This window comes from Epargyreus clarus, unplaced genomic scaffold (assembly GCF_041222505.1).
Source record: "Epargyreus clarus isolate Ecla_fem2 unplaced genomic scaffold, WU_Ecla_fem_2.2 ptg000035l, whole genome shotgun sequence".
In the NCBI taxonomy this organism is placed as follows: Eukaryota; Metazoa; Arthropoda; class Insecta; order Lepidoptera; family Hesperiidae; genus Epargyreus; species Epargyreus clarus.
The window spans coordinates 4,432,154-4,504,242 of NW_027332240.1; the positions used below are offsets into that span (position 1 = coordinate 4,432,154).

Genomic DNA, 72,089 nt, shown 5'->3' on the forward strand with positions numbered 1-72,089 from the left:
TAGCTGTTAGTTGATGTTATAAGCAATGACTTGGTCAATTTTTTGGAAAAAGAATTAGCGTTCCGCGCAAACTCAGGAAATCTCCAGATTCTTAACACTTTTACACCACAAATTTTGCTTATCAAAGATTAAAAGTTAACAGTTTCTAGTATGAAGATCTTTGATAAGCCAAACATTTGACAGATTGAATATTAGTAACCGCGGGGCACAGCTTGTAAATAATAAACGAGGTCGCTCAAACCACCCATCGTAACTTTGGCCCACTCAAACAATTACTTAAGGTGGGTTACACCACGTAACTTTGACGTTAACGAAAGCCTTTATTATATAACCTAACGATTAAGCAGACGTGCTACCTGATGGAAAGTAGTAACCGCTTATGGACATTTGCAACACCAGAGGAGTCGCCAATGCATCGCCAGCTTTAAAAGGGTCAAAAACCAGCCGTCAAATTTACGGTTAAGCAATTCATGGGTTGCGCCATTTTAGTTATGGTTAATATCTCATAACTAATACTTAACGTTAACCGGTCGATTTCAGTGGGTTAAAGTTATTGTTTTTGTTATACCGTATATATAAACCTCGACTATAATAGTTGTAACATAGACACAAATGTTGTTATTGACAAATAACAGTAGTGTTAAGCGCTGCTGTGTTTTGGTTTGAAGGGTGTGATTACGGAGATATACTTTTCCGAGGCTTCCAGCTTAGTTGTGGCTTAGTTCTCAGCGGTAGCGGCGCATCTATGGGCGACCTCAGGTAGAAATCTAATCTTATCTATCTTATCTTCATTACAGATGTCCATGGGAGGCAGTAGACACCATCAAGTAGACTGTATGTTCGTCTGCTACTCGTATATTTAACAATAAGTTTAACAAAATCTTTAAACAAGCCGCGGTGCAACCCACCCTTAACAAAACAGCAAAACAGAGATAAAATGTAGGGATGTAATAAAACTTCGTATTGGTCGTTACACCACCTTTTTGTTGCTATATTTACACTCTCCTGACCTGTGGTTCTTATTTTATCCCTTATTCATTTTCCCTTTATTACACTTTAGATTTTCTTCTTAATTTGTTAGGGTTTAGGTCCAAAGTTTTATAAGGCTTTTATTACGACACACCGGTAACATCGTCACACCTTTTACACCTTTTCTGTCTAGTAACAGCAAAGTTAAGCGTTCCTGTGTTCTGGTTTGAAGGGTGTGGTAAGGGTGACATAATTTTCCGAGGCGTTCCAGCTTAGACCCCATGACCCAACGTGTCCGTGGACGCTCTCAAGTAGGAGTCTTATCTTATCTGAGGTTGATTACAGATGTTCATGGTCGGCCGTAGTCAGTTACTACTAAAGCCAATATTAATTCTGATTAGCAATAGAGAAGTGCCGAGTCAGGTCGACTCGAGTTAGTACTAGAGTACTTACATAAACTCGTATACTCGATAACTAATAATTACTCACTCGAGTACCAGGGATACTCGAGTAATGCCGGTACTCACTCGTACATTGACTTGAGTCTTAGGTACCTTATTTAGGCAACCGATACAAAAAGAATTGTCCAAATTAAATCTTGTTTTTTTTTTCGTGAATGAGATTGCTTGGTGACTGAGATTGATTATTTTGGACTTTGTTCTAGTTTGCACTGTGTTTTAGGAATTTGTGTCAGAAAAAGTCGCCACACCATTAATTAGCAAAAGCAGTATTAATAAACATAGTTCAAAAAACTAAAAAACACGCTTTTATGATAAAATCAAAGAAGAAAAGAAAGAAGTAGAAAATAGTTTTCAATCTAGGAATCAATTAAGGAACAGTAAATAGTTTAAATGTGAAAAAAACGTGGGGTGCTCCATTTATCATTTTTCGAAAAGCGCAAACGCAAATCAAAGTGGATAGAAATCGGGTTCAAAGATTCCGTTACTCAGTTACATACATAACTACATACATACATACATACAATCCAAGCTAATAAAAGCGTGTTAAAAATCAAAGTACTTGAATGTTTACTTAGGATAGACTTTATACAAAATTAATTGTGTACATATTTATATTTCTCTTTACTTATCCAACATCAATAACGCCATTTAACATTAAAATAATCGATTTTTATACGAGAATATTATTTCTACATAATGAAACGGAGTTATTACAAGTAGACTTAATAAATACTAGTTTTTGCCCGCGGCTTCGCCCGCGTTTATAAGAAAATAATATAACATACTAACATACATAAAACTTGAAATTCGTAGCTTCATTGTAACGACAGTGGCGCCAACTGGCGAAAATTGGTCGTACCAGCTCTGGAACCTTCGTGGGCTCATGGACAACAACTTTGCTAAAGATCATCACTTGATCAAATGCATAGTTTACGATTCAATCCTTACTAATATCGATTTTTTTAGTCCAAAAGATCGATTCTCCGATTAATCGATTTAAGATCGCTATCCCTAGTTCCCGTGAGATTTCCGGGATAAAAACTATCCTATGTCCTTTCTCAGGTCTCAAACTATCTTTGTACAAAATTTCATTAATTTCGGTTTAGTGGTTAGGCGTGAAGAAGAGACAACCAGATAGACAGACAGACAGAGTTCCTTTCGGATTTATAATATTAGTAAGGATTGTTCGTTAATATAAGCCAATTAAAATACTCTCATAAATTATTAAAATGATTTTCTTTGCCTTTTGTGTATAGGTTATTAGTCTAAGAGCCAAATTAGAGACGATCTTCTCCCATCCGAAAAATGTTTGATATGATATTTTGTAGGTTAATAAATATATCGAGGGTAGTTTGACTAACTTGCTTGACAAACTTTGACAAAGTGCTTTAGTATCAATTTTTCTAAGTAGCATAACGTCTAACTATTAGAAGGTCCATATAGAACGTCTGAGGAGCCAAACGTCCTTTTCTCAATACGCCTGTACCGTTAGTATGAGATATTACGTTTTTACAAAAATGTTTTTGTATTTGTTTACGTATTTGCCCATACATTTCTAATCGGCGCGCCTAGCGGACTGTATCAGAACTGATTGGAAATTAAGGGTATTAGATTAAGGGCACAGGATTTAGTCAACTTCTCGCGATAATGTTTTTAACATACTAAATTTGATACAATATGATAATAGTTTTCTTCCATTAAACTGAAGGTCATCCCTAATTCCAATCTTTTATATGGAGATCAGTTGAACTCAGTGAACTCGTTTATTGCTACAATTTCGTTTAAAATACAAATTTTAAACGAATATTTTATTTCTTTTTACAGTTGCGTCTACATGCAATTAATTAAGATGCTTCTAGTTTTCTTAACTTGGCAAATATTTTTCTGAATATATAGACATATCTTTTAAGGTCATCGACACACGAGATCAATAAGATTTATTTTGTAAGGTACATGTCACACGAGAAACTAGATTCGAATAAAGGTTTTTTTATTAGATTATTTCTTTAAAAATTATAATGACGTTAATGGACATATATTATATGAACCTAAATCACTTTCTTTAAATTTTAAATCGGATTATATCGTTACCAATTTATCGCTTACCATGGGATTTTAAAAAATATAATAATATGTGTTTTTGTTATACCGTATCGCAAAATGTGAAAATATTATTTATTATATATTAAAAAAAACACTTATAAAATAAAGTGTTTTTTTTATATTTTTAAAATCAAATTCGTGAAAAAGAAGAAAATAGTTCGCCAAGTACGAGTCGAACTCGCACATGGACGTTGCCGTACCACCAAATGTTCATTATTTTTTACTTATATACGAATAAAATGAGTAAATGAGTAAAAACTCATTTTATTTTTTCAATAATACTTAGTTATATGACACAACAAAAGATGGCGTTGGGGTGATGAAGAATGATACGTAAAAGACATGTAATAAAATTAAAATAACTATATTAAAATATGCTTTGTGGTTCTTTTTTTGTATTTATTATAATACCAGTTATAGTAGTAAACGGATTGTAAAAATTTGAACCGTCTTTCTAGTACGGCTTAACAGTTAGGTCGAAAAATGCCGAAAATATCCTGTTTGTTGTATGCAGACCCCCTTTAATATTCAACTTTATTTTATTTTTAGTATTTGTTGTTATAGCGGCCAACTTTATGCATTCTCTGTAAAAATGTCATGTGTCTATCTATTACGGTTCAGGAGATATAGCCCTGTGACAGACGGACAGACGGACAGACAGCGAAGTCTTAGTAATACGGTTCCGTTTTTACCCTTTGGGTATGGAACCCTAAAAATGTAAGTAGTATTTGTATACACTGTAGATTACATTTTACTTACTTTACAGTCTGATTGCGATTGCGCAGAACAAGAAAAATAAGCTACATACATTGTAAGTGAGCAAATTCCCAAACGGACAATATTTTAGGAAAAAAATATCCTAAATTGTATCAGTTTGCACCTTAATTGCGCTGAAGAAAAAAATAATTCACGTACATTGAGAGTGAGCAAATTCCCAGACAGAAAATATTTTAGGACAAAACATCCTTTGACACTATTTTAAATTAAAACTGTAAGTTTAAGGTAATAGCAATGAAACTAAGATTTAACACCTCTGAAGTCCCCGTAACGAGAATCTCGTTCAAGTTGATCGCTTTGACGGCGTAAAAAAAGTTAATTAAAAACTGCAAAATTAATTGCGCCAGCGCCGTAAGGTACATTTTACTCTATTTTTGTTAGGCGCAAGAATTAGTGTTAAAATTTGTTCAGACAAAGTATATCCTTTTTAGAAGTACGTGGTTTGTCTTTGAAGGCACCTCTGTCACATTTATATCGGTCTTATTTGAGCAGTTAAATATTATTGTGAATAACCATAGATTAGTAAAGATTACTCACTCCTAACAAGATATGTTACCAGTTTTGACAATTGAAATTGACACTGTCATCTATTATCGTGCTTGAAAAATATTTAAAAAATGTTTTTTTTACATCATTTACGAATGAAACGATATTTCTCCGCACTTATTGGATTTCGTGTTTTTGCACTACTTAACTGTGCATATCGGCATTGTTCCGCGTAAATTACACCATGACAGCTATTAAATGGCCGGCAGAACTGCCAACCGTTTAAGCCATTTAATGACTTCCTTCAATTACAAGGCGGTGAGATATCTATACTTATCTATGTGAATAACATAATCCTCAGACAAAGTAACGATTGATTATTGGCTGATTTCCATCTGTGATGGCTTACAGATACGACTCAGTGGTTTAAAACGTTTAAAGAGAACTCTCCTTCAAAGCTGGCGATACTGGCGACTTTCTGAGTTGTAAAACTTGATGTTACGTACTTTTACTTCAAAACAATATAAGCTAAATATAAACGCAAAAAGGGTAACTTGACTTGTCTCACTTTCTGATTTTTAATTAAATTTCCATTGACTTACTACAACTTGATCGGCTGTACCGAAGTTGGTAATTTAATTATAAGAAAGATGCAATTTACAATCTTCAAAGGCTTTAAACTAAGAGTTAATTTGTAGCAAAATTTGAGACATTTTTGTATAAATGAGGTCGGAAAATTTGTAAGAAGCCTATTATCTATATCGGCAACCAACTTGAAATCTAAATATATATAACTCAAAGGCGACTGACTGACATAGTGATCTATCAACGCACAGCCCAAACCACTGGACGGATCCGGCTGAAATTTGGCATGCAGGTAGATGTTATGACGTAGGCATCCGCTAAGAAAGGATTTTGATCAATTCTACCCCCAAGGGGATAAAATAGGGGATGAAAGTTTGTATAAAACTTCATAGTCAATAATATTACTTCGTAACGCGAGCGAAGCCGCGGGCAAAGGCTCGTATAACATGAACCTTTAAACTGATAACAAATGCCTAGGTTTCTCTCACCAGTCCCTGTAGTTCCGAGGCTAGAATAGAGCTACAGTATTCCCTGCCTGTCGTAAGAGGCGAATAAAAGGGCACTTTCGGGCTTGCGGGTGGCAAGAGTGGGAACTTGAACCGCCAGGCCAGCGAATCCGGGAAGGACGGCCGTATGTGTGATCGCATACTGTTGTGAACACCAGGTGCGCGGAAGGAGCGTAAACTGCTCCCCTAAGATCTCGGCATCTCGCTTGGAGGACTCCGGTTGTGTTCCGTCGAAGATCCCGGAGTTCTCCAACAAGCGTTGAGGACGGCCAACTGGGGTTGTCAGGTTTGATGGTTTCCCCCTCGAAAGAAAAAAAGGTTTCTCTCACCAATACCGACTTAAATGTGGGTAGATTTGTCACGTGTGCATACGTCAATACAGACATAACGTAAGTTAGTCTGCGTACGACCGTCGGTCGTCGGTATTGCTTTCATTATTAATATACGTAGTAAATTAAACATTACACTGACAAAAATTACACACAGAAATCTACAACATATATATCTGTAAGTATTTTCAAAAAGCCATTTTGTTGTACATTTGTGCAAAAGGTTCTTTGCCGTAAATATTAGAATACTTTTTTATATTACAGGGTGTCCCGTGAGTCCCACGACAAACTTAGGGAAAAGATAGGTTAGGGTCTGTCCATTCTGAGAAAAAAAATACATTAGTAAATGTGTCACCGTTTTTGCACTATCGATTGTTTTATTTGTTTTTTTTAAATTCAGCCCTTTTCATCTTCTTTCGTTACTGCGTGTACAAATTTGGTGATGCCGTATTTATTTTTTCTGTTAAATACTCCGACGGTACTCATGACAGTAATTTTAAACGCTACTGTATTCTGGTTTGAAGCATATGGTAAGGGAGACATACGATGCAACTTAGTCCTCAGAGGTAACGGCGCATCTGTGGCCGACCTCAGGTAGATGATCTTATCCTGTATGGGGTTGTTAATAGATGCCCATGGGCGGCAGTAGCCCCTTACCATCAGGTGGACTGCATGCTCGTCTGCTACTCCTATATTATAAAAAAAGGTCTACATTTCCCAATCTCATACACAAAGATAAAAAACAAATCCCACATCATATTTCGACAACATTAGCCATTAAGACAGTCTGTTGCCAAAAATAAGGTTCTTCTGTATCGCCATATTGTATCTGCGCTAGATTTATGGTCATCCTACTCCACGTTATTGCCTATAACCAGTGTCCCGCCGCTAGCTGACACTTTGTCACCCTATTACAGAGCTTTATTATATCACTTTGCTATAAAACTGTAAGTGGACATCTTAAACTGTTATTGTTTGTACATTAAAAATGTGTTTGAAAACTGTAAATAAAATATGTTGGTAATAATAGTGTGTTGTTATAACATTCGAAAACTTTTTGGTATTCTGCTTATACGAATGTTTATATGTTAATAATTGTTTGTTTTACTTGGCGGAGTGTAATGTTGATATATGATTTTAATAAACAATTGGACGTAGTTATGCAAATTAGATCCAACTACAACAACTAGCTTTAGAGGAAATAGGTCGTTTAGTAAAAGTTAAATTGCTTAATTTATGGTTGGTTTCTGATATCTGTTTATTTCAAAAGAAAAAATGTACCCTGCTTGAATATTTTTTGCATATACGATAGTTGATGTGGAGATGTCATTTGTGATAGTAACTAAAAAACGGTTTTTATGGGTTGGATCCATTTTACATAACTACGTCCAATTGTACCACAATTTTATCTCAATTGTGGGAGTAACGTTGGCTTCAATAGTTCGATTATATTTTTTCAATAGGTTGATTTTTTATTTTTTATTAATTACTTGTTAAAAATATTTCCCTACAAATTTTAAATTATTAACATTTACATTTTAATATTTACCGATATCTTTTTTGTTCACAGGTACATCGAACCACCAGAACGTTTAGTGCGCGAAAAGTAATTTTGTAAAAGAAACCTCATTACAAAGATATTTTTACACTTTTAATAAAAGATAACAGTTTATTACTAAGGTTTCTAGTGTCTCGTGTTCATTTTGTAAAGATAAACTACTTAAATTTACCAAACTAAAGTGTACAGTGTGTACTTAAATTTCAAAGTGAAATAAAGATACAAAAGGACAATTTATAAAAACAAGGTCAAAGTGAAAGTGAAAAGTGACTTAAGTAAAAGATAAGTGTAAAACTAGAAGTCAACTAGTAAAAGATAGTATAGTGATGTCAAGTGTTTGACAGAGTGCAGTGGTGGGGGTATAAAAGTGAGATGTGGTAGTGGTATTGATGCTGTGGTCACCATTACGGATGAGGGCGGGCGGCTCCGGCCGGCAGGTCAATGACATCGCCGGCACTGCTAGTGCTGTGTGTAGCACTTGGTAAGCTATCTTTTATCTTTATCTTTTACTTTAGTGTTGTACGGGTATATGCTCCATAAAAGGTTGAAGTTTGTTTTAATTATATGTAAAAAATGTATGGAAGTAAAAATGAGCTTGCAGTCCAACTGAGAGTTAATAGCTACTGCCGCCCACGGACTTCTGTAATCGATCCAGATAAGATTAAAGTACTCACTGAGGCTTATTGGAAGATATGTTGCTATCCCTAAGAACATGTTGGAATGCGTCCTGGAACGAAGCCCTTAAAAGGCCTGAAGGCCTGAAGTTGATGACAGATGCGCTGCCATTCTTGACAACTAATTATTATCCTATGAATATATTATTAAAATTATTATACACTAAAATGTAAATACTTATGTAACGTTGGCATAAGGCTGACATAATATGAATTATAAAATTTTAACAAAATAATTGTCTCATTAAAATAATGAATTCACCTGTGTTCAAATTTCATTTGACACATGACAAAATATATTGTAAAACGAGTATACAAATTAATTCTATGTTTCGCATTACACGGATTATATGAAATAAGGCCTTTGAATAAAAACGTAATGACGACATATTTTAAACATCATCATCAACCCATTCCCATTCCCTGTTCAACTGCTGGGCAGGGGTTTCCTCTCAGAATGAGAAGGATTAGGCCATAGTCCACCGCGCTGGCCAAGTGCCGTATTGGTAAACTTCACATATCTTTAAAAACTTTTTCTAAGATTTCCCAGGTATGCACATTTCCTCACAATGTTTTCCCTCACCGTTTGTGATAATTAATTTCTAATACTTACATAACTTTGAAAAATTAGTGATGCGTGCCTGGGATTCAAACCTCGGACTCCTCGGTCAAGAGGCCAAGTTTCTTAACCACTAGGCTATCTTCTTTTTATACTTAAACGTAAGAGTAGAAATATAAAATACACAATAGCCAGATATTTCGTTACATAAACGTAATTATATGGGAAAGCTTTTAAGCTTGAATCTGAAGCTTTTGGCGAAGCGAGAACATTGTAAATTAAATTTACCTTTCGCGAAAAATGGAAGGATTTTTCAACATACGGCAAAAATCGTAAATCAGCCTTAAGGTGTCTTAGGTAAAAGATAGACAGAAAGCCAGGCTGAAAGTTTTTATGACTACTAGACACTTTATTACGTAAAGTAATGTGTTTTCTTCTTCTTTTTATGGTTTAATTAGTTACAGAAATTACGAACCTTCCTCCCTCCCTAGATTCCTTGCCTTATTTTTTCGAAAATTACCTTACCATTAAAGAACCTTTTCCTTTTTTTTTCTCGAGGGGGAAGCCTTCAAAAGGTACCCGACGACGTTGGAGCGACGCCGGGTTATATGGGATTTTTACCGCACTAAAACCCCCCCGGTGGCCGTCCTCAACGCTTGTTGGAGAACTCCGGGATCTCCGACGGAACACAACCGGAGCCCTCCAAGCGCGATGCCCCGATCGGGCTCTACCCTGAGGGAGCAGTTTTCGATCCTCCCACACCATGTAGTGTTTACGACGGTATGCGACCACACATACCGCCGTCCTTCCTGGGGTCGCTTGCTGGACGGTTCGAGCTCCCACTCTTGCCGCCCGCAACACCAGAATTCCCCTTTTAGTCGCCTCCTACGACAGGCAGGGGATACCGTAGCCTTATTCTAATCCCGGAACTACAGGGACAGTCACCATTAAAGAACCTATGATATGCTTTAAATAATTGCAGACACAACCTGCGGGTATGAACCCTAACCTCTGCAATATAGCCTAGGTCCCTCCTATAATTTAGACAAATCTAATGACCACCACCAGCATCACCGCTACACTTGCTTACCTACTGTTAAGCCCTGCTGTGTTCCGATTTATGAGTAAGGGAACCATTATCTGAAGCTTTCCAATTTCAGACCCTACCCTCAGAGGTAGCAACGCAAAAATATTGTAAATGAAACATACCAATCTAAATAAATATACGCCTGTTTAAAAAATATAACATACGTAATATCCATACGTTAGAGAACATTCCCATCTGCATTCTAATAAAAATAAGTGATTAGACTGACCTCAATCCTTTGACGTTCCGTACATATCACATAACGTTCCGAGCTCTTAGATCGCAAATCTTCTGTAACCGAAGCCGCAGCTTTAAGGATTGTAAATTCCAAAATACGATACATTTAATGCGAAATAAATGGATTGTGAATCCAATCCAGTTTACGGTTCTTGCCTTGTTCGTTTACAGTGCGAATGATTGATTGCGATCGCTCACTCTACACAAATGTGATAGGCTAATAAAAGGCGGCCTTTCAGCCGAAGGGCTCGAGGTTCGTTCCCAAACCTCTGATTTGTCGAAGTTATGTACGTATTAATTATTACTTGCTTTAATTGTGAAGGAAAACATAATGTAAAGATAAACACGCCTGAGAATTTATTAAAAAAAGTTTTTAAAAGCATAATCTTATAGATCTCTACCAATTAACACGTGGCGGTGGTGCCTTATACATTCGGTACCCTTACCAGGACTTTTCCGTTTTGACAAATATGACTGCTTTGGTATTTGTTTACGTATTTTCCCATATAATTTCCAATCAGCGCCCCTAGCGGATTGTGTCAGAACTTGGAAATAGTATGGGCCAATACGTAAATACCAAAACAGTCATATTTGTCAAAACGTTAAAACTCCTGGTAAGGGTACTGGTTTACTACTTTTATATTACAAAAATGAAAATAGCAGAATATAAGGTGGCTTAAGCGTTCAAAGTAAAAGTAAAAGTATTAACCAGACGGATTTATTTCGGTCATATTTAGGATTATCTAAAAACTAGCTTGTGTTACAAAAAATATGTTTTCTGCTTTGAAAGCTTTGAGTATTAATTTTATTTTAGTGCTTTAGATCTCAGACCAAAAAACGGAATACATAAAAACCAACCATTAAAATACACGTTACAGCTGTGATTTTAGTTGTTTTTTTAAGTAATATAGGACATATCAACGCTTAGTTGTGTTTTTTTTTTAAATAATGTAGGAGTAGCAGACGAGCATGCAGTCCACCTCATGGTAAATGGCTACTGCCGCCCATGGACATCTGTAATCAATCCCAGATAGAATTAGATATTTCTACCTGAGTTGGCCACAGATGCGCCGCTACCCCTGAGGACTAAGCTGGTAAGCCTCGGAAAAGTTTGTCTCCCTTACCGTACCCATCAAACCGGAACACAGCAGCGCCTAACACTGCTGTTATGAGGTAGAAATAGGTGTGGCGGTGGTGCCGCCGGAGTCGAATCAGAAAGGGTTCTACCACCATCAAAATGGTTCGTAAAAATCTATATTTCCAGTGTAGAAATCATTGTGAAAATGTACTTTTACTTAATTTCAAATTATGCATTAATTACTTATAAAGTTTTATTTTGGACACATTTTATTTTACAATTGAAGTAGCACACAAACATGCAGTCCATCTGATGTTAAATTATCATGGTAGTATAATGGTGGAATCATCATCATCAACACATTACTGTCCCAATGCTGGGCACGGGTAGTGCCATAATGAGAAGGATTAGGCCACAGTCCACCGCGCTGGCCAAGTGCGTATTGATAGACTTCACATACATTTGAGATTTTTTTTTATAAATCTCTCAGGTATGCAGGTTTCCTCACGATGTTTTCCTTCACCGTTCAGCAAGTGATAGTTAATTTCTAATACGCACATAACTTTGAAAACAGAGGTACGTGCCTGGGATTTGAACCTCGGACCCCTCGATCGAGAGGCCGAGTTTCTTAACGACTAGGCTATCACTGCTCACCTGAGATGTTGATAATGGTGGAAATCTGTAAACAAATCCTTAAAAACACGGATTAAAACCGATCATAGATGCGTTACCATGGTTGCGGTGGTCGCCACATAAATCAGCCTTAAGAAGACAATTATGTATTAATTAAAATTTTGCATACCTCTAAGAGGTGTAATATAGAGGACAATTTTGAGGATATATCAACTGTATACCTATATTAAGCAAAATAAATGATTTGATTTGCATCCACAAGCCCACACACTTCCACCGAAATGCGGAACTCAAAATACTACTACTACTATTCTCTCACAAACTTCTGAGATAAGGCCCGTGCTCAAAAATGGTCAAATAACGAAACATTACCCATTTTATTAAAAAGAAAGAAGAAAGAAACAAAGAAAGAAAGAAAGAAAAATAATTTATTCGGTAAAAAATATACAAATAAACACAAATAGAAAATTGCATACAAAAAAATATATTATACATTTTTTCTGACCGCAAAGGTCTCAGCTTTAATGTTTCAGGTAAGCTTAATTTATTCGGAAAAAAATATACAATAAACACAAATAGAAAATTGCATACAAAAAAAATATAATCTTTTTCTAACCGCAAAGGTCTCAGCTTTAACGTTTCAGGTAAGCTTAGTTTCCTAAAAAGCTGATAATCTGTGGAGCCTGTATTATTAGAAAACTTTATTGTGCGCTCCATCGGCTTATATTACGTATAATATAATATCATAAGCTGATTTCAATAAAGTAGCCACATTGGCCGTGAGCCAAACAGCTGGAGTATTCATAAAATACTAACCCTGTTATAGATTTCAATAGAAATTCATTGACCGGAACAGAAATAAGGTATAAGGAAAATCATTAATCATCTAGAGTTCTAGACTGTAGAGAAGTGTAATAATCTTATATATAAAATTCTCATGTCACAATGTTAGTTACCGTACTCCTCCGAAACGGCTTTACCGATTTTCACCAAATTTTATATGCATATTCAGTAGGTCTGAAAATCGGCTATTATCTATTTTTCAGACCCCTAAATGATAAGGGTTGTTCACCCTTAATATTTTTTTATTTATATGGCAACACAACGTTTGCTGGTCAGCTAGTAATAAATAATAAACACTTTCTACACTCACGGCCTGACAATACGATTTCCTGTTACGTGGGTGCCATGGACACACACAAAGATTAGACAAACACCCAGACCCATAACAGACATCTAAATTATCCATTATTATTATTAATTCAGATGTCTGGCTGGGGATCGTACCCGAAACCCATTGCGCGTCAGACCGGTATGGTGACCGCTCCGCCACGCGGGTCGTCAGTGTGAAGGAGAATTGGCTGACATTGTAAAAAGAAGATGTATTTGCTCTAAATCATTAATAATTGAGGCTAAGCGCAAGTCGAACTCTCACATGATGGGTTCCGTACCACCAAATTTTCATTTATTTTTTATTTTTAGTATTGTTTGTCATAGCAGCCATTAAGTGCATTGTGATTTGTATGGTTCAATAGATTCGAAAACCGGCCAAAAATAGCGGTTTCTTGTAGAACGAACACCATTTATTTTCAAGCTTTTTTAGTATTTATTTTTATAGCAACACCGTTATACATACCCTGTAATCATTTTAAGTGTCTATCTTTTATGGTTGCAGAGATAGAAAGAAGTCTTTGACAGACCAACATACAGATAGCTTAGTAATAGGTGTCGGTTTTTACCCTTTGGGTACGGATCCCTAAAAATACTAACCCTGTTGTAGATTTCAGTAGAAATTCATTGACCGGAACAGGAATAAGGGAATAAGATATAAGCAAAATCATTAATCATCTAGAGTTCTAGACTAGTCATCTTGAGTTCTAGATTATAAAAGAGAATCGTCTGTCATTGCAAAAAGATATATTTTCTATTTGCCCTAAATCAAACAAATATTGCTGAGATTAATATTTTTAACAATATTTTTTATAACAATTCACTAGCCCATAAATTTAATGTCTTTCGTTTTCAACCCATTTCTGTCCCACTGCTGGGCACTAGTCACTCAGAGTGAAAAGGGTTTAGTCTATCCACCGCGCTGGTCAAGTGTAAATTGGTAGTCGTCACACCCTTGAGGACTTGTTTTTAAGGACCTTCAGACGTATAAGTATTCTCATTTCCTTCGAAATTTTAAATATTAAAATGAAATGTTTATCTATTAAAGTTGAACAGATAACTGGTAGTGGAAGCTTACTAGAAGGCCGTTTTAACCCTTGGAGTATGGAACCTTATTTTTTTAATAACATAGGAGTAGCAGACGAGCATGCAGTCCACCTGATAGAAGTGAGTACTGCCGTTTATGGACATCTCGGGACGGTCATAGGTCAGTCATAGATGCGCCGCTAACCCTGAGGACTAAGCTGAAATGCCTCGTAAAATGTCCCTCACCACACCCTTCAAACCAGAACACAGCAGCGCTTAACACTACTATTTTACGTCGAAATAGGTGTGGCAATGGTGCCGGAGAGTCGAGCCACAAAGGATTCTACTACCAATATAATAAGCTTCATTTACTGAAAATATACTAAAAATGTCGCTACTACCCTTAAGCAACTTATTTCAACTCGTCCGTCCGTCACCAGGGGACAACTTCTGCTAACAATTTTTGCATTTATTAAAAGTTGTTCAACTACACTACAAATTTAACGAAACCACGGGAAATCATTTACATGTTACGTACAGTTTTAATTTGTAATCATTAACGTGTTTACATTACGGCAAATACACAAGTTATATAATGCGTCGGGATGCAGCAGCCAGGATACAGAAAGGCCGAATTACTTATATATACGTATTTAATCAAAACAGAATATTACATGTTTTGGATTAAATCTAACCTAAATTAAAACTAACTATCCTAAGTGGTGACTTGCTGGGGCAATGTTAGCACCCAGAGTAAATTCCCACGTTCGGGACTATACAGTGGAAACGGAGCGGTGGTGCGGAGTCAGCGTTCCCACGGCACGGCGGCGGTGCAGGATCAGATGTCTTCTTGATAATTTTGTTTAAGGCGAATTTCTAACTATGGTGATTAAGGCCAATATATAACACACATGTACATACGAGTAACATAATGTAAATATGGCTCAAATACATATTTTGGTAGTCATATTTAAAAAGTTTTGAATGCGAAATCTACCAACTGTACTTATGTCCTAAGCCTCTTTCACTCTAAGACGAGAAGTGCCCAGCAGTGGGACAGTAATAGATTGATAACGCAGACTTCCACGTAACTTCCACAGCGCTTTTGATAATTCAGGAGTAGCAGATGAGCATGCAGTCCACCTAATGGTAAGTGGCTACTGCTACCCATGGATATCTGCCATCAATCCCAGATAGGATAATATTCCTACCTGAGGTCGGCCACAGACGAACCGTTGTCCTTGGGGACTAAGCCAGAACGCCTTGGAAAAGTATGTTTCCCTTACCACACTCTCCAAACTAGAACACAGCAACGCTTAACACTGCTATTATTGCAAATAGGTGTGGTGATTGTGCCTGAGTCAAACTACAGATTTCTTTACCACCATCAAAAATAGAGCCAATATATAAACTTAGAGATATCACCACCCATTTCTAGCATGAAGCAGTTCTGCTTTTTGGTAGAAGGGTGTAGATGTCATGGGCGGCAGTAGCCACTTACCATCAGGTGGACTACATGCTCGTCTGCTACTCGTATATTATAAAAAAGGTGCCGGCTGACTTACATATGATCTGAGCATCTTAGTCCTCTTAGTTGGCAACTAATCTGTGATCGGCTTCAAGTACAACTCATTCTATATTAAATTTATCACAGACATCTATAGACCACAAGAACTTATAATAAGTTGAAAGCAAGCTCTCTACTACTTCACTTAAAAAACACCGTCAAAGCAAACAAAATTACTTTTTCAGTTACAAAGCATAATAAGTCCAAAATCAGTCTTGTTGACAAAACTACTCTTTGCATTATGTTAGGCTGTTTTTTTATTAATATACCCAACCGAGCAAGGTTGGCATCCGGCCAAGTCACAGCTGTTTTATTAAAATCTGCTTAGGATCTCAATTTTGTGAGCTTTAGTCGAACTCACTTAGATTGTAAATTGAATATGTAAAATCCGTTTTATTATTTTGTGCTGTAAAGTCAATGTAAAATTTTAAAATCTTAAAAAAAAATGTAAAAAGTGACTTGAACTCTTTCTTTTTGATAATCTCAGGTATGCAGATTTCATTATTGTTTTGCTTCATCGTTACAGCAAGTAATTATTAATACGCACATTACTTTGAAAAATCATTGGTGAGTGCCTGGGATTCGAACATCGGACCCTTCGATAGGGAGGCCGCGTTTTAACCACAAGACCATCACTACATTCAATACTACTAAGTGGAATGACTTGTGTTATTTCTCCCTTAACACACCCTTATAAATAAGTTTTTTTATAATATTAGCCACAGATACGTTGCTACCCTTGAGGACAGAGTTTTAACGCCTCGAATAATTGTCTCCCTTCCACCACTGCAGTTATTAGACGGAAAACGATACGATGGTGCCTCCGGAGTAAACCCACAAAAGGGTTTACCACCTATAAACCCCGAACCACGTCTACTTAGCGGATACCAAACCAAATTTAAAGCATTTTTTCAAAATATTTGTCCAGAAGAAGGAAAACGAGATTCTGTAGCTATATTATAGAATAATTCAGAAAATTAATACAAAAGAGAGGATTTTTCAAATTTTGGCAATAATTTTACCACGAAAATAGGGTAAGAGCTTAAAATGAAATACCACGGGAGCATACTCGAACGTAGATGCGAATGTAAAATCAATGATAGTAAAACATACGGTGCTAGACTCGCACTGTCCCGTGTACCTTTACACCGTGAAATGTTACGTATGTGATTACCAACGAGTGTAGAAAAGAATAGAGCCTCCAAATAAACCGAAAAGGGTCCCGGGTTCAATCCCCGGCCAGACAGATATCTAAATGATGAATTTAGATTTCTGTTTCTGGGTCTGGGTGTTTGTCTATTTATCTATGTGTGTGTCCATGGCACCCACGACACAGGGAATCCTAGTGTGGAGCTGTGAGTGTAGAAAGCGTTTATTATTATTATTAAATATATGACATATGGAGTGTAAGCTATTTCATAAGTATTATAATTTTCAGATACCGTTACATAATACTGGGACACTCATGAAGTCATTACTGTGATTCCATATTTAAGACCAAAGTACTCATATTGATATGTGTTATATTATACTTATCATTTGTTTCCTGTTCGATACGAAAAATGACTCTATATTTTCGGACTCTACAATCTACACTGTATTCACACACGTGCATTCATTAATACTTGCATAAATAATTAATTTCCTGTCTCATATGACATGTGACTCTACCTACATCTTCATACTCTACATCTCGCGCTGTATTTACATCGGATTATAAATTGCTACATTTAAACATTCAATGTCGCTTATGCTTACGCAATAAGGAAGGACTTTGTTATTAGTTACTCTACTTTTTCATACTCTATTCATATCTACTCTACATTCACTCATACTCTACATACCGCATTATATTCATTCTTACACATTTAGACAACCGTATAATTAATAATTACTTTTCTACTCCATAATAGAAAGTGACTCTAGTTACGCACTGTATATAAACGACTGTATTCATTGATTGCACTGTATTCTTTGTATATCTTATATATAAAATTCTCGTGTCACAATGTTACTCGTGTCACAATGTTACTCCTCCGTACTTTACCGATTTTCACCAAATTTTATATGCATATTCAGTAGGTCTGAGAATCGGCTACAATCTATTTTTCATACTCCTAAGTGATAAGGGTTGTCCACCCTTAACATTTTTTTTATTTATATGGCAACACAACACATGGCGCTCTTAAAAAAATGTCCAAACCGAGCTCTCATACAAAGCCGGCGATGCATTGGCTACTCCTCTGGTGTTGCAAATGTCCATAGGCGGCGTTGACTACTACAGGTAGCTCGTCTGCCTAATCGTTAGGTTAAACCATATAAAAAAACACAGCCTTTGCCGGGTCAGCTAGTATTTTTATATATTATTTATGTATTTTTATAAAAAGAGGCATTAAAAAAAGAGAATAATTATTAATAAAAAAAATAAAGACAAACCCACTGAGTTTCTTACCGGATCTTCTCAGTAGAGGTCGCGTTCCGATCCGGTAGTAGTTTAAGAAATATATTGTACCTGACAATTTGTAAGTGCGGTCGTTGGCCTATACAAAATAAATATATTTCATTTCATTTCATTTCATGTCTGATTGTATATACGATTATTTGTCGACTCTACATTTTCATGCTCTACGTCCACTGTATTCGTATTCGTCCGTTTGATTGAGCGAAAAGGTTCGTTAGCGCCGCAACGGTTGGAGAGTTTTGTTTTCATTCACATTCGATTTTTTCTAACAGCAATTCATTTTGAATTCAATATAAAACTCTAACATACAGTAATTTTATATGTATTTATGGTACCTTCAACGAAAATTTTGTAAGCAAACATTTGTTAAGGATTTTATTTTTAATTGAAACAATAACATCGCTTCAATTCTGAATATCGTGTATATTTATTTTTTCTTTATTTTAATAATGAACAACCGAATATAAAGCGTTCCCTGCCGTCCATGGACATCTGTAATTGACCATTTAAAAAATGGGCATCCTATTTTGAAAGATGATAAACCATTGTGTTTCGACTTCGGACGCCCCACCGCCGCTTTTTATTAGGCTAACACAGCCTTTTACTAAGCTGTCACTGCTTTTTACTAGGCTATCACATCTTTATTGTACCACATGTATTTCTACATGATACCAGCAGTATTAGAAGCTACTGTGTTTTGGTTTTAAAGATGTAAAAAGGGCGACATACTAATAAAATGCGTTCTAACTTAGTCCTTAGGGTAAGCCTCTGTGGCTAACCTCAGTTAGGATTATAATCTCATTTGGGGTTATTTAAAGAGATCACTTACCATAAGATAGACTGCTAGATGCTAGCTCGTTTATATTCCAATATAAAAAGAAAATATTACTTTTCAGAAATTCATTATATCTCCCCTACGCAATAAGCCTTTGTTTACCCCCGGTATGTTCCAGCTATTGTTTTGAAAAGGGTCCTGCGTTATGAATATAGTTTATTTGTTTGATTGAAATAACAAACGAGCAACCTACCTAAGGGGTCTATTGTCACGCGGGCTGTGACCGCGTGCGGTCCTGGTCCGCACGCGTGCCGCGCGGGTTGTGACTGCGTTGTGCCTGTAGTTCGGGACCAGAATAGGGCTACGGTATCCCCTGCCTGTCGTAAGAGGCGACTAAAAGGGGGTTTCCGGGGTTGCGGAAGGCAAGAGTAGGAGCTCGAACCGCCCGGCCAGCAATCCCGGGAAGGACGGCGGTATGTGTGGACTCCGGTTGCGTTCCGTCCCGGAGTCCTCTACGCAGCGCCGAGGACGGCCACCGGGGGGGGTTTTAGTGCGGTAAGAATCCCACATAACCCCGTGCCGCTCCCACGGCATAGGGTACCTTTTGAAGGTTTCCCCCTCGTCAACAAAAAAAAAAATAATTTGTGACTGCGTGGGATTGGACGCAATCATCGATGTATCCTTTTGTTTTGTGGCGACAGGTTGGAATGCGCAGACACGCAATATATTTTTTATTATAATTATTATAAATGCCATAATGTTAAGTGGGGAGTGACCGCGTGAATATCTACAAAGAATCCTTACTAACATTATAAATCCGAAAGTAACTCTGTCTGTTTGGTTGTCTCTTCTTCACGCCTAACCACTCAACCGATATTAATGAAATTTTGTACAAAGATAGTCTGAGACCCGAGAAAGGACATAGGATAGTTTTTATCCCAGAAATCCCACGATCTTTAGCAAAGTTGTTGTCCATGAGCTCACGAAGGTTTCAGAGTTGGTACGACCAATATTCGCCAGATGGCGCCACTGCTATTCCAATGAAGGTACGAATTTTCAGTTTTATGTTTGTTAGTATGTCATATTAATTTCTTTTAAACGCGGGCGAAGCCGCGGGAAAAAAGTAGTATATTTATATTTTGATATTTACCCGACTGCAGGGGATTTTTTCGAACGTATGTATGAATATATGTACTCGTATATCTCAATTTTTGAAACGCTAACGAACAACTCGACGGTTTTTAACATATAAGACGTCGTTGGTCTTGACTGTGGTAGCGACATAGATTATATTTTCTCGCAGATTTTTGTTTTTAGATTAACGCTGTAACACTGTTTGATTTTTTCTAGTTTAAACATTATTAAAATCAAAAAGCACCCCTAAAATTCAAATCAGAATTCAAATAAGAGCAGTTATTTCGCTGAATGTTTGAAATTTGAACTGGTTAGTTAATTCAATTAGCATTTTGATTAGATTTAATTATAACTCCCGGTTGAGGACTTATATTAGTAGTATTATAATAGACTTTTGTGGTCCGTTGTATAAAAACTCATTTAAATTATAAGCTTTTGTGTAGTCATTAACAGTCAGACATAGTGCATTTTTTATAATATAGGAGTAGCAGACGAGCATGCAGTCCACCTGATGGTAAGTGACGACTACCGCGCATGGACATCTGTAATCAACTCCAGATAGGATTAGATATTCCTACCTGAGATCGGCTACAGGTCAGATCGGACTAAGCTGGAACGTCTCGGAAAAATATGTCTCCTTTACCACACTAAATAATTTAATGTGGTAAGGGAGACATACGTTTCCGTGGTGGTAATTCAATTAATATGAAAAGCCTCGACCGAAGAAATACCAATACTATACGTATTTAGTGTAAAGCAGTTCTTGTTTGTCAGTGTAGGGTGTATATAACGACTGATTTAAATATGTGGCGACCATCTTACATGACATAACGCCCATCGCGGTGTCCCTGTAAATCCGGGACCAGAATAGGGCTACAGTATCCCCTGGATTTTTTTGTTTTCTTTTTTTATAATATGGGATTAGGTGGTAAGCGGCTATCGCCCATGGATATCTGCAATCAACCCCAGTCAGGATTAGATTCCTACCTGAGGTTGGCCATAGTCGCGCCGCTACCCCTGAGGACTACGCTGGAACGCCTCGGATATAGAATATGTCTTCCTTACCACACCCTTCAAACCAGAACACAGCAGCGCTTAACACTGCTGCTATGAGGTAGAAATAGGTGTGGCGGTAGTGCCGCTGGAGTCGAACCACAAAGGGCTCTACTACCTTCAAAGGCGACTAAAAGGGGCCTTCCGGGATAACGGACGGCGAAATGAAATATTCAGCTCAACTCACAAAGTTCACAAAGTTGAACCCACACTAACAACATTCCTTAATAAACTAACACTCCAGCCACAAAGGAAGAAAGAACAGACTAACAATGGCTAAGCCCTAAAATGCATCTTTTGTTCCCACACAAAGAGCCGGTACGTCGCAAATACAATTATACGGTGAATAAAAAAAATGCACATATTTTTATGCCGCCTACTCTGAGAACAATGGATTATGATTTAGAGGTGTATGGTTTGTTTTACAAGCTTTTTAACAGACCGCGGAAGGAATTTTTCAAATCTGTCTCATTCTTTGCTCAAAACAAATAGTTGTGGTAGAACCCTTTGTGGTTCGACTCCTTCGGCACCATCGTCACACCTATTTCTGCCCAATAACAGCAGTGTTGGGCCTTGCTATGTTCCGTTTTGAAGGGAGTGGTAAGAGAGACATACTTTTCCGAGGCGTTCCAGCTTAGTCCTCAGTGGGAGCGGCGCATCTGTGGCCGACCTCTGGTAGGCCACAGATGCGCCGATGGGATTGATTTCAGATGTCCATGGGCAGCAGTATCTACTAACTATCAAATGGACTGCATGCTCGTCTACTACTCCTATATTGTAAAAAAAAAACTAACTAATGTATTCACTCGTTTGCCTATATAAAGTACCTAAGACTCGAGTCAGTGTACGAGTATCACTGTACTCGAGTATGCGAGTTTATGTAAGTACTTAAGTACTGACTCAAGTCTACCTGACTCCGCACTTCTCTAATATAATATAGAAGTACCAGACGCAAATGCAGTTCTGATGGTAAGAGGCTACTGCCGCCCATGAACTGTAATCAACCCCAGATAAGATTCGATTCCTACTTGAGGAACACAGATGCGTGGCAACCCCTCAGGACTAAGCTGGAATGCGTCGAAAAGTATCATCCTTCAAACCGGTACACAGCAGCGCTTCACACTGCGGTTATTTGGCAGAAATAGGTGTGGCGGTGGTGCCGCCAGAGTCGAACGACGGAGAGTTCTAACACTAAGCTTTCGCTGTTTTTCGAAAAAGTATTCTAAAACTATTATTGTCCTTCATTGACCATACAAATAGATTTCTTCGGGTCCAACGCGGTCGGTGCTCAAGAATTTGATGGCAGTAAATTTGCGAAGAAAAGGGCGCCTTAGTACAGATGGCCAATGAATAAATTATTCCTCAAGGTAAACTGAAAGGCGCAGTGGAAATCAGAAATACGCGTAATATAAAATCTGAGTCGGAAAAATCGGAAATCTCACTCTAGGAAAGGAAAATTTATAGGAGTGGCTTTCACGGCTTATACAAAGCTAGGCTTTTAAATGATATAGCATTTAGCTTACCTTACTTGACATCCGATTTGTTTATGAAATATCGAAGATGGTAGAACCTTTTGTATTTATATTACCATCGTCATCGTCACAGGTCAACTCCATATAAAATAAAGGTTCCCCTAGCGGTCGATCACAGATGCAGTAAAAACCTTACGAATATGATAGTACTTTTGAAGGTAAAACCTTTTGTGGTTCGACTCCGGCGGCACCACCGCCACACCTATTTCTACCTAATAACAGCAGTGTTAGGCGCTGCTGTGTTCTCAAAAAACAATGATAGCCTAGTGGTTAAGAAACTCGGCCTTTTGATCAAGGGGTCCGAGGTTCAAATCCCAGGCACGCTCTCCTGATTTTTCAAAGTTATGTGCGTATTAGAAATTAATTATCACTTGCTTAAACGGTGAAGGCAAACATCGTGAGCAAACCTGCATACCTGAGAAATCTTGAAACAAAAGTTTTCAATACGCAATTGGCCAGCGCGGTGGACTATGGCCTAATCCTTCTCATTCCGAGAGGAGACCTGAGCCCAGCAGTGGGGCATTAATGGGTTCATGATGATGACACACTTACGCAGGCACTTTTCCTTACACCACTTTTAGTTTTAATAACCACATAACTTAAAATCAGAATTACCAAGTTCGAACCCGCACCCTACGAACTTTAAGCAGTCCACAAGGGATGGTAATAGGCCCTTCGAAGTACATAATGGGCGGCGTGCTTAAGAGATCGATGGTCATAAATTTCTTCCCGAAGAAAGCCGCGTTAGTTCTGATGGGCTATGAATAAATTATTGTACGGAATTTACGAATACTCCCGAAATACTTAGGAAAATATGGTAGGAATATACGAAGTTTTTGTGGAGTAGGTAGTTTTAAATATCATCATCATCAACCCATTATTGTCACACTGCTGGGCACGGGTCTCCTCTCATAATGAGAAGGATTAGGCCATACTCCACCGCGCTGGCCAATTGCGTATTGGTAGACTTCACATACCTTTGATTATTTTTTTTAATCTCTCAGGTATGCATGTTTTTTCACGATGTTTTCCTTCACCGTTTAAGCAAGTGATAATAAATTTCTAAGTTTTAAATATATTGTTCGCATTTATTTCATTTTCACGACTCGGATGGCTGAGCGATCACGATGGTCTGACACGCAAAGGGTTCCGGGCTAGAACCCCGGCTAGACAGACATTTGAGTTAAGAATTTAGATTTCTTCTGGGTCTGGGTTTTTGTTCTTAGTGTGGGGCTTTGAGTGTAGAAAGAGCCCTTTACACAAAATACGCCATTTATAATATTAACCTAATCTATAAAAAAACTTATAAAAATACTAACTGACCCCGCAAACCTTGTGTTGCCATATAAATAAAAAAATGTTAAGTGTGAACAACCCTTATCACTTAGGGATATGAAAAATAGATAGTAGCTGATTGTCAGACCTACTGAATATGCATATAAAATTTGGTATAAATCGGTAAAGCCGTTTCGTAGGAGTACGGCCACCGAAAAGGTTTTAGTGCGGTAAAAATCCCACATAACCCGGCGTCACTCCCATGGCGTCGGGTACCTTTTGAAGGTTTCCCCCTCGTCAACAAAAAAAAAGGTAGAAATAGGTGTGGTGGTGGTGCCGCCGGAGTCGAACCACAAAGTGTTCTACCACCTTCAAGTGTGTGTACAAGGACTGTGTTTCTTATGTCATTAAATAAATCTTTAGCACGTGCAAGTAGTTACCTACACACCACTCGCAGCCAATTCAACTTAAAATATTACCGCCGCATCTATTTCTGCCTTAAACAGCTGTTTGCACTGACTTCTGGTTTGAACGTGATAGGAATATTAAGCAATGATAACGTAGTTATGAATCTGAATTCAAAATCCTCGGTTTGAACTTCCCGTGATTTTTGGGAGTTGTGTCGTTCTACACCCATTACTGTCCCACTGCTGGGCACGTGTCTTCTTTCAGAGTCAGAGGAGTTTAGGTATAGTCCATCGCGTTGCCCAAGCGATGTTTCTGACTTCACACACCCTTAATAACTTTATTTTTAGGAACTCTCAGACATCTAGGTTTCCTCGCGATATTTCCTTACGATTACAGCGAATATTTTTATAAAAAACTAGCTGACCAGGCTAACGTTATGTTGCCATATAAATAAAAAAATGTTAAGGGTGAACAACCCTTATCATTTAGGGGTATGAAAAAAAGATAGTAGCCGATTCTCAGACCTACTGAATATGAATATAAAATTTGGTGAAAATCGGTAAAGTTCGGAGTTCGGCCGTTTCGGAGGAGTACGGTAACTAACATTGTGACACAAGAATTTTATATATAAGATGATCATGTTGACGTGGTAATGGAGACATACTTATCCGAGACGTTCCAACTTTATTCAAGACCTCAAGAGTCCTCCAAGATCTCAGGTCTTGGAGGACTCTCAGGTCAGGACAGGCAAACATTTGAACCTCATAACCCCGATTGAGACGCCGACTTTTTAGCTATTAGGCTAATCTGACTTAGCCGAATGATATTAATAATAGTTTAAGCAACAACGAACTCTTAATAATCCTGAACAGGAATGTCTCCACATTATAGTTAGTAACACTAGGCTACATACTTAATATTATGGGAGCAAAAACTAAATTTTGCAGTTTTCTGTTTTAAGCAGACATTATCAGAACTAGAATTTTCTATATTCGAGCCATTTACCGAGCACCTGTGCAAGCAGGTGTAGGAAACTTAAGATGTCTGAAATCAGCTGAATTTCTATTTGCAAGAGTAAGTTGAACTCCTTTTGAATAGATTCAAAACTGCGCTGTTAGTTTTTTAAATAACTTTTCTAGTGCTTTCAAGGAATACTTAAACGTACGTGGAAGTAATTAATACTTTGAAAGCAAGGAGTCTTGCCTAGTATGAGAACGATAGACATAAAAAAAGAAAAAAAATAACCAAGTGCGAGTCGAACTCTTATACAGTGGGTTCAGTTTCCATATTATTTTTTTTAATTTTCAGTAATTTTATCATATCAGCTTCAAAGTGCATGCATTTTGAATCGAAAAATACCTGCTTTTGTAATAGGATCAATTTAAACGTTTTTTATCCATCTATTATGGTACAAGAGATAGAGCCCTGCGACAGACGGCTAAAGCAACAAACTGACAGACACACAGACTAATAAGATCCTGTTTTAAGCCGACACACAGACTAATAAGATCCTGTTTTAACAACCGATAATTTATAACTATCACAAATTTTCTCCATCGAAAAACGTTTGCACTCAGCCTAGCAATAAAAAACACAACAGCGTCATTTCCTTTACAATGTCAACACAGTGGCATTCAACCGCGCTTAGTGTAGAAAAATAAAAGAGGCGTCCCCAGTGCCAGACATAATGTCTACGGTATGTTTCATCGCCCCTCATATTCTTTCTCTATGAAAACCTGCTAGGGATGGGACCTTTTTGTTTTTAGTTAGATTTTTAAATTAATTGGCAAAAGTCACTAGGTCTAAGAAATATTTTGGTTTCTTTAGACTAAAATCGCCTCACTACCTTCGCCAGATAACTGGCATGCATAATTGTTTTAGGCTAGAAATCGCTAACCTGGATAGGTTAGTTAGTCAAATCATACTAGTTCTACTATCTTGAAAAAACACTTCTGAGAATTACGTTGGTCGTCTTATAACTAAAATCTATCTATCTATAAAACTGCTTCACGCTAGAAAATGGTCTGCCGGTATCTACCAAGTCGAAGTACTGGCTCTACCTCTTCTCAAAACTCAAATCTCAAAAGTTGCCAAGTCACTCAAATCACCTTAATTTATCAATTTTTAAATTGGGTATCTATTTTTCTATAACAAAGAAGTAGCAAATTAGCATACATTTTATATGATGAGAAGTGGCTACTGCTACCCGTACACATCTATAATAACCCATGATATGATTGCATTTCTGCCTGAAATTGGCACATGCTACCTCTGAGTACCAAGCTGGACCGCCACAGACAAATATGTCTCTTTTAACACATCCTTCAAATCAAAACACAGCATTTAACACCGCTATTATTAGGTATAAATAGATGTGGTGGTTGTTCCGCTAGAGTCGAACTAAAGGCTTTGCCACCTTCCGAAGCTAAAAATGTGTCTGGCTATGGTACCTTCCTAATCGAACCATACTGGCTCTACCACTAAAACTCTAACTTCAAAAGTTGCCAAGTCTCTCAAATCGCACACCATGTCACATCACTACGGCAGCGGCTGAAACGGCTCCCTGGAGGCGCGGCCCGCGGCCTCTAATTTATTCATTGCCATCTGAACTGACGCCCCAAGAAACTTATGGCCATCACACTCTTAAACCTTAAGTACAGTTCTATACGTAAAACACTTTTATTTTATAGTAACGGTCAACCTTAGGAGACATTAACCTTTTAGTATCAGATACACCGCGAGTATTTTGAAATGATCGCTTGGTGTATAGACTGACATATCAAAAATAACTAAAAAGATCTACCAAATCATGTCTTGGTTACAATGTTCTGGGAACTATTTTGGTGCTATGCAGCAACTGCCGCCCATGGACATGAAAGTTATATGTATGTACTCATATGTCTCACAGTCTTATTTATGTGTATGTATATCTATTTTCATGTCGACAGTGACCGACGACCGTCGGGTCGTGATTTCCGCAGACAGTTTCAGATAATCGCAGATAGTCAGCGACAGTCGCAGATAGTCAGCGACATTCGCATATAGTCAGTGACAGTCGCAGATTGTCAGCTAGTCTACTAGCAAGTCTACGACAGTCAGCGACAGTCGACAATAGCCTTCGACAGTCGTCGACGGTTAACAACAGTCGACGACCACCGGCGACGGTTTGTCTACATAAACTGTCGCTCGTGCCTACCTCCCTTACTTTTTCCTTCATCGGAATTGCAAGCAACAAACTAATTTGTAACTTGTATGCAAATTCAAAAGAATATATATTATTAGAAGGGTTTTTAGAAAAAACAAAACGTAAGCTACATCTTTTAAGAGTACAAGACGGTTTGACCACTAAGAGTAAATGTTGCTTAAATACAGCAAATTTTCATAAATATAAGAATATTTTGCATATGTTTAACCCTTTTAAAGAGAAGGTGGCATCATTGTACCTTCCCTACCTATTTTTGACCCTTTTACTGGCAACCCCGCCAAGATACCGTCTGGGTCACCTTTGTACGCATATTCCGTTAATACGTATATGTTAACATATTATTATATGTGGATATAAGCTCGTAGAAATCATAATTTTATTTAACTCTGTATATAGAGTTTATATAATACGAGCTATTGTCCGCGGCTTGGCTCGCATTACGAAGTAATATTTTCATCATCTTGGTAGAATTGATCAAAATCCTTTCTTCGCGGATGCCTACGTCATAACATCAACCTGCCTGCCAAATTGCAGCCCGATCCGTCCAGTGGTTTGGGCTGTGCGTTGATAGATCACTATGTTGAGTTATATATATTAACATATATGTGGATATATGCTTGTAGAAATCATAATTTTATTTAACTCTGTATATAAGCTTTATATTATATTACTTGCAAGCATAAAAAGACGTTTTATAAAGGCGATTTTTAGAGCTAAATCAAAATATGCATTACTTTTCTGAAAAAAATCCTAGAAGCTTATAAGGATTCAACTAAAGAATTGAGATCGAATAAATACGTTAACAGAATATTATTTATAACAGAATAATATTTCCTTCTCTGGAAGTTTCAATATTTAAGTTAAGGGTAAGGTTCCTTGTTCATGCTAAAATATCAAATACTATACATTTTTAAAACTATGACTATAAATTAAGAAAATGGCGGCACTATCCCTACAACTTTTTCCGTCTTACGACAGTGATAAACAGACCTATAATAATAATAATTATTTTTTATAATGTAAGAGTAGCAGACGAGCATGCAGTCCACCTGATAGTAAGTGGCTACTGCCGCCCATGGACATCGGTAATCAACCCCAGATAAGATAAGATATTCTTACCTGAGGTCGGCCACAGATGCGCCGCTACCCCTGAGGACTAAGCTGGAACGCCTCGGAAATGTCTGTCTCCCTTACCACACCCTTCAAACCGGAACACAGCAGCTCCTAACACTGCTGTTATTAGGTAGAAATAGGTGTGACGGTGGTGCCGCAGGAGTCAAACCACAAAGGGTTCTAACACTTTCAAGACCTAACATTGGTAAAACAGTAGTGACTATTTAGTTAATTTTTATCTCATAATTAACATTTCTCGTGTCACAATGTTAGTTACCGTACTCCTTCGAAACGGTTTTACCGATTTTCACCAAATTTTGTATGCATATTCATTGGGTCTGGAAATCGGCTACTATATAGTTTTCATACCCCTACGTGATAAGGGTTGTTCACTTAACATTTTTTTATTTATATGGCAACACAACGTTTGCCGGGTCAGCTAGTGCTAAATATACTTATGGGTTTATATAGGGAGGTGGAGCTTTCAGTGGTTTGGCCTGTGCGTTGATAGATCACTATGTTGAGTTATATATATTAACATATATGTGGATATATGCTTGTAGAAATCATAATTTTATTTAACTGTGTATATAAGCTTTATATTATATTACTTGCAAGCATAAAAAGACGTTTTATAAAGGCGATTTTTAGAGCTAAATCAAAATTTGCATTACTTTTCTGAAAAAAATCCTAGAAGCTTATAAGGATTCAACTAAAGAATTGAGATCGAATAATTACGTTAACAGAATATTATTTATAACAGAATGTTATTTCCTTCTCTGGAAGTTTAAATAATTAAGTTAAGGGTAAGGTTCCTTGTTCATACTAAAATATCAAATACTATACATTTTTAAAACTACAACTATAAATTAAGAAAATGGCGGCACTATCCCCACAACTTTTTCCATCTTACGACAGTGATAAACAGACCTATAATAATAATTATTATTTTTTATAATGTAAGAGTAGCAGACGAGCCTGCCGTCCTGATGGTAAGTGGCTACGGCCGCCCATGGACATCTGTAATCAACCCAAGATAAGATAAGATATTCTTACCTGAGGTCGGCCACAGATGCGCCGCTACCCCTGAGGACTAAGCTGGAACGCCTCGGAAAAGTCTGTCTTCCTTACCACACCCTTCAAACCGGAACACAGCAGCTCCTAACACTGCTGTTATTAGGTAGAAATAGGTGTGGCGGTGGTGCCGCAGGAGTCAAACCCCAAAGGGTTCTACCACCTTCAAGACCTAATAGCATTGGTAAAAAAAAAATTTTAACAAAAAAATAAAACCGACTTCTATGTCACTACAAAGTAAAAAATAATTGAAATAAATGTTGGTTTAGTACATATTTCTGAAGTCGGCGCTCAATATATTTCGTTTGATAACAGCGTGTCCAATATGAGCGCCGACTTCAGAAATATGTACTAAACCAACATTTATTTCAATTATTTTTTACTTTGTAGTGACATAGATTTCCCGCTCTGTTTGCCCAAGAATTGCTATATCATCAGCATACCCAGTCACTTTGTGCTCTCCACCTAGATTAATCCCATATTTCATCATTAATAAGTTGCGGATGATATATTCTAGTACTAGGTTGAATAGCACCGGCGACAGGGCATCCCCCTGCTTAAGGCCAGTTACCACTGCAAATTGGTCAGTTAGTTCCCCGTCTACCTTGACATGCATTAAGCTAATTCTTGTGGCTGCCTTTACCAGATTGATCAATTTCTTTGGTATTTTAAAAACGGCAAGTATCCTATATAGCTGATTCCTATCTATAGAATCATAGGCCTTGGTGAAATCTATGAAAAGAGCATGTAAACTTTGAGCATACTCCCACCGTTTTTCCATCAATTGCTTAATCAAAAAGATTTGATCTATGGTGCTACGGTTCCTTCTGAAACCACACTGGTAATCGCCCAGAATTTGTTCCGCGTATGGTTCCAGTCTATCCAATAGCACATAGGATAGTATTTTGTAAGCGGTGGGAAGCAGTGCAATCCCTCTGTAATTAGTACATTTTTTCCTGCATCCTTTTTTCAGTATGGGGCAGATCACGCCAACATTCCATTCGTCTGGTTGCTGTTCTGTATGCCAGATATTCAAAATTAAACTATAGAGCTGTTCGTGTATGGCATCACCTCCATATTTCCAGATTTCTCCTGGTATGTTGTCGGCTCCAGGGGACTTGTTGTTCTTTAGCCTCATTATCGCCCTTTTCACGTCTTCTCGGTCTGGTGGTTTCACTTCTTCGTTGTTTTCTTCTTCATGGATATCGATCGTGACGAGTTCATCTGTTGAGCGACAGTTGAGAAGTTCTTGAAAGTATTCTCGCCAGATCTTCTTTCGCTGCTCCTTTTCTATTATAAAGTTGCCTTCGTTATCTTCCAGGAATTGCGTGGTAGGCTGGTATCCCTTTCTAGCTGTCCTTATCTCTTGATAAAACTTTCTGCAGTTATTTTCCCGTATTAATACTTCCATTCCTTTCACTATGCTCTCTAGATATTCTCTTTTCGCACGTCTTATCTGTACTCTGGCATCCCTCTTCGCAGCGAGATATCTTTCCTTCCAGGCGTTATCTTGTGTAGCTAGTATTCTGTACTTCCTTTTCAGTGAGACAGCTTTTTCACACTCCTCTGTCCACCATTTTCGTCGTTTCTTTCTCTTTCTTTTTCCACATACTTGCAATGCAACAGACTTAGTGACATCCTTTATCTTCTTCCAGGCCTTATTTACATCTTCTTCTAAGTCCAAATTTTGAAATCGGTTACTTAATTCAAGTTGAAATTCATTTCTTAGATTCTCGCTCTTTAGCGCTTCTGTGTCTATTAAGTCTTCGTTATTTCCACGCTTACTTCTAGTAATCTTGATTTTAGCTTTAATTTTAATTCCGAGTAAGTAATGATCGCTGTCACAATCTGCTCCCCGATAAGTTCTTACATCTTCAATGACACTTTTGTGCCTCGCGTCTACCAGAACATGATCTATTTGGTTTATGGTCCGTCCATCTGGTGATATCCATGTTCCTTTGTGAATTTCTTTGTGTGGAAACATTGTGCTTTTTATCACCAAGGACTTTGATGTTCCGAAACTGATTAATCTTACTCCATTATCTGTGCTCTGGTCATGTTTGCTATGTCTCCCGATGGTAGGAAAGAAAATTTCTTCTTTACCTATCTTAGCGTTAAAATCACCGAGCACGATTTTGATATCATATTCGGGGGCCTGGTCATATACTAATTCTAAGTCCGCATAGAAAGTGTCCTTTATGTCGTCGTCTGACCCGTCAGTAGGAGCGTAAGCGTTTATAATGGTAATATTGGTAAACTGGCTTCTCACACGTAAAACTGAAATCCTATCTGTTATGCCATAGAATTTTATGACATGACCTGCAAACGCTTTTTGGACTATAAAACCTGTTCCACAAGTGTGGTGTCCGATGTCACTGCCATTATAGAAGAGTACCGCGCTGTTATCAATATTGCACTCACCCTGTCCCGGCCATCTCACTTCTTGTAACGCGGCTATAATAATATTGTATCTTTGGAGTTCCTTGTATACCTGTTGCATTGCTCCTGGTCTGAATAAACTTTGTACATTCCATGATGCTAATCGGAGTTCCTTTAATCCATGCCGAAGGTCGTTGGTTTTGGGATCGGATCGTTTTGTTTCTCGTATCAGTTTCGTAACAGAAAATTTTTACGTGGACGGGGTGTTAACCCGCCGCACAACCCCCATATTGCTGGAGGACCACACCCTACTTTGGTCAACGGGTCCATCGGACCTAGCCGATCAGCTGGATAATCCGTACTGTCGACCACTCCCCCATCCGCCACCCGGGGGACGCTCCCTTACGCCGTGAGGGCCAGCGCAGGGAAATCCAAGCAGCAGCCGAAACTCTAGAGCGAGAGGCTAAAAAGGTTGGGCTCCGAATAAACAAGAACAAGACTGAGTACCTTCATATGAAACGGTATAAAAACACACGAGAGAGTCGGAAGAATCTTACCGCTGGAGGATCCACTTACAAAGGAGCAAGCAAATTTAAATACCTTGGATGCACCATCACAGACACACACTCAAGGGAAGAAATTGATTCAAGGATACAAAATGCCCTTAAGTGTAGTGCTGCACTCCATAAAGTCTTGGCGTCCAAACTTCTCAGCAGGAAAACCAAGATCCAAATCTATAAAACGGTTATCCGTCCGGTCTTGACATATGGCTGCGAAACTTGGACACTTACGCAGAAAGAAGAGAATAAGCTCCTAAGAGCAGAGAGGAAGATACTCAGAGTTATTCTTGGTCCAACAAGAGGAGAGGATGGCCGTTGGAGAAAACGTAAGAATCGCGAGATAAAACATCTGGTCTCCGAGCCTAACGTCATAGGAGAAACGAAATCAAGTAGGCTCCGATGGCTCGGACACGTAGAGAGAATGGGAGAAGATCGAGCCCCGAAGCGCACATACCTAGGTGTTCCTGACGGGCGAAGACCAGTTGGACGGCCTAAATACCGCTGGAAAGATGAAGCAGTCAGGGACCTCAGGGAGCTAGAACAACACAACTGGCAAGAAATTGCACAGGATCGGGAGAAATGGCGACTTCTCGTATCGGAGGCCAAGACTCACTTCGGGTCAGCGAGCCACCGGAGTAAGTAAGTAAGTAAGTGACATAGAAGTCGGTTTTATTTTTTTGTTAAAATTTTTTTTTTCACCCTTTTTAGTGATGATATGCTAACGTTTGTATTAATATTATGTAAAACTGTATAAATGTGATCATGAATAAAGGTAAGGTCTGAATAGATACGGATTGGACCCACCCGCTCGCAGGGCGCTGCCGCGCCCTTCTCGCTTAGTTTTATATTGTCTTATATGTTCCAACCTAACCTAACCAATTCAATACGAAACACTATAGGCGAAGCTTTATGAGATACTAATTATTGGCTAGGTTAGGTAGGAACAGATAAGTAAATAAATCAAACTAGGTGGTAAAACTCTGCGAGTGAACCGGTCCAATTTACCTTAATTCAATAGTTAAGAAAAGAAAAAGGAGTTGATGGTCAAATTTTTCATCATATATCTCTGTCTAGCTACTTCATTACAACAAATGTCTAATCTATATACTTTACATGGGAGGCACCTCTGCATCATCAGGATTGAAGAATTGAAGGTCATATCTTCCATCATATGTCTCTACTCAAAGACCTTATCATATATTCGTAAGCTCCAAATGCCTAAGTTGTATGGTTGAGGCAGGAGGCACTTCTGCATTATCAGAGTTGAAGAGTAGAAGGTCAAATTTTCCATCATATATCTCTACCTATCAACCTTATTGAATATTCATAAGCATCAAATGCCTAACTTGTATGGCTGAGGCAGGAGGCACCTCTGCATTATCAGAGTTGAAGAGTGGAAGGTCAAATTTTCCATCATATATCTCAACTTATCGACTTTATTAAATATCCATAAGTTCCAAATGCCTAACTTGTATGGTTGAGGCAGGAGGCACTTCTGCATTACCAGGGTTGAAGAGTTGAAGGTCAAATTTTCCATTATATCATGATAACCTAGACACTCAATGTTCATTTTAAGTTTCATGAGGATTGAGTGGGCAGAAGGTAAGTTGTCATAAAATATGTAAAAAGCAGGGGTAGTGATGATGAGTTCCACCCCATAACTTAAATTCTAATCATCAGAGCGTACTAATGTTAAGGTAGGAAAGTACCGCAACGAAACACCCTTTCATATGAAAAAAAGAAAATTAAAATTGGTTAAGAAATACTCGACTTATTCAAGTTTATATGAAATCGGGTTTTTCCAATTTTCCGGGAAAACTGGCGGAAATTTTCAAATTTCCTCGAAATGGGACCCCCTGTGAAACTAGCCGCATACAATGGTGTATGAATCATGTCGATCGGTCGCGGCATCGCGAAAAAATCGCCGAACAAACATAAAAAAAAAAAAAAAAATATATATACGGTCGAATTGAGTAACCTCCTCCTTTTTCGAAGTCGGTTAAACAGTAGTGACTAGTTAATTGCACGACTCATGATGCGAAGCATCAGAGAGTGCTTTACGATCGAAAAATTTTTTTCGCTTCATTTTGGCGGCTATTTTTATTATTATAGCCTTGATAGTTCACGGAATCAAGATATTTTTAACCGACTTCGAAAAAGGAGGAGGTTACTCAATTCGACCGTATATATATATTTTTTTTTTTTTTTATGTTTGTTCGGCGATTTTTTCGCGATGCCGCGACCGATCGACATGATTCATACACCATTGTATGCGGCTAGTTTCACAGGGGGTCCCATTTCGAGGAAATATGAAAATTTCCGCCAGTTTTCCCGGAAAATTGGAAAAACCCGATTTCATATAAACTTGTATAAGTCGAGTATTTCTTAATCAATTTTAATTTTCTTTTTTTCATATGAAAGGGAGTTTCGTTGCGGTACATTCCTACCTTAACATTAGTATGCTCTGATGATTAGTATTTAGGTTATGGGGTGGAACTCATCATCACTACCCCTGCTTTTTACATATTTTATGACAACTTACCTTCTGCCCACTCAATTCTCATGAAACTTAAAATGAACATTGAGTATCTGGGTTAACATGATATGATGGAAAATTTGACCTTCAACTCTTCAACCCTGGTAATGCAGAAGTGCCTCCTGCCTCAACCATACAAGTTAGGCATTTGGAACTTATGGATATTTAATAAAATCGATAAGTTGAGATATATGATGGAAAATTTGACCTTCTACTCTTCAACTCTGATAATGCAGAGGTGCCTCCTGCCTCAACCATACAAGTTAGCCATTTGATGCTTATGAATATTCAATAAGGTTGATAGGTAGAGATATATGATGGAAAATTTGACCTTCTACTCTTCAACTCTGATAATGCAGAAGTGCCTCCTGCCTCAATCATACAAGTTAGGCATTTGGAGCTTACGAATATATGATGAGGTCTTTGAGTAGAGACATATGATGGAAAATATGACCTTCAATTCTTCAATCCTGATGATGCAGATGTGCCTCCCATGTAAAGTATATAGAATATACATTTGTTGTAATGAAGTTGCTAGACAGAGATATATGATGAGAAATTTGACCTTCAACTCCTATTTCTTTTCTTAACTATTGAATTAAGGTAAATTGGACCGGTTCACTCGCAGAGTTTTACCACCTAGTTTGATTTATTTACTTATCTGTTCCTACCTAACCTAGCCAATAATTAGTATCTCATAAAGCCTCGCCTATAGTGTTTCGTATTGAATTGGTTAGGTTAGGTTGGAACATATAAGACAATATAAAACTAAGCGAGAAGGGCGCGGCAGCGCCCTGCGAGCGGGTGGGTCCAATCCGTATGAATTCAGACCTTACCTTTATTCATGATCACCTTTATACAATTTTACATAATATTAATACGAACGTTAGCATATCATCACTAAAAAGGGTGAAAAAAAAAAATTTAACAAAAAAATAAAACCGACTTCTATGTCACTACAAAGTAAAAAATAATTGAAATAAATGTTGGTTTAGTACATATTTCTGAAGTTGGCGCTCATATTGGACACGCTGTTTACGCTGTTATCAAACGAAATATATTGAGCGCCGACTTCAGAAATATGTACTAAACCAACATTTATTTCAATTATTTTTTACTTTGTAGTGACAGAAGTCGGTTTTATTTTTTTGTTAAAATTTTTTTTGCATACTATTGTCGAGATAATTTAATGGAGATTAATTCCATACTTTTTAAAAATTGATTTACTGCAATATTACTATCTTATATTTAACATTCTCGTTTCACAATGTTAGTTACCGTACTCCTCCGAAACGGCTTTACCGATTTTCACCAAATTTTGTATGCATATTCAGTGGGTCTGGAAATCGGCTACTATATAGTTTTCATACCCCTACGTGATAAGGGTTGTTCACTTAACATTTTTTGGAGTTTATTGGAGTTTACTCCTTATGAAACGATTTGAGTTATAAGGCCCGGTACGGAAATTTTATGAGGAGTAAAATCAAGTGTAACACGAAAAGTTGAGGCGTAACGTAGAAAGAGACAAACATATATATCCACACTGTTCGTATTCGGAGAGAGGTGAGGGGGCTGAGGGGTTGTTACTAACCACACTTGAATAAAAAACACACTTATATGTTCCACTGAATATATATTAATAAATTTACAAGGGGCCTCTTATAGTATCTACGAAAGGTTCTCAACAGCGTGATTCAACGGCTGTTTTAGCAGCGCCATCTAGTTTAATATTACGGAACTATCATATACAAATTATTTGAATATTGAACACAAATTTGAATATTGAACACACACTTTACGCGCAACACCAGTGAATAGAAATGTCATAATTTTATTTTTTTGTACTAGTGACGTGAAGGAATGCGTTGTATCGGTAAAATAGGTTCACAGACTACATACTAAAAGTATTTTTAGCCACAAATAAAACATAGATAATTTAAAATAAGCCAAATACGAATATATTAATGATCCATTACAATCCCTCCTTTTTATTACAATCATCATATCCTCTCAAAAAGGAAGTAGCGTTTTTAACCAAAATATGAATCAAGAGTGCTTTTATTAATTTAAAATACAGTAAGTTCAAATCCCATATGAAAGTAATTATTACAATAAAAATAATTAGCAATATATAAAACATTAAAACGTCATTAACTAATTTGTTTACATTTTTGCATAAATTAAGTTATAGGTTTGATCATTTATAAACACTGTGAAAAATATGAACATTGGCGCCATAATATGATTAACAATCTTTTAAGAACGTTTTTAAAGAAGAGTAACATATAAAATCAGTAAGCAATTGAATTAGATATAATATTAGCAAAATAAGTTTTTAACATAAAGAGGCTTTTGTAAGTTACTGATATATTAATTTAACTTATAAAAATGGATGCATTATTGATCAGCACCATCTATCAACGATTAAAGGGGAAAATTCAAAACAGTATTATTTAATATTTATTACAGAATTATTGCTAATGAATTATGTTCAAAATAAGTTATATAAAATTAGCAATACGTTTTAAATGAATTCTAGAATTATAAAACATTCAGAAACAATCCAAATTACATATAATAACATGTTTATTGAGTCTCATATAAATTGCATCCGTAAATTGCAACAAGGATATTTTATAGATGGCAAAGAAATTATAATTATTAAGTTTTAAGTTATAAAATGTTTAACATTGTTTTAAATATAAATAATTATAGTATATTAAAATTTACTTTAATATAAACAATTATATTAAGTTACCATTATAATATTTGGAACCAAAATACATAGATTGATAAACTTGCAAACTTACAATTTATAAAACTTGCCACTAGATGGCGCTATTATACCCATGCGCCCATATATACATCTATATACAACGTACATAAACAGCAACCTAACCATCAAGTTTTAATGTTTTGATTTTAAAGTTTTCTTGTACTTCTATGCATTGATACGTGTATTTTTATGTACTATTAAACAAATCATCAAGTGATTAAAGTTGCAAAAATATTTGAAAATACGCAAGAAATTGATTTAGATGATAATGAAGAAGAATCCAAAAAACACATGGATGCGGTTAATTGGTATTTTCTATTCGATATATATCATAATTATCGTTCGTAAGGAGTAAACTCCAATCGTGCGTCGTAGCTGACACACACACACTTTTTTTTTTATTTATATGGCAACACAACGTTTGCCGGGTCAGCTAGTGCTAATATACTTATGGGTTTATATAGGGAGGTGGGGCTTTTCGTCTACTTTAGTAGACTATCTCTCCCCCCCTCCCCGCCGCCCCCTCTTACCAGAAAAAGTTTCAGAAACTACCCAATCTTCTTTTTGCCGCAGTACCCCCTTAACATACCAATTCGAAGGTAGTAAAATCCTGTGTGGTTCGACTCCGGCGGCACCACCGATACACCTATTTTTGCCTTATAACAGCAGTGTTAAGCACTGCTGAGTTCCACTTGCAAGAATGGAGTAATGGAGACATATCTCAGGTACGTGTCTCATCTTATCTGATGTTGATTACAGATTCTCATGGACGGCAGTGGCCACTTACCGTCAGTTCAATTGCGTGCTCATTTTCTTCGCCAAGTCTTCTCGATTACAGTATATTATATAGCAGTTACAATCAGATAGACTGCACATCTTCCATTACATAAAAAGGCACCATAAATTCCCGTGCAAAGGCTGTGTTCGCTAACCATGACTTGTATTACCCATCCGGCAGGGTTGCCGCCCTCCGAGTAATTTATGAAGGCGTTCCTTATGCCAGGGTCAGGGGAGTTCCTCACGTGGAAATGTTGCCGAATCATTCGAAAAAATATTGCCGTCTATTCAAATTAGGTCGAAGAATCTGTAGGACTCTTTATTTTTCGTTAGGGTTCCGTACACAGAGTGTAAAAATAGCCTATGCCTTAGATATAAGCTAATTAAGTCAACTAATCTACCGCTGTCTAGATATTTCTGCCTATTTCTGCCTCGTAACAGCAGTGTTGAGCGCTGCTGTGTTCTGGTTTGAAGGGTGTGGTGGTGGAGATGTTCCAGCTTAATCCTCACGAGTAGCAGCACATCTGTGACCGACCACAGGAAGAAATATCTAATCCTATCTGGGCTTGATCACAGATGTCCATCGGCGGCAGTAGCCACTTACCATCACGTGGACTGCACGCTAGACTGCTACTCCTATATTATAAAAAATATATAATAAAGTCTCTCTTTTGTAGCTATCACTTAAACAAATAGGTTAATACAAAAACTTATTCAAATTATACTTTCTTATAATAACAGCAATAAATTTAAGAATATCGTACGAAAAGTGTAGAGAAGGAAAAAAATGGACTTTTATTATGGCGTAAAAATATACCTTGTGCAATATAATTTACAAAACTAACTTACTTTTTGAAAAATGAATTTGAAGGTGATAAACCTTTATTCTTCAACTCTTTTTCTTTGAAAGGTGTATCTTACGTTACGACATAGTTATCCGAGCCGTTCCAACTTGGTCCTCAGTGGTAGTATACTTAAGTAGACCTTAAATAGGACTTTTATATTGTTTAGGGTTGACGACAGATGTCCATGGATGACAATAGCCATTTACCATCTGGTGGGCTGCATTCTCATTTTCTACTTTTATTATATAAACAGCCCTTATATTAAGGACGTTTACCTGGGTAAAGGTAAATTATACGAAAGTACAAATAAAAAACAAACTATTCTTAACATAAACAACAACCTATAACTTTATTTTTATAAAGTACAGCGTATTATTACAAACATATGTACCCTGTAATTGTTTCAATAAATTTAATTTAATTCCTTTTTGTTTCAGTGTGTTCCAACATCGGCATTGCATCAGGGAGAATTAATTATGAAAATAGCATAAACATGCGAACCTTTATAGACGGAGTTAAACAAATAAAGAAACTAGAAAATAATACAGATCTGAAAATGGAAACAATAAGGACCAATAATGTAAATAATAATGTAGATAATAATGTATCATATGGAAGTGTAATTAATGTAAATAATCTTACAGCAAATAATTCTAACATTGTTAATTTTGATGAAATTTATAAAGACAAAAACAGTCCAATTGTTAAGAATTTAGAGTTACATAGACTACATTTGGAGAGGCTTGAAGCGGAAAGGAGAGAGAAAGTGAATCGGAAAAATTTTAAACCTAAACTAAAGTTAAAACCAGTAGACGTAGAAGAGAGTGAGAGGAGAAATAGAGTAAGAAGAGAAGATGATTTAGAGAAGTGTGAAGCGTTCCAGCTGAATAATAGCACAGCCCAGAAGACCATATCACATCCACATGACAAGAATAGTGGAAACAAAATGTATTATAATAATGCAAATTGTGTTACCGTTATTAATGGTAAGTATTTTTTAATAATGTAATGGTAATAGTAAGTAATAGACGTTTCCTACACTTACAGCCCCCATACAGAGAATTGCATATCGTGGTTGTCATATACACACACATAGACAAATATCACCCAGACCCAGAAACAGGAATTTAAATTCATAATTTAGATGAATATTTAGTCGGGAATCGAACCTGGGAACTTCTGCACCGGTATTGTGACCCCTCTGCCACACAGATATTCATATTAACATTATACAAATTATGTTTTCGGTAGAAATGTAGTGAGAATGTCAGAAGTTCACGAAGTTTGGAATCTCCGGTACCTCTTATTTTTCATAATAATATGCTTATCAGAAATACTTATTACCACTCAAAGACCTTTTATATTATTACTAGCTGACCCGGCAAACGTTGTGTTGGCATATAAATAAAAAAATGTTAAGGGTGAACAACCCCTATCACTTAGGGGTATGAAAAATAGATAGTAGCCGATTCTCATACCTACTGAATATGCATATAAAATTTGGTCAAAATCGGTAAAGCCGTTTCGGAGGAGTACGGTAACTAACATTGTGACACGAGAATTTTACGTACTATAATAGTAGAATAACTGAATTCTGGTCAATAGATCGGTACCCTTACCATGAGTTTTTACGTTTTGACAAATATGACTGTTGGTATTTGTTTACGTATTGGCCCATACAATTTCCAATCAGCGCCCCTAGCGGAACGTGTAAGAACTAGGAAATCGTATGGGCCAATACGTAAACAAATACCAAAACAGACATATTTACAATCTTACAATAGTTAGGTACTAAAGAAAACATGAGAATGTAATAATGATAATATGGTTCGTGATAAAAATAATCTTACTAAGGATCCTAATAAATATTATGATAAAAATAATATGAGGATACACAAATATCTACAAGCGAACTATTATTAAAAGGTCACCATTTTTGTATAGGTATCTTAGATAACGGGTCATTGAACTTTGGCTTCTGCCCAAAATTCCAAAGTTCTTTATATGAAACGACATTTAACTATATGGTAACTATTCGGACATAGTTATTTTGAAATATATACAATGTTAATCAATCAGAGATGGTGTTAGTATGATGTGAGATGAATGTTTTTGTATGAAATTTTTAACAATCCGCAATATAGACCTAAGACCGTTATTAATATTCAAACTGTACTTACCAGACATCGAAATTTGACAATGTTTCATAAACAACCCATCACTGCCCCACTGCTGGGCATGGATCTCCTCTCAGAAAGAGAAGGATTAAGTTTTAGTCCACCGCGCTGGCCAAGTGCGTTTTGGTAGACTTCTCATACCTTTGAAAACATTTATTTTTTATTTTTTAAGACTTCTCAGGTATGCAGATTACCTCACGATGTTTTCCTGCGCCGTTTAAGCAAGTGATCATTAATTTCTAATACGCACATAACTTTGAAAAACCAGAGCTACGTGCCTGAGATTTGAACCTCTGACCGGTCGACCGGTCAAGAAGCCGAGTTTCTTAACCACCAGGCTATCACTGCTTTTTGACAATGTTTAGTTTAAAGAAATTTCCAAATGTTGATTTGTAGCAAGTTTCATGGTTTGAATATCAATAATGGGCGATTTCCGTTTAAAAACTTTATTCACAAAAACATTTATTAATAACCTTATTCTTATTTCATCAACGTCAAATTAACCTCAAACTTATTCGATTAACTTGCCATAACTGAAAGTCGTTAAGAAAATAACAATAAAACATTTGCCTACTTAAATAATGTGCGAAGTTATAAGATTGATTACAAAATTCCCTAAATCTTTGGAACAAAGTTTCTAATCGTTTATGGCTTTTAGGAATTCTAAAAGTATCGTAATTGGCGAAATTTTAAGCCATTATCGGTGTAAAATGAAGTATTTGAGAGTTACTAATGTTCTGTGTCCCTCCATATTTATTGTTATTTAATAGTTAGTTTTTAATACTCTTACAAGTCTTGGAGAATTGCTATCTGCATATTTATTCAAACTAGTTTCTTAATGAACGCATTTAATATCAGAATGATAATAATATATTACTTTACATTTTATATTGAAGAACATTTTGTTAATAAAGGATTAGAATCAGCTTTATCTTTTTCTTTTGCTTTAAATTAAGTTACTTTGTAGTCGATCTATTATTGTCTCCATTAAGTCTTAGTGTAAAAGAGGTGAAAGCCACAGACCATAATACCAATTACGAATAGATAGATAACACACACATTTATATTGATACTCATAGAACTCTCAGGTGTGAAGATTTCTTCATGATGTTCTACTTACTCTTCGCACATTTTTACGACACGACGTGTCGTGTGTTTCCATGACGTAATGTTGTACATTTCCATAGCACGTCACAAGGTACCAGCATATGGTCATCAATGTAACACACGCATAGGACTTTTCTCAGGATGTGGAGTGAAGTGTAAGTGAAAAGATTTAGAGAATATCATATCTTAAAAAGACTTTTTTTCCAGCTACCGAGGGACAAGTTATCCAATTCACATTCGTTGACATGTTTCACATAGAATACCATCCAGAATGCGCCTATGACTACTTAGAAGTAAGTATGTTTACGAAAATTAATTTACAAATATTTTAATTTTCAATTATTTAAAGTCCTCAATTATTAGCTGACAGCAGCAATATCAAAACCATTTGATTGATTTTTTTTTATTTTCGCGAATGATAACAATTGCTTAAGGAGTAATCAAGCAATCAAGGATCTTGTAATAAATAAAATTGCTATAGTATTTTTTTTTAATCGGGTTAATTAGTGCACCGCAGTACCGCAAATAGCAATTGAAAGTAAGTGCTATTCGGTAAGTCTATACCTTATCATGGAACATACAATAGTGAAATTCTGATATTCTACTCGGTCCTTGTTATGAATACCAGCCTCTGTAACATCTAACAGGAGTCCTTGGCATAACATTAACCTTATAATACTTTTCTGAGCTAATAACTCTCTCACCAGATTCGGGATGGGTTAATGGGGTATGCCAAGAGCTTGGACAAGGTCTGCGGGGAGACTTTCCCGCGGCAGATCACCACGTCAGGACCTCACGCTTGGCTGAAGTTCAAATCTGATGAAACGATAGAATACGAAGGCTTCCATATTAACATCGCATTTATAGAATCTGGGACTAACAGCCGTAAGTATACCTTAGAATTGTGCCATGATATTTGAAGAATGGTAGAACCAGTACTATTTAACAAGAGAGGTAACATCGCCCCACTATTTCTAGGGTGAGGCGACCATCTTAAGGCTCAGGAGTGGCATCTGACAAAATCTTTTCAATATGGAGTTGATCACAGATGTCCCTAGGCGACTCATCATCATGTAGCATACATTGTACACCACCGTTCAATTGCTACATCAATCTTATAAAAAGTAATATTATGTAGTTCCTACTTAGTTTAAGGCAGCAACGCATCAGTAATCGACATTGGTACGATGGTGGTACTTTTGAAGTTGGTAGCCCTTTGTAGTTCGACTCCAGTGCATCACCGCCACACCTATTTCTGCCTCATAGCGCTGCTGTGTTCTGGTTTGAAGCGTATGGTAAGGGAGACAGACTTTTCCGAGACGTTCCAGCTTAGTCCTCAGGGGTAGCGGCGCATCTGTGGCCGACCTCAGGTGGGAATATCTAATCCTATCTGGGGTTGATTATAGGCAGTAGCCACTTACCATCAAGGTGGATTGCATTGGTCGCATCACACTACTTATACTACTTTTCGTCTTTTGAGTAATTAGACCTGTGTCACAACTTAATTCAAAGTGTTTAAGAACCTTACAACAATTTTCCAATATTTCTCCAAATTCTAAGTCACTTTCCTTCACAGACCGTATCCCACCATCATGTTACCACGACGCCGAGGGTCCGTTGTATGGAATCATAGATTCCCGCAAGATTGACTCCGACTGCCTCAAAAGAAGTGAAAACCACGCTCTTGATGTTCTATGGACCATCAAAACTGCTGAGAATACAAAGGTAACTAACAACATAACAACAATAGACCAACATAACTACAATCCACCAACATAACAATAGACCAACATAAGAACTAGTTTTTAAAAGTAAGTAATAAGGTGGCACATAAGTTTTCGCCATTTTTTTTTATTTAAAATTTCGCAAAAGATCAGATGTTTGTTGCCTTGTGATTTAAATCATGCGAAAAGGATTTAGAAGGTTTATTACTTGTTCTAGTTAATTTACCTTAACTTTCAGATCATTAAAATGAAATGTCGCGAAGCTATGCACAATTATTTTTCAATACTGATGTAAAATTGACAAATTCTTTAAATTACTTTTTCGAGTCGATTACGAATGATTTACATCTTTTTAACTCGTTGATTTTTTAATGTAAATATGTTTCTGTTTTATAAACTGTTCTGTGTAATTTACATATTTTCTTCTTTTGTTAACGCATGCAGGGTTTTATTTTATAATCATGCTTGTTTTTTATTTCCAGATTTTCCTCAATTTCACCCAGTACGCCTTACAGAAGCCAAATGAATGTGAGGACAATGTTATACAAGTTTTTGGATATATATTAGAGCAGGAAGCAATGTAAGTCATCTTCATATACGAATAATATAATGTAGGTTAAATAAATTTTGAGTTATTAGGGGATCAAAAGTAACACTAAATATTTCGTATAATAACATACCAGTTCTTTTTTCTAGAACTTGACTGATACACTACCGCGTGTCTAGATATCTTATGCCTCTTGGTGAAATGTTCTATCTAAATGACCTGAAATTATCTTTATGCCCATGTTTGCCTTTTGTTGTATTATTGTGCTGTTTTTGGTCTTAGGGTGAGGTAATGCTGCCTTACTTTTTTTATAAGATTACAGTAGGATACGGGCATGCTGTCCGCCTCATGTTAAGTGGTACTGCCCTTGGATGTCTCTAACCAAATTCATATAGAATACTAGTTGACCCGGCAAACGTTGTGTTGCCATATAAATAAAAAAAATGTTAAGGGTGAACAACCCTTATCACTTAGGGGTATGAAAAATAGATAGTAGCCGATTCTCAGACCCACTGAATATGTATATAAAATTTGGTGAAAATCGGTAAAGCCGTCTCGGAGGAGTACGGTAACTAACATTGTGACACGAGAAATTATGTATAGGGACTAAGATATTTACCTCATATGTAAATCAGCCGACCATCCACAATAGGCCACTGAAACGCAAGAAGTATTTGAAGCTAGAAATAACCCTGCTAACTAATAAATACATTTTTGAGTAACGAAAAATGTTAAGCAAAACAAATCTAAGAACCAATCATCTAGCTTCTATTTCACTTTAAATACATAAACAGGCTTGCACGAACCCAAACCTATTTCTTGTAACTACGAGAATGTGGACCCAAGGGTCAGGAGTAGGTCAAATCGCTCCACGTAAACAATTTATGAACAAACCCACCCTCCTTCCATCACGGATTTGATTAAGGAAGATATTTTGCTGGCTCTTGTATAAGATGCCGTAGCGACTTGGCTACGCGAGACTAATGATAAGATAAGCTTGCAAAACATGTTTTTAATAAAAGCCTCTGGAATATATCTACATAATTATACGCAAATAAAATTAAATCTTCGTTGTCATTCTGAGGTTGAGGTTGAGTGAGGTAATGGGTTGATGATGATGATGAAAATTGGAGTGTCTTTTGGTAACTTTATATACCTTTCTACGGAAATAGTGATGTATTCTAGTTGAAAATTGTTTTTTTTTTTTAAGTACCAACTGGTGAAATGCATGCCCGTTTGATACTTCAACGTCATAAAAATAAAAAAGGGTTTTGGTCTAAAATTTTGAACCGTACAAAACTTGGCCATAATGTCCCAAAAACTGGTTGACAAATCAAACGTTATAATTAAGGTCTTAATATGAAAAATCCGTCACTAAAGTTACCAAACAATATGTATGTATAAGATATATAAATAAGATTTTTCATCAGGTTAGGCCATTTCTGCGGGTCGGTGGCCAACTCGATCACGACGAAGGGTGAAGGGGGGAAGGGAGACAAGGGCAACATCATGTACATAAGGATGTATACGTCTAATACCGGCAAAGGATCCTACTTCTCCGCTACGTATACGGCGTTCAGGACGTTGGACCCTACTAAGGCTAATGGTAAATTGTGTTCAATTTTTAACCGACTTCCCATAGGAAGAGAGGTTATTTAGCTTTAAATAATTTTAATTATGGTAAAATTTTACGGATTTCCCAAAGGTAAGGGGTTATTTATTCATCGTGTATTTTTATGCACGTCCAGCGATTATTTCGCGATGCGGCCGACATGGTTCAAACATTGCATGCGACTAGTTGCAATGTAGGTTTAATGCATAATTCTAAAAACAGCACTAATTAGTTCACACTACTACACATCACGCGCTTTGCCTCATGATCGAAAAAATATATTGAGCGCCGATTTCGGAATTATGTACTAAACCAAATTTATTGCTTTATTTTTAATAACATAGATGGCACTTGTATTTTTTTGTGTTTAATATAGGTAGGGTATCCGAAAGTAAATTACTGGCCGAAACCGAAAAAATTATCGGCTATAACCACAAACTTTGGCCCAAGCCAAAGCCAAAGCCTGACAAAAGCTTACTTTTAAATTAAAGGCTTATAATGACATATGAAAATCGATATAAGTGAATGACAATATTAATGTACCCAATTACGGTAATTTCGCAATTACAATGAAATCAGTCAGTCTTAATAATTCTCCGCTAATGTCTAATTAATACATAATATAATAAATAGACTAGCATTCATAATAGAGTGTTTAATACCTGAGTTTGCAAGAAAAGTTCGCCCAAAATTTCGCCATTATGTCTGACGCCATAGCCGATGCCGCAAGTTTTGTCTACCATTTTTTTTTCAGAAGGTGTCCGAATCCAAAGTCATAGCCAAAAAATCATTACAACTTATATTAATGAAGATATTAATTATTGTTTTATTCTTGAACCCAGACCATTGCGACACGGAGACAGAGTTTGACTGCGAAGACAACACCTGCATATCCGCTGACCTCAAGTGCAAGGATACAGCACACTGCAGGCTGAAGACTGATCAGGAACCTGAATTTTGCTCAGTAAGTATTAACGTTACTTTATGCTGTGGATTCCGGTAATTTTCGATATATATAACTCAAAGGACTGACATAGTGATCTATCAACGCACAGCCCAAACCGCTCGACGGTTCAGGCTGAAATTTGGCATGCAGGTAGATGTTATGACGTAGGCATCCGCTAAGAAAGGATTTTGATAAATTCTACCCCCAAGGGGATGAAAATATTACTTTGTAACGCGAGCGAAGCCGCGGGCAAAAGCTCGTTTACGATATAAAATTAAATTGATGTGGCAAGTAATAATGAAATTGATGTAGCAAGCGAGGTTGCAATCCACCAAGTAAATAGTCTCCGTCTCCATAAACTATTGTGACCAACCTCGTATATAACATGTTCTACCTAAAGATAAAGGTGGTAGAACCCTCTGTGGTTAGACTCCGGCGGCACCGCCGCCGCACCTATATCTGCCTCATAACAGTGTTAAGCGCTGCTGTGTTCTGGTTTGAAGGGTGTGGTAAGGGAGACATACTTTTACGAGACATTCCAGCTTAGTCCTAAGGGGTTACGGCGCATCTGTGGCTGACCTCAGGTAGGAAACTAATCTTATCTTTCCCGCTTCTCCCATATTTTCGCCAGTGAGAGATCTTAAGTGATGAACTGATAAACATAATATGAAGGAAATCAGTCGATAACATGAATCAAATTATGAGGCATGTCCATTTCCTTTGAGTAAATATATTAATTCCGCTAAAGCTCTGTTCAAATAGAAGCGGAAACGGAAGAATGCTTGTACGGGTACAAGCTGGTAATGTCTTACGCCTCTTACAATTATTAACCTTCAATGTTTTGCTTAAAGTTGACAGTTGACAATTTCTTCATACTAGACACAAATACACGTCTGTGTACTAGACATTGATATTTTTCGATCTTTGGAAAATATGGATGGATTGATTAATTGGCTAATTGATTAATGGCTTTAGTCAATAGAAACTTTTTCAATAAGAGGTCAAAAATCAAATCAAAATAATACTAGAACTTTTTATAATACGGAAGAAGCAACGCATGCAGTTCACAAAATATTGTTAGCGAAAACAGTTATTTATTAAAGAAATCTTAAATACCACGGTCTGGCTGCTGAGAGAATGTATTATTAACAGGTCGTGTCCACCTGTAGTATATAACTTTGACGTGGCCTCGAATATATTATGAAAAGTTGACTATAGTTTTTTCAACAAAATAATTTCCATCAGTTTCAAACAATTTTTGTTACTGTTTTCCTAAAAGTCCCGAGCACGCTTACCGCTTATCACTTGTACCAAACATCCAGGGTTTGAAGCCGGGTAACATTTTTATACGAGAAGTTTATCTCTATTACTCATAACCATAAAACTTATCCAGTCTGTACTTTTGCGACTTCGTCATGACCACTTTCGAATTGATCGTAAGCCGGACAAACGAACAGTTTTATATGTATTCATGAGTAATATCGAATATTATCGAAAGTATATTATCGAAAGAAAGTCGAGAGAATTTGAGAGATTCTTTTAACGCTGTTTTGGATTTAGAAAACGTTTTCGTCGAAAGAAAGTCGAGAGAATTTGAAAGATTCTTTTAACGATGTTTTGGATTTAGAAAACGTTTTAGTTTACCTATTGTTTCAGTGCTGTGCATGGGTGTATTCTCAGAGTCAAAAAGATTAGGTTATAATTTATCGCTGAACAAGTGTGGATTAGTTGGTTTCACAATTAAAAACTTTTTTTTGAATAAGTAATTTGTGAGATTTCTTCGCAATATTTTCCTTCAACATCAAAGCAAGTGATAATTAATTTGTAATACGTACATAATGAAACATCATAGATTCGTGCCGGGATTCAATCCCTAAACTCCACGAGAAAAGTGTTTTCCCTACTAGACTTTATAGGAGATGACAGCGACCGTCAACAACAAAAACAAACTTCGTCAACAACAACAACAAACAATTTGACAACCCGCGTGCCGGAGCAGTCACCGTACCGTACTGACGCGCAAAGGGTTCCAGGTTCGATCCCCGGCCAGACAGGTATCTGAATGAATTTGGATATCTGTTCTGAGTCTGGGTGTTTATGTATCGTCTTTGGGTGTGTCCATGGCACCTACGTAATACGCGTAAAAAAGCGTCTTCTTTCCTTAAACTAACGGTAGACTACAAACACATCTCGTGTCAAAAGTGGGACCGAACCTGTCTCCAGCGGTCATTGTTGGGGCGATGGTTCAGCGCTGCGAAGCCTGGGATTGCATGATCACCTTCTGCGACATAGTCAGCCGCGAAGGAAGACGCCGAGCGAGTTAGGGAGCGCGCTGAACCCGCTCGGAGGAGGAGTCGCCGCGGGCGTAGATAACGCCCACCGGCGCGGTGTCCCTGTAGTTCCAGGACCAGAATAGGGCTACGCTATCCTCTGTCTGTCGTAAGAGGCGACTAAAAGGGTCTTCCGGGGTTGCGGGCGGCAAGAGTGGGAGCTCGAACCGCCCGGCTAGTGACCCCGGGAAGGACAGCGGTTTGTGTGGTCGCATATCGCTGTAATCACCAAGGGATGTGAGAGGAGGGTAAATTGCTCCCCCCAGGGCAGAGCCCGATAGAAGGGCATCGCGTTAGGAGGACTCCGGTTGTGTTCCGTTGGAGATCCCGGAGTTCTCCACCAAACGCTGAGGACGGCCACCGGGGGGGGTTTTAATGCGGTAAGGATCCCACATAACCCCGTGCCGCTCCCACGGCATAGGGTACCTTTTGAAGGATTCCCCCTCGTAAACAAAAAAAGAAAGAAGACTACACACACATAACCAACTCCTTTGAAAACATTATTGATAAATCTCATGACTGCTTTCCTAACGATGTTTGTGCACTATTCTAGTAAATGATACCTAATTCATTTCTAATGAGCACATTCATTTGAGCAAAGTGCAGACTGCCTGAATGCAACAAAAACCTTTGCAACTTGGCTATAATTATTTTGTGTTTATGTGTCTAAAAGGACTATTTATATAAATTACTTAGTTAAGAAAAAGACGGTATTTAATTTAGATTTAGTTTGTTATCTATTAGGTGTGAGTCAGTTTGGTGCTAAATAAACAAACGCTTTCTACACTCACAGCCCCATACTAGGATTCCCTGTATCGTGGATGCCATGAACACACAGAGACAAATAAATACACAAACACCCAGACCCAGAAACAGACACCTAAATTCATCATTTAGATTATCTGTCTAACCGGGGATCGAACCCGGGACCCACTGCGCGTCACACCGATATGGTGACCGCTCCACGACGCGGGTCGTCGTGGTAGTAGAACCCTTTGTAGTTAGACTCCGGAAATACTACCGCCGTACCTTTTTCTGAAAATAACAGCAGTGTTAAGCACTACTATGTTCCGGGTGTAAGGGATAATTATCTCAGGGGTTGAAACTAATTACTTAGGGGTATCAACGCTTGTATGGTCGACTTCGGGTAGAAGTCGATCTGGGATTAATTACAGATATCCATGGCAGTAGCTACTAACGTGCGCGCGCGTTTACTTCTTCTATATTATAAATAAAAGGTGTCGTGAAGGCGTGTCTGGGATTTGAACCTCGGACCCCCAGATAGAGAGGGCGATTTCAATCAGGCAATCGCAACGCAAGATCTATGTTTACCATAACAATTAAATGACTATTGAAATAACGTCCAATTCTTCTAACCTCCAACTCCTCAGAAAGAAACGGAATCCACCATCAATCAGCCCCATATCCTGGTGATCCTGGTGATCTTCTCCCTGATTCTCTCCGGGATGAGCTTCGTCTTCCTCTTCAAGTGCATCAGGAAACTCTACCAGGACCACAAAATTATCAAGGTTAGTTATTTTAAATTACTTTTAAAAGATCACGCAATTCATCGGATGGTAAGTTGTCATCGATCGGCAGTTCCATATAGAACATGAGTTCTATCTAAGGCTGATCATAGATACGTTGTCCTTACTCAGGACTAAAATGGTCTCCTCATATGGAAGTTAGTCGGCATCCACACCATTCCAACAAAACCTTGGGAGACATATTTTCCGAGGCGTTCCAGCTTAGTCCTCAGGGGTAGCGGCGCATCTGTGGTCAAACTGAGTTAGAAATATATAATCCAATCTGGGGTTGATAACAGATGTCCATAGGTGACAGTAGCCACTTACCATCAAGTGGTTAAGCTCGTCTGCTACTCCTATATTATAAAAAAATGTAATAACAGCTTCATAGTAGAAATAGGTGCCGTAATTGTACCTTCCTTACGGTTCGACCGTATTCTATCATCGTTCACGTAACTGTCTTCAAATTCACCGAATCCAAATAAAACAGGAATCTTATTTAAAGTTGATGTTGTACTCTAAATGCGAATATCTTCCATACCCTTCTTAGTACATAACAGTGCTACACTGTATACTTACCCTGTAGTACCCTTACCAGAAGTTTTTACGTTTTGACAAATATGACTGTTTTGGTATTTGTTTACGTATTTGCCCATATAATTTCCAATCAGCGCCCCTAGCGGATTGTGTCAGAACTTGGAAATAGTATGGGCCAATACGTAAACAAATACCAAAACAGTCATATTTGTCAAAACGTAAAACCTCCTGGTAAGTGTACAGTAAGGCAAAAATAAAATAAAGCAATAACGTTGTCTTACTAAATTTCGTTTAAACATTCTTACACAAACACTCATTGAAAATCTGAATAAGATAAAGTAACAGAAGAACCTTACAATAGATACCCTGCCAATACACGTAGTGCTGACACGACAGGGACTGCCCAGGGCGTGAGACTACCAAGGGAACAGTTAATAAGATAAAAGTAATGTCGACCGGAAGTTTTAGGAAGCCATTAGTGGCCCTATCCGTAGAGCTAATGTGGAGTCGAATAGTGGATAGAGTGATACTCGTATCATATACACGAATACCTTATTAACACATACCCTGAAAGCCTTATTAACATGCTTTTCTTAGCTTAGTATGTATATGTTTGATTTAGACATACATCTTGAAATGGAATTATTTTCAAAAATAGACGTATATTAAATTAGTATTGATTAGTATGGCATGTTCCGAGCGGTAGTAGGGGCGGCAAATTTAATGTGTATTTTGATTTAACTTTTGCACATTAAGGGCGGCAAATATTAAGACCTTTTAACTGTATTTTTAAAAGCTATTTAAATTTCAAATTGCCTTTATAAAATGTTACTCTGTAAAAATAAATAGGAACTTATTTTTACACAAAACTTTTTGTTACGCCAACCTATTCTTAGAAGGCGGCAAATTCAAGAAATATAACCCCGGGCACGGCAACCTCGGGCGGTTCAAGCTTACTATTCCCAAGTAGATTAAATATATTACTATAGATTATATCACCATCTATACTATAGATTATACCAATCTATAGCTACTATACAATTGAATCTTTGTCTATGCCACTAGTGTTTAATTTCCTCAAACTAACAGGAGCACATAAAGCAGTCCTGCGAAGACAGGCTAGACAGCCTCGTGGACAGCCGACTGACGTTGGACGCGAAACGTCTGGGCAGGGACAGCGAGCCCCGAGCCAGCTTGGAAAGAGACAACCATACCAACGAAATGTTCAAGCAGCAGAGAAAGTTCTCGCAGCAGAAAGTACGGGTGAGTACCAAATAAAATTGAAGAAAAATAATGTTGGATCATTATGATTATGCTACAAATATTATGATTTCACTACAGAATGATTGTCTTTTCTGAGGTAACCGCAGAAATCTATCAAATTACAAAGAATCATAATGAGAGGTTATGTTCGGAATATAGACCATAGAATAATTATCACGATAGTGCATGTCCATTGTTTCACTACATACTCAGATCTCTGAAAAACATTATTTTCAAAAAATTAATGCTCACCCCTCTCACTCTCAAAAAAGACTTGCCGTAGAAGACTAATGCTTTTCACATAGATTAGTAAAGATTACTCACTCCTAACAAGAAAATGTAACCAGTTTTGAGAATTGAAATAGTTGCGTAAAAAAGTTTTGCCACGTCTCCGCGCTAAAATGTCCCTAAAATATTTGAAATAATTATTTATTTATTATGAAAATTACGCAGTATTAGTTATTTATTCGTAATTTTTCTCTAAAAATCTCTAAATAAAAACTTATTTGTCAAGAATTCAAAAAAATAACTTACTAAGCCGTTTGTGGCTTTATTGAATTTCAAGGCGGCGAAGTGTCTTTACTAATCTATGGCTTTTCATAACAAATCAATACTCAGACCATACGGTATTACTGTTGATGTTACCATTATAGCAAATAATGACGAATTTCTCGATAATGCTTGTAATTATAATTTTGATGAAAGCATGCATGATGCCTTCTTTTAAAACCTCATCCCACTCAACTATACTTAAGTGCTATCATTTTTTTTATTATTATGTGACTTCATAAAAGGACATTCTGTACTCGTCCGCTTTGTATGTTAGTGTGTATGTATACGTGTATGTGCGTGATTTTCTCAAAAAATACTCATCTAATCCGGATGGGGTTTTGGTTATTTGTTAAGACTGCCCCACATTCTCGGGAGAACGTGTGAAAAACACGAGAAACGAGAATGTGGAGCCAATACGAACTCGCGTTCTCGCGAGAATGTGGAGCGGGCTTTATATGTAAATAATACAATACATTTTCTTCTCCTTAGCCCACTAGCATCGACTCTGACTTCATCCACGAAACCCATCTTGATTTAGAAGACGAGCCCTGGAGAAGAGACGTAGACCGTGGTCCCGTCGACCCAGAAGAAGTACGAATCGAAAGAAACGGGAGAACAAGGAAGAGTGATCTTAGTAAAAAAGAAGAGTCGATAAGAAGTAAGAGTAAAGAGAGTGAAGAGAAGAAGCAGATACGTGATGCGTCTGTCAATGTGCCTGATACGAAGGAATCTGGATGTCAGACTAGAGAAAGTCTGTTCCAGACTGAAACTGCGCCCAGTTCTGATGGTAAGAGTTATTTTAAGGTCTTATGTTTATTTAGATAGCAAACGAGCGTGTAGTCCACATGGTAGTAAATGGCAATCGCTCATAGACATCTGTAATCAACGCCAATAAAAAATTGTAATTTTTCGTGACTGCGAAGGTAGTACAGTTATTTTAGGGTGAAGTACTTGCTTTTTGGTGGAAGGTGTGGATGCCGGCTGACTTCCATTTAAGACGACAATGTTAGTCCATAGGAGTGACATCGCATCCGTGATCAGCTTGAAGGATCTATCCATCCACATCTGTCCATGGACATCTTCATCTGGTGGACTGCAAGCTTATTTGCTACAGTCTTCCATGTAACATAAAACAAATAACTTCTTTAAATTAGAAAGTATAGTATAGCCAATATAATGAATGATTGCTAACGTCAGTTATAATACTAACATTAGAACATCAACTTTTAAAAGTAGAACATAGAGCCTAGCAAATATTGTTAAAAAAGTAAATGGTCATATAAGCAAATTAGAACAAACTTTTTTTTAAATAGAACGTATAGCCTAGTCAATATGATGACGAATTGCCATCGTCAATTAAAAAAGCAACATTAGAACAACTTTTTAAAAGTAGAACATAGGCCTAGCCAATATAATAAAGGATTGCCGTCGTCAGTTATAAAAGCTACATTAGAACAACAACGTGTTCAATGGCTTGTGACGTCATATTTTGACAAAACAACCAACTTGGCAAACGAAATAGAAATAGCGGGACTATAGATAACTTCAGCAATAATTCATAAGTCCGTTTTGTGATTGGTACGGCTGTTTGAACCAGCAAATATTGATGTAGATGTTTGAAAAGTTCATGTTTGCGGTCGGAAATAGACAGAGACTTAATGCCAGGATTATTGAATAGTGTAAGGCTTTTATTGTTTAGTTTGTCTTACAATCATTAAATATTTAATTCGTTGAAACGTTACGTAGGACTTGTCGTCAACCTATTATAATTCCACTACAAGGTCGAGTTTCCTCTTTGCACTAGGCCAGCGTGGTGGGAATAGGGCTACGGTATCCCCTGCCTATTGTAAGAGGGGACTAAAAGGGGCTTCCGGGGTTGCGGGCGGCAAGAGTGGGAGCTCGAACCACCCGGACAGCGACTCTGAGAAGGGCGGCAGTATGTGTGGTCGCATACCGTCGTGCACACCAGACGGTGTGGCGAGAAACACGCTCACCTGGGTGGAGCCCGATGGGACAACGCACTAAGAGTTCTCAAGTTGCGTTCCTCTGGAGATTCCGGAGTCCTCTACGCAGCGCCGAGGACGACCACGGGGGGTTTTGGGTGCAATAAGAATCCCACATGTGCGTTCGTTCCCACGGCATAGGGTACCTTTTGAAGGTTTCCCCCTGGTAAACGAAAAAAAAGTGCTAGGTAATATAACAGTAATGGGTTAATGATGATTGTGTCATACGGATCCAACCTCCTTAAAAGTTAGATTAACTCCTTAAAAGTTATACGAATACAAGCAATCTAGTGTTTTGACGATGTTTGTCCGCCCAACTTGCTCGGGCAATGTTGACGCAATTGTTGAAAAGTCATGAAGAACAACAACGAACTTGTCAATTGTGTTGCTTCAATATTTGTTGCTTGTTCAATCTTCGCGTAAATGCGTTTAAAAATTCGCTAATTGATGTAAATACAACAAGCAATGTTGCCTGATTATGCTGCGTGTAACAAACAAGATTTGTATACATTTCTAGCTGAAAAATATATATAAGTATATTAAATATTTAAACATCTGTATTGAACAAAAAACACATTATGCTTAACTCCTTCAAAGTTACACAAATTTGCATGTGTGTTCGACAAGCAATCTCGTGTTTTGACGATGTTTCTCCTCCCCAACTTGCTCACAATGTTGACGCGATTGAAGAAAAGTCAAGAACAACAACGAACTTTAGAATTGTGTTACTTGAATATTTGTTCCTTGTGCAATCTTCGCGAAATTTATATATTTGAAAATTCTCTAATTAATGTCAATATAACGAGCAATATTATCTGATTGTGTTGCGTTTAAACTGTAAGCACGTTTTGTGTATTTTCAAGCTCTAATCATGTAAGCATCCAGTTACTATCTGTATCTCATAATATTGTGCAATATTTACCACAATACTCAGTATAACTCTGTGATATTGCTATAGTTTGATGTCACACCGCATTCCTTGTCAAGCGGGCTACATTACAAAGTGTAGAATACAAAGACACTAAATATAGTTACATAGGGTTATAGAGTAGAATTTGTCAAGATTTTTAAACAAAATATCCAATATATTTATTGCACAATTATTGTATGCCCACCTGTGGCGGGAGTATGTTGTACTCAAAATACTTTGTTTGTACCATGTACCCATGTTCCACATTAAATTTGATTTGATTTGATATACTTATCCGAGGCGATCCTACTTAGTCGTCAGGGGTAACAACACATCTGTGACCGACCTCAAGTAGGACTTATCTGGGGTTGGTTATAGATGTTCATTGGCAGTATTCACTTAACATTAGGTGGACTACAAGATCCTTTGCTACCCCTTTACTTAGAAAAAACTCACTTGTCTTCTCACCTAACACCACTTTGGATTAATTGATATTTCACATATGTTTCTAACTTATTACTAATAGGTAATATGTTGTGGATGACACCTTTCGTTATCAGGTCTATTCTAACTGTAAATATATATCTTTGCAATAACACAAAATATATTCCAACCAGAATATGTCTGACAATATTGCTGAACTATATTCTTAGTTAGATTTCCAGGTACATGCAATATTTATAGCCCGTTTACGACCCCTATGAGAACCATAGGGGTGGTTTTAAGCCCCTACGTCACATCTATTTCTGTCTCATACTGGAAATATAGTGACTGCTTTGAAGTGGAGTGTGGCATATACACTTTTATGAAAGTTCTAACTTAGTCCTCAGGGATAGTGGCGTATTTATAGACGATGATGGGACTAAATTGTCTCTTTTTGAAGTTGATAATAGTACAAAAGCAACCAAGTAGATAGCTGGGAATGTCGAAGTTTAAGTATTGATACTTAATCCAGTAACACTTATATCAGGCATATCAACTTCATCTTGAGTGTAGCAACGCATCTGTCGTCAATCTTAGGAAGGGATATTGCAGTCTTTTTTAAGGTTGATTGCAGTCAGTACAAATGAAAGGCACAAACACTAGGTCCTTATTTGAAGCTGATTATAAATTTGCGATTTTAACTAAGCGATTATTTGACTGACAAAACCGTATGGTCTGAAGTAGCTCCAGCTCCACATGTACCATTACATTAAGTTTGTCATTGTAAAATACTTTTTTTTAAAAGAGGTGTGTTATGGAGTTTCTTTCGCCGCTTCTTCTCCATAACGAAACACCTTGTGAAGTGGTGATAGTTGTATTGACATTCAAAAAGTGATCTGTAAAGAACCTATTTTGAATAAAAAAAATTGATTTGATTTGACGTTCGAAACAATTCATACCACATGCTTGCAAAAATTCTCAATTCCAATCGGTGATTGTCAAATAATTCTCGCAGGTTCTGGTACCACAAACAGCAGAGGATTCTCGACCTTCGGATACTCCGGAGCCACTATCGTCAGACCTTCACCACCTGCTCCAGCTACCAATACCTCTGAGATCACCATCGAGCTACTGAGGCAGGTTACTCCTCATCCGGAGAAACCACGTAAGTATATAACTAGAATTTCTTTGCTGCATAATCTCATCCTTAACATATTTTGCTCAGTAGTTTCAAAATCAGAAGTTCTTGTAGTCTCGGTAGACGGTTGGAAGTGAGTAAAAAAAAATAGAATCCGTAGAGGTAATACCCCTCTAAGTATTTCTTTTGTATTTCTAAGTTTCTTCGGGTTCTCTGAATGTCTGCTTATTTACATGTGAGGCGACCAGCTTATACTTCGGCATTGGCAACGCGTCAGTGATTGGATTCATGTAGAATCCCGGTCCTTTTGCAATGGTGATGACGGTACAAAGAAATTGAAGATACCGTTCATAACCTTTTAATCCATGTTACAGCGATGCAAATTGCCTATAGGATCTTAAGAAATAAGAAATAATTTTACTTACAGAAAAGAAACTGCAAGACCGCCGACCCATCAGCACAGAGACCACTCGATCAGCGCCCGACGTCATCATAGTCTCCAAACCGATTCGCTGAGGATGACCTTTGGGGCCCCCTCCGTGGGCCCCAACTCCCCCCGACTCCTGGGGGTACGAGTACCCGCGGGAACCTCGAACGTGCCCCGAGGGTTCCTACCAGCCGCATATCTGCCACTTGGACACTTTATCCAAAAGTGTGTCTTTTGAAGACTGTGATGGGTACTATAGCAAATACTTTGATGAAGGTCCAAAACTACTTTATGATTACTGTTTGAAGAGTGATTTTGATTATAAGAAGTCAAAGACGTTGCCAAGGAATTTAGGTTCCTCAGTAGATTGTAAGGGTAAAGTGTTTTCGAATAGGAGTGTGTGTTTTTATGATGTTGAGGAGCCGTGCAGACATCGGTGCCAGAAGACTTTCTTGGTTAAAGCTGATGTAGAACCCCCTAGATAACGAAGAGATTTCTCGTTTGATTTCTAGATTGTGATGTTAGTTACGCTTGTGTGCTAGCGTACCTGGTATAAGCTAGGTTTAGTTATTTTTTTAAATTGCAAAGTCTTACCCGGCCGGGTAATTTTACTGCAAAGAGCCAACAACTCTCCTTTGCTTATCCTAACACAAGAAAGAACCCTTTAGAACTCTCTGTTATGGCGCAAAACCTGTGCCCAGGTGTGAGATATAAAAAAATATTTACACTAACTAACAATATTAACCATAAAGCGACAGGGAAAAATTTATTCAAAATCCTATTACTAACACTGTACTTCTAGTGTGCCTCGAATATGGTGAATAAATCTTCTACTTTTCTCAAGTATAGGGCTGAATCAGATTTTATAAAAAAGAAAGCAAATATTGGATTTGTTACTGGTTTGGACACAACTAGATCTAGCTTATACCTATTAGGTCTTAGCTATACACTAATGATGCTGGCAGTATTGAAACTAGATGTTTTAGTCTTAATTTTATTTTGTGCAATCGTCTAGAATTCACTGCCACTTTTTTAACTGTGTTATTTGAAGTATATGGATATATTTGAAAAATATTGATAATTATGGCCAATGCATAATAAGAATAGACGATGTCCGATATTTTATGTAGCTTAAGGTCGTTTGTCCACTGCACCGTCACCGAGCCGATATCGAGAACGAGATTATTTTGGGGCCGAGTTTAATATGTCATGACGGCGATAGTTTGTACACCGCGCTCGATATCGGCGGTTTGTTTTGTTCCAGCTATCACGCGTGTGACGGCAGTGTATGGGCAAGTTCTGATGTGTTTTATATTGCCGGCACATCGGCCCGTCAAAACCTCGGCGCTGATCACGCCGATCTACTTGAAATATCGGCGCCGGGATGACGGTGCTCGGGTGACGGACGTGCGATGGAAAAGCGACTATAGTAAATGTATGTACGCTACTTCGGCGCCGTCATTAATTAGCGGTATCGGCTCGGTGACGGTGGCGGTGGACAAACAGCGTTACAGCGTTAAAGCATTTCTCTTATCGTCTTATGTACGGTCAGCTTCAGAAGTAGATGTGCAAAATATGACGATTCCAAAAATGCCTATACTATGTATTACATTTTTAGATTTGTAGCAACATTCATGAGCACAAATGAAGTCCATCATTGAGTACTTAGGTCAATGTTATTTAGGTTTTAAAATTTTAAAATTCATGACGATTGCACTTAGATTTTTTGTCTTTTTAAATAATATCATATGTTGAAAAAAATGTGAAGATTTTAGTAAATTAGAGAAATAAGCGACATTTTTAAGTAAAATGACATTTTTACGATTTGTAATTAGTGTAATATTTCGATAAATTGAAAGTTTTCTACGTCTTCCATGAAATTGTTTCTGTAAATTGTATTTCTAAGGATTTCTGTAAATTGTAACATATGTTTGTAATAACTGGTAAATACAATTGTTTAAGTATTCGTTTTTGTAATAATTTCTGGTTCTGTTGGTTGTAATTAGGGACCAGAGTATCATATAATTGTAATTATTAACCTGTTTTATTTTCAGCTTACGTAATGTTAAATTCAAATCTAAAATCCTTGTAAAAAAATGGAAGAACTAAATATACATATTCTTCCATAAGGAATCCACATCGACATGACATTTAAAATTGTAGTAAGGGCTTCGGAAGTTCGGGATTCGGAGCAGTGATAGCCTAGTGGTTAAGAAACGAGGCAAACATTTTTTTTAAGATTTCTCAGGTATGCAGTTTTCCTCACGTTTTCTTTCACCGTTTAAGCAAGTGATAATTAATTTCTAATATGCACATAACTTTGAAAAATCAGAGGTCTGGGATTTGAACGTTGGACCTCTCGATCAAGAGTCCGAGTTTCTTAACCACTAGGCTATCACTATTTTTACCAAACCAGTAGCAAGGTTCGACCGCCTTTAAACCTGATATGTTAATTAGAAGGCAGTTTAAATATATTTATGTTTAAGTACAAAAGTACCGCCCCTTTGAAAATCGCGAACTTGGGTAACTTTAGGGCTGATTTAGGGGTTGAAGTATTGTTATAATGTTGCGGATAATAAGAGAAAGTAGAGTATTTTAATAATTAAACTCTTAATTATGCCATATCATCGGCTGCTCTAAATTTTTTCACACTAGCGTTGCTTCACGCCAACGCGATAAGCTGGCGATGCATTGACGACTCCTCTGGTGTTGCAAATGTCCATAGTCGACGATGACTACTTTCCATCAGGTAGCTGGATCTGGTCTGCTTAATCTTTAGGTTAACTATATAAAACGCCAAAGCGATGTACGTGTTGCATTAAGTTCAAATACGGAATGTGTAGAAACCCTTATGAATTCATTGTATTTAACCCAACATCCCACTGCTGGGAACGGATCTTCTCTCATAATAAGAAGTGTGACCCAATGTGGTAGGTATACAACTTAACAAAGGCATACGTTTAAGAACGTTTGACATGTGCTTAAGTTTCCTCACAATGTTTACCTTCATCTATAAATAGTATTGTCTTATAATTATTTTCTCATAAGCACGCAACTACAAAAAATCAAAAGTGCACGTCTGATTTGAACCTAGGACATTCAGCATTAACAGCCTGGCTTATTTATCTCCTAGCAACCTATCGCCGTTTTAAATATTTCAGTATAATTTTCCTGTATTCAGCTCTAGGTCACAACATTCAGTGCTTTCACAATTACCTAACCAGATATCTCTGCTTAATGTCCTGAACATGTTTCCGTACGAACAAGTTACTAGTAAATAAGCATTAAGTATTCAGTTTCATTGTTGACGATAAGCGAGTAAAAAGATATTTATTACTGCTTTAAGAAATCTCAACCTGTGTATTTGGGTATGTCTGAAAACGTTCGTATTTCATAAGAATTTGAAGTCACAAACGATCATAGATTTCATCTGATAAGTTACTGACGCTCATAAGTATCCATAATAAATTGCAAATATATTGGTTGGCTACAGATCCGTTATTAGTCGCTGTAGTCGCTGGCAGCAGGCGCCGATAATCGGCGGCAGACTCCGACGGTCGCAAACTGTTAAAAGACATCGCCGGCGATCGTGTTTTGCTATCGATCACTGATGACAGTCGGTAACAGTCGCCGTCGCGGGTTGTTGCGCGTATATTCAAGCCTTGAGAGACTTTTACACCTCCCCTTAACAGAAATAGGCGTTAATATCCACCACAATCGAAGTTAAAAATAGTAAATCCTTACCAACCATCATCATCTTAATCCAACCTACATGTCAGAATATTACAAATTATAATAATAAAATTGTAACCGTTTATCGCTGTGACAGTAACGATCGGACCATAACCTAACACGAACCTGTATTTTGTCGTTATTACGTCGTGTCATTTAATGTCGCAAACACAAGCAGCATGTCGTTAAATTTTATTTGTCGTCGTGTTTGAAGCAGCGATACATATTTATTTTTTACGACATTTTTTACGATTGACGACTTGTTATCAATTATATTAAATATTTTCTGGATATAAAACAGCTTATGTCATGTGTACTAATTGAAAATTCATAATTTGTTTTGATAATCTTGCTGATGTGTGAATAACACCGAAAACTGATTAATTATTCATAATTTGTTTTAATAGTCTTTTCGACGTGTGAATACCGCAAACTGATCGGTGATTAATTGTTTATTCTAATAATGTCGACGACGGGTGAATAATACCACAAACTGATCGGTAATCGTAATTTATTATATGAATCTCGACGACGGGTGAATAATACCACAAACTGATCGGTAATTCATTGTTTATTCTAATAATCTTGACAACATGTGAATAATACCAGATTTTTTTTTAATTCATTTTTTGTTATGAAAATCCTGTTGCCATGTAAAAAATCTTTCTAAAACAATTATTGTTCAAATTTATATTTTTATTTCAATTACGATTGATATGCAATTTTAATGTTAATTATTTTAAATACTAATTTGATGTTTGTTACTGTAAATAGTGTGCAGATTAGAATAAGTAATTTGTATGTTTATTGTTAAATTTGTAATTATTAATAAATATTGTAAGAAACTTTTTAAATTTCTGTGTTATTGATTTATCCCTTAGAGCAGGCACGTATTTTTTAAATGTAAGAGTAGCAGACGAGCATGCAGTCCACCTGATGGTAAGTGGCACTAATGAACCCCAGATAAGATTGGATACCTACCTGAGGTCAGGCACAGATGCACCTCCACCCATGAAGACTAAGCTATTTTTATAATATAGGAGTAGCAGACGAGCATGCAGTCCACCTGATGGTAAGTGGCTACTGCCGCCCATGGACATCTGTAATCAACCCCCGGATATCATTAGATATTCCTACCTGAGGTCTGCCACAGATGCGCCGCTACCCCTGAGGACTAACTTGCAGTGGAACTTTTTAACCGACATTCGAAAGTTAAGATGTATTACTATATTTCGTAAGGTTAAAGGTAGATTTTATAGTTTGACTTATAGGTACCGTTACACCTGTTTCTATCTAGAATCAATATAATGCTTCTGTGATCTGGTATAATGGATGTAGCTAACGTACTTAGATACTTTTAGGGCCCTCCAACCTCATCTTAGCTACAAAAGCAACGCAATGTGTGCCTATTTTTTTAAAGAAGTGACAATTAATTTTAATGCATCTATAATCTATCCTAAATAGAAAACGAGCAGTACATCTGATAAGTAAGCGACACTGCTGTTTTAACGCAGAAATAACCGTTATGGCGTTGCTTCTCGAGTCGAAGCACAAGGGTTTTACCAGCTAAAAGGACGCAAAACAACTATTAGAAACTACTCACTTAAAACTACTACTTTAAACTTACTTTTAAAACATTTTTCTCAAAACGGCGCTAGATTGATAAAGATCTCTTAAACTCAACCAAAAGATATAGTTTGCGCAGTTCTTGTGCAAAGTTCCGTGAAGTTTATTTTAAAATAACCAACACGAGATCTTCACCGAATTTCTGTTCTTTGTAACTTCTACACTAGCAGCTGTGCTGCACTTGCAGTGGAACTTTTTAACCGACTTTCGAAAGTTAAGATATATTACTATATTTCGTAAGGTTAATGGTGGTAGATTTTATTTATAGTTTGACTTATAGGTACTGTTACACCTGTTTCTGTCCTAAATATTCAATATAATGCTGAACTCTGGTATTTTGGTATTTAGGTACTTATTAACGTTCTCCAATTCAATCTTAAGTTACAAAAGCTATGTAATGTGTGTCTAATTATTTGGCTCGCCTTGCAGCCCAAACGGGTTGATGGATTTAAACATGTTGTTGAATTCGTCTAAATTGTGGGAATGGCATACGTCTTTTTTTCAACCGACTTCAAAAATAAGGTTCAGGTTTCGACGACTATGTACGCATGTATGTGTGTATGCAAATTTATCTTAAACTACTAATTCAATTTCGATGGGGTTTTGGTTAATAGGCAGACAATTTTTTTTTATTCCAATACTTTTGTATTTCAGTAAACATACATTAACAGGCAAATGTAGAGGCATTATAGACACATTAAATCACAGCCGCTGTGCAAAGTCGTAAACTTTACACAGCGGTTGCACAGCGTGTAGCCTGTCTCACGAGCGGCTGCTCAGCTTGTTAATCACATTGTAAAACTGTTACATGTTTTATATTGTTTAAAGAAAATATGCATTATTTCATATGCACTTATATGCATGGGCTTATATAAAAAGGGTTTCAAGGGTCCGGACGAAGAGTCCCCGATTTCTTAAGACTCCGTTAGCAGAGACAGGGAAACATATTTAAATAGAAGGACTTTTTTCACCAACAATTTTAAAACCAATTATGCTACTGTTGGACACTCCCTTAAGCAAAGTTATAACTAAGCCTATGAATATAAGTGAATATGAAACATTGATAGTCTCTTAAATTCATAAAATGGAGGTACAGTCAGCATGTTTCGATCGGGGAGGTACCACCGCCACACCTATTTCTAGCGTTGCGTTAAACAATTCTTCCTTGAACGGATACAGTATAACTAACATAAGAGGCGATCATATTAGTGCTCAGGAGACACATCATCCATTGACTTCGGGTTAAACTCCTATTTTATATATAGGTAGTTAGTTACAGAAGTGCATGAGCGACAGTTACCGTTTACCTTCAGATAGCCTGCATTCTCGTTTGCGACTTCAATCAAATATGATTCATGGTTTCATCATCATCATCAACCCATTACTGTCCCACTGCTGGGCACGGATCTCCTCTCATAATGAGAAGGATTAGGCCATAGTCCACCGCGCTGGCCAAGTGCGTATTGGTAGACTACACATACCTTTGATATTTTATAAATCTCTCAGGTATGCAGGTTTCCTCACGATGTTTTCTTTCACCGTTTAGCAAGTGATAATTAATTTCTAATACGGAAATAAATTTTAAAATTCAGAGGTGCGTGCCTGGGATTAGAACCTCGGACCCCTCGATCGAGAGGCCGAGTTTCTTAATCACGAGGCTATAACTGCACTGCTGGTTACGATTCTTTATTTCTCAAAAAGATTTACAATCCCTGTGAATTAAGATTTTAATCATAATTCTCGAATTTTATTTAAATAAAAAAAGTATACAAAAAGTAACTAAGAAAGAAAAGTAACCAAAAAGGAAGTAAATGCAGATAAACACACACACAGTACCTACTCTTTCAATGTAACTCTACTTGACTTTCTCGCACTTACATTACTCATGTAAGCTGAAGTATGAGATGGAAATGAGCGCTGAAAACTGGCATGAATAAATTACACAAACAGAATAACTTAGACGTAGACTTAGGGCACGGCCACACATAGCGTGTAACACGCGACGCGTAAAAACGCTAAAAGAAGATCTTGACGCTGCGCTACAACGCTGAGTTTTGTTTGTTTTTTGTAATATAGGAGTAGTAAGTGGCTAGTGGTAAGTGGCTATTACCGCCATCACCCCCAGACAAGATTAGATTCCTACCAGAGGTCGGCTGAAAACTAAGCTGTAATGCCTCGTAGTAGTATGTCTTCCTTACCTACAAACTAATAGAGGTAAACAAAGTAATAACTGGTCACAGAGCCCTTACGGCGTACGGCGTGCTGTCGCTAAGGCGCTTTGTTGGTAAACGTTGTATTTTTACAGATTTACGTATTAGTGAACAAGTACGAGAGTAAATGTACGCGCTCTAAATGACCGCTTATCAAATCAAATTCGTTTATTATGGAATGTAGGTAAGCTAGGTATATGTACAGTCATAAAATAATATTCCTCTACATCCCCTCCGCAAGCGGGCATATAATAATTATATGAAATACAAAAAAAAATTACAATGTGAAAGATAAAAATTATGTACGTAAATTTAATTTAAATAACATAAATTTAATTATATATAACTAACCCACTACAACACAACTCGATACAGCGTGGCGTCAAAACCTACATCTAGCTCTTTAACGCCCTTCCGAGCGTTCGACGTGTTATGTGGCCGGACCTTTAGCATGTCATACTGTATGCAAACTCTTATCAATGCCACTTAAGAAATATCATAAGCTTTGCTCGAAGTACATTTTTAATGTTTTACAAAACTTCTCCATGTGTATGTTCGATTTTTAAAATAAATCTTTTATTATTATGGTAATATTTGTGTTTAAAAAATTATCGTGTTTTAAGTATAAAGCGGGATAACAAATATTTTACACACACTTATTTACTTAGCAAGGCGTTCCTTAGTCCTCGGGGTAATGCGTCCACGGCCGATCTCAGTTTGGATAATTTTATCTGGGATTGATTAGAGATTTTCATGGGCTGCAGTGACCACTTAGTAGTGGTCAATATGCTTGTTTGCTATTTCCATAATCTTAACTTTAAAAAATATGTTTTGTAAGTAATGGAATATTTCATGAAATTAATGACATACTTAAACTGGAAGGTGGTAGAACCTTTGTGGTTCGACTCCGGCGGCACCACTTCCACACCTATTTCTGCCTAATAACAGCAGTGTTAGGCGCTGCTGTTTTCCGTTTTGAAGCGTGTGGTAAGGGAGACAGACTTTTCCGAGGCGTTCCAGCTTAGTCCTCAGGGGTAGCGGCGCATCTGTGACCGACCTCAGGTAGGAATATCTAATCGCATCTGTGGTTGATTACAGATGTCCATGGGCGGCAGTAGCCACTTACCGTCAGGTGGACTGCATGCTCGTCTGCTACTTCTATATTATAAAAATAAAAAAATAAAAACATACCTTTTTCAGTTAAGCCATTAGACATAATCTTCTTTTTTACTTTCCCTTTGTTTTGAAAAAGCAATTGACAAAATCCTTTTGAACGTAATACATACATTAAAAGGGGTCGAGTACCAAAGCCAAATAAAACTAGGGATGGCCATTCTTTCCGAAAAAGATCGATTCTTTCGATTCAAGAAGTACAATAAATCGATTCACAAATATAAGAAATACATTAAAATTATGTAATTATACTTAGTATTACTTTAACGAATTGTTTTCTGTTATTTTCATGATGTGTTATTTTTATAATAAAAAGTGCCCATTTATATACTGGCTGGTACGATTGTATAAGTCTGCAAAAAAAGAAACAGAAAGCTTTTGACGTTTGAGTTGTATTTTGCGCGAGAATATTAAAACTTGTAAATTGAATCAAGAAATTTTATCACGAAAATCGATACCCAAAGAATCTATTCTCCGAAAATCGATCTTTGATTTATTCAGCTGAAAAAGGGCGAAGATAGCGACAAAAAAGGTCATCAGGACCAAACAAGCACGGAAATATGTATCCGTCAGTAAAAAAATCTATAAACATACGTAAACATTCAACTCACTTCGAAAATATCGATTTACTATTTTCTACGATGAAAGATGGATTAACTGAATTGATCCATTACAGGTGATCGATTAAAATAATTAATGTGTTTTTGCCCAAAAGATCGATTCTTCGATTAAGCGATCTCAGTTCGCCATCCCTAAATAACACCACAAATCCAATCTTCTTTGATCATGTACGCCGTGTTCGCTGTTCCAGACATAATTATTGTAGGGACAAGATTTGCTCATTTAAGCATATATATTTAATTAGAATAATGATTACTGAGTACTGGCTTGCGATAAACTCGAACGGCAGTAATCGAACTCGTATCTTCAATTATAAACTGATTTGCATTAGTGACACTTAAAACGTAGAATATGTTCAATATGTGCAGTGCGTTATAGTAATACCCACTAGGGTGTTACTACCTTACCAACACCAACCACCGCCACTAACGACAACCAACTAGGTTGAAAGTTGGCCTCTTGATTGGGGAGTCTGAAGTTCGAAACCTAGGCATTCTCTCTGATTTTTAAATTAATGATACTTTTGAATATTCAAATTTAATATCAGAAATTATTATCAGTTGCTTTAACGCTAAAAAACATCGTGAAAAACTCTACACACCTGAGAGTACTTTAAACATTTTAAAGTTCTCGAAGGTGTGTGCAGTTTAACAAATTCCAGACTAGTTCACTGTGGGAACTAGTCTGGAAACTCCTCTCACTCTAAGAGAAAACCCGTACATGGCAATGGAATAGTAACAGGTTGACGACGATATACAATATGCATATTGTATGCATGCAATATGAACGAAATAAAAAAGTGCGTCTTGCATTATTTTGTAGAGAACTTTGCATACGCTTTAACGGCCAGTAAATGAATTATTACGCTACATACATACACGTGACGCTTAAATAAGCGTACAATATGGACAATATCGACAACGGCATATACAATATGAACTAGAGATGTGCCGAGTCAGGTCGACTCGAGTCAATATTCGAGTACTTACATAAACTCGCATACTCGAGTACCAAAAGTGATACTCGAGTACCAGTAATACTCGAATACTGACGATACTCGTACACTACAACTACTACTCGTACAAGTAAAAACTAGTTTAATTTTGTGTAGTGAGTGGCGTTTTTTTTTGCTCTTCCGTGCTATTGGACTGTATGTTGTGCAAAGTACTCGAGTACTTTGTGAATACTTTGGACTCGAGTACTGACTCGATTCTTTTTATATGAGTACTAAAGTACTCGAATACCAAAAATGGCCGACTCGGCACATCATTAATATGAACACATACAATATGAACAAAGTATGAGATTGTCTTCCACATTATTTTGTGTATAAATAATATTACAAAGTAAACAAAATTGGAATCATGTACAGCCATTAATTTTATTTTATGCATATATTCCCTTTTCAATAACGAGTAGATTTCGTACAAGTTCAAAGTCCTATTCAAAGTGAAACTCCATTACAAGCTTTATATGAGCTTAAGGCTTACAACTCACGGGGCTTTTAACTTCGAACTCCGCGCGCGGATGCGGTATTTACAAAATTTTACATTTTTTTATAATATAGAAGCAGCAAACGAACATGCAGTCCACTTTTTTTATAATATAGGAGTAGCAGACAAGCATGCAGTTCACCTGATGGTAAGTGGCTACTGCCGCCCATGGACATCTGGAATCAACCCCAGATGAGTTATAACTGAGATATTATGCGTTCATAATGGAAAGGATCGACGGATCGGCTGTGGCTTCACTAACAGATGAGTTGCAAGCTCTTTCAATGTTATAAATAAGAGGATTAGAGTCCTTCTGCAGTCGATCTTACATGCATCGCATCATTCACTCAGTAAATGCCTACAACGCCGTCAACATGTTACTGGCTTACTGCTGTACCCTTACCAGAAGTTTTTACGTTTCGACAAATATGACTGTTTTGGTATTTGTTTACGTATTGGCCCATACTATTTTACTAGTTCTGACACGATCCGCTAGGGGCGCTGATTGGAATTTGTATGGGCAAATACGTAAACAAATACCAAAACAGTCATATTTGTCGAAACGTAAAAACTCCTGGTAAGGGTACTGGGCACGGATCTCCTCTCAGAATGAGAGGATTAGGCCATAGTGCTGGCAAAGTCCATATGGGTAGACTTCACATACCCTTGAAAACTTTTTTGAGATCTCTCTAGTAGGCAATTTTCGTCACGATGTTTTCCTGCACCGTTAAAGCAAGTGATAATTAATTAATCATACGCACATAATTCAGAAAAATCTGAGATGCCTCAGATTCGAACCTCGGACCTCGGATTGAGAGCCTGAATTTTAACCACTAAGCAATACCATTGTAAATGCCCTTTGCAAATGTATTTACAAGTGTCATTACACATGTATTTCAGGAAGCCTTCATGGACTTAAGGATTGTTGATTTCACAAATGACTCAAAATAGTAGGTATTCGCATATCCGCATTGTATTAGAGAAATCCCTCTTTAAGATTTATTTCTCTTCTCTAAAGGCGAGGATGAAGATTTACAGAACAATCCAACAAAAGTACTATAAAAAGAAGACAGATTACACAAAAAAGATAGCGCTGAACTCGAAATGAAGCTAAGATATTTTACAAGTACGAGTAAGTATATTGTTTACTAAGTGTGTGTTTTATATAGGTTTTTTATTTACACTTAATAGTGACGTGTGGGTGTGTTTCAAGGTAGAACTTGTGGTTCGACTCCGGCGTCGCCACCGCCACACCTAATCCTGCCTAATAATAGAAGTTTTAAGCGCTACTGTGTTCTGGTTTGAAGGGTGCGGTAAGGGAGACATACATTTCCGAGGCGTTTCAGCTTAGTCTTCAGGGATAGCAGTGCATTTATGGGCGAACTCAGGTAGGAATCTTATCTGAGGTTGATTACAAATGTAGCCACTTACTGTAAGGTGGACTACTTGCTCGTCTGCTACTCTTATATTTTAAAAAAGTGTATTTAACCATCAATATTTATACTAAACCAGTGATATTGAAAGAAAAAAAATATCAATTTCTAGTATGTATCCGAATAATTGTTAAAATTAATCTTTGATATGCAAAACATTGGATAGATTGATTATTAATAACAGCAAAAAAAATCATATCCTTCTAATCAGTATGGATATTTTTTTCTATATGGGGCCGCGCTTGTCAAAGTATGGTAAAGAAAATGTTTTTCTTTGACACGACACGTTAAGTTTCTCTAGATATAAATGGACCTGTACCCTTACCAGGAGTTTTTACGTTTCGACATATACGACTGTTTTAGTATTTGTTTACGTATTCGCCCATACGAATTCCAATCAGCGCCCCTAGCGGATTGTGTCAGAACTAGGAAATCGTATGGGCCAATACGTAAACAAATACCAAAACAGTCAGATTTGTCGAAACGTAAAAACTCCTGGTAAGGGTACTGTATACCCTTTTATTCACGTATAGTATAGTGTAATGTGTGTCTAGATAATATGTCACTGACATACAGCAAAATCGGACAATTAATCAGAAGTCTAGACAACGGATGGACGATGGAGCCTTAGTAATAATGTTCCATTTGAGCACGGAATCCTAAAATGGTCGCCGAAGGTTCTTAAAATATAAAATATCGTGTGTGTACTTGTAAACACACGTAAGAAGTTACACTTCTTTGGTGTATTTGATAGAAAAGTAAACAGAATTGTGTACTAATGCACACATGTAAGAACTTCGTTGGGGTCAATAAAGAAAATAAAACAAAATGATTGGTACATCGCATTGGACCGGAGTGAAGTTTGTAGGTA

At 37.2% G+C, this 72,089-nt stretch overlaps 1 protein-coding gene across 1 annotated transcript; it reads left to right on the forward strand.

Moving 5' to 3' along the window:
* The first annotated feature begins 8,040 nt into the window (after positions 1-8,040).
* Neto (Neuropilin and tolloid-like) lies at positions 8,041-59,603 on the forward strand. Its single transcript, XM_073092049.1, has 13 exons — positions 8,041-8,255; positions 40,146-40,694; positions 43,200-43,285; positions 43,700-43,877; positions 44,569-44,717; positions 45,199-45,296; positions 46,694-46,869; positions 47,718-47,839; positions 51,543-51,680; positions 53,304-53,477; positions 54,519-54,816; positions 58,381-58,530; positions 58,931-59,603. The coding sequence occupies exons 1-13, from the start codon at positions 8,216-8,218 to the stop codon at positions 59,017-59,019; spliced, it is 2,247 nt and encodes a 748-aa protein (XP_072948150.1). The 5' UTR covers positions 8,041-8,215; the 3' UTR covers positions 59,020-59,603.
* Positions 59,604-72,089: the final 12,486 nt, after the last annotated feature.

Excerpts from the sequence above, each read along its gene's own strand:
- Neto (XM_073092049.1), top strand. The coding sequence starts at position 8,216 with ATGACATCGCCGGCACTGCTAGTGCTGTGTGTAGCACTTG. Across the intron at positions 43,286-43,699 it reads GCGCCTATGACTACTTAGAA|ATTCGGGATGGGTTAATGGG; the intron begins GTAAGTATGTTT and ends CTCTCTCACCAG. Across the intron at positions 54,817-58,380 it reads AACTGCGCCCAGTTCTGATG|GTTCTGGTACCACAAACAGC; the intron begins GTAAGAGTTATT and ends TAATTCTCGCAG.